Source organism: Hyaena hyaena, unplaced genomic scaffold (genome assembly GCF_003009895.1).
Source record: "Hyaena hyaena isolate Hyena2069 unplaced genomic scaffold, ASM300989v1 scaffold_538, whole genome shotgun sequence".
Taxonomy (NCBI): domain Eukaryota; kingdom Metazoa; phylum Chordata; class Mammalia; order Carnivora; family Hyaenidae; genus Hyaena; species Hyaena hyaena.
Window position 1 is genome coordinate 705,802 of NW_024081172.1, and position 72,089 is coordinate 777,890.

The window sequence follows — 72,089 nt, forward strand, 5'->3', positions numbered from 1 at the left end:
GTGGTGGGTAGAGCATTCACTACGAGTCCGTCACTATCCAGTCAAACCACTTACTCCTGCCCTTTCAGCTAGGCATGTGAAATTGAAATACCATGCAACACTTTTACTATTAGTTCATGGGTATTCTTTTCACTTAGTAATTATTATGCAGCTTTTCTTTTCACGAAATGCCTTGTTAAAAATACGGTATTGTAAAGATGAAGCTGATAAATTATTTGTAGCAATAAAGCAGACTTCAAGATTGACATATTCTCATCTCTTGCATTTATTCTACTTTCTAGTCATATTAAATAACTTCACATTTAAAATAAATAATCGCTGCCCACCACAAGACTACATCTTGCTTTCATCAGAGGTTGTAGCAAAAAGTGAATTCTGGAAACACTGACATGGACCGTAGCAACCCACTCTCATGTTGTGAGTACTTTCTGGCTGCTGCTTAAGAAGCAGTGCCTAACTCAGTATGGCACGACATAAGATTTGAATAAGTATGACAAAATATTCAAGAATGCAAAATTTCGTTCTCCCAGTTCTGACACAGAAAAGGACAAACTGCCCCGAGTTATTCACTCCCTCCCATTTATTCCAATAAGAAATACAGAGAAATTTGTAAACTTTATTCACAACGCAAAAGTTGAGATGAATAAAACAGCTGGCAGCGGCATCTTGCCTCGGAATTTGAGTTATAAAAATATTAGTGAGCACAATTTGCTGTATTTCATTTGAGGAATGATGAAGAGAGTCTTTTTTATAATTATAAAGCTTCACACTTCGAAGTCATTTATCACAATAGGGTCTGGAGTTCCGGAAATGTTCTGTCAGGGGTGATTTGCGTATTTTTGGACTTGACATTTGATAGAAGTTGGGTAACCGAATATCATAGTGGTATGTCTTCCCTGTATATACTCTGTCATTCAAGGCATAGAGTTTATCTGCAATGTCACTGCCAATTAAAACTGAAAACAGGCGGGAGATGTAACGATGCTGAGCGAAGAGCAAATATAATTTCTTTCTCCTCCAAGACACATACCGACAATCAGTCTCTGCTGTGAGGGTCACCTATGAAAACGTAAGGCCACAAAGAAGACAAAGATTAAGAAGCAAGACAAGTTCTGCCACCTCTTTCTTGCCCCAATTTTAAATGAATTTCACTGGCTCCTTTTTTAGGTTAAAAAAGCTCACAGACCCATAATATATGGAAAAAATGGAGAGAAACTACATATATACATTGCTATATATATATATGTATATATATATATAATTCATAATGCAAACAATCACAATGTTGTGCCCATTTTCAATTTAACTATTTTAAAATCTGGTTATCTATATTTTTGCCTTTTACTGAAGTGAGAGCTACCTAATACTAAAAAATAATAAAATGGGCTAATGTTAGAGAAGTATTTCCAAGTCAATCCCCAAAACTGAGACATTTAACTTTAATTGTTTCTGCAGTACAAAACTGAATGTATTTACCAATTTTGCATATGTTTTTTATTTTTTTTTTTATATTTGTATTTGTTTTATATTTGTATACGCACACATATGTTGCATGTATTAATCAATACACCACATATGTTGTATTGTATGATACACATGTATCAATACACCATAATAGGTAGCATCCACTGAAATGATTACCTTTCAAAAGTACCAGACACAGTAGCATAGTAGTGACAGTAAAGGTGCCATTTTTTCTTTTCTCTCTTTTTTTTTTTTACCCTGGAGAACAACTGAAATCTATTAGCACTTAAAATTTTAAGAATCACTTACTTTGTAATAGGGCAGACTTTTAAATTCTTGTTTTTCTAAACTGTCAAAATGGCAGTGTTTAGTTTGCAGTCAAATCTCAAGTAATCATATTTTAATCCCCATATATGCAGTTGAGCAAAGGAAAATTTAAGAATATCTATCGCAAACTCCTTTCTGTCCTACACAATGCCCATTCTTCTTGTCGCTGGACCTGTACAGTAACAGTAATCAGCAAGGGCCAAACAGAACTGGGAAGTCACATATGCTGCAAAGCTAAGTATAAATTATTGCTGTCACCTGCTGTTTTGTTTGTGTGCCTGTTTTTAAACAAACATTGTTTAAACAAACGTTGTTTGGAAGGGGCAGCGTTCACTCTGGGGACTACTTCTCCCTTACCTGAAAAATGCCTTCCTCTGTGGGTCTCAGGGAGTCCCATTCAGGAGAATCCAGGAACTGGAAGGGGAAAATGTAATGCAGAAATTCGCCATCAACTGTCACTCGGATCCTACCCAAACACAAAGGACATCATTTATGAGAGAAGGAGAAAGCAAGCACATAATCGGGGACAAGCAGATCTCTTATAACCTTTATGGCTTTTAAAATTTTGTAGGATGAATATTAAATTTCTATATGACAGTAAGTGACAAAATCTGTAAGATTCATGCACTGATATTCCTCACACAGTTAGGATTCTGGGAATATTGGGTGAAATTCATCAGAAAATGTGTCACGGCATACCTTGATGACATGGGCCCATTTGTGTGCATATGGTATAGTTCCAGAAAAAAATTTCAATGGCCTCAGTAAGATTTTAAATTTAGTAGAACACTGAAGAACACATAATATTGTAAATGCCTCTGTAAACTAAATGTTTACACTTTTTAAATACATGAATCATCACATTTTTGTTTCCTCTCTGAAACTTTGTTTTCAAAATTTACCTACGTACAAATATAAATATAAAATATATATATGGTGCACCCCCTGCTTGTAACAAGTGGGCAATTCTAGAATTCACTGAAAAACATCGATCATTATAAAGCTTAAATGTTCTCTGTCACCTAAAAGAGCACCCTATCAGAGACTATTTAAAGTACTTTACATGTGAACATAAGTATCCTGTTAATTCAAGCTGGCATCATCCTCTTCCTGGTCCTCCGTTATTAGCTTGGAAACAAACAACACATGCAGACAAACCCATTTGTCCATCTGGTTTCTAAGAAGAAATATTAAGGCTCTAGATTATATCCTGCTTCAAGTAAAGGATAGCATGCACTCTAAATGCCTATGTCCATGACTCACATACATGTCATGGACAGTGCTACATATTATCCTCTGCTGAGATGGAAAAGCGCAGCCGAAAGAAACACCAGCTAGTAACTAACAGGAAATAACTGAGATGGAGCAAGCAGTGAGTACAAACCTTCCTGAAACAAGAAGGGAGAGCTTATCAATGGAGGTTTTCCCCTGCATGGCGTAACAGTGCTCCTTTTCCAAAGTAACCACTTCAGAGCTCAGAGCAATTGTTCTGAAGACAGGCAAAGAGGTCCCCAGAGGCTGGAAAAGGGAGCTGTACAATAGCTGGAATTCGCGAGAAAAGGTTATGCTGCGAACTTGATAGGCAATGTGGACAAACTGCATGAAGCAGATGACAAACAGTACAAAATTCCAGGAAAAAATGTCGGCGGCACAGACGTCGACCCAAGCCCAGACGGCCGAGCAGAGAAAACCCAAACCCAGCAAACTGAAGACGTAAAGGAGCCCGAAGAATCCACTGCCACCCATGAAACCTACAACAAATAAAATACTGGCCAGATGATAAATGGCTCCTTCGGCCTCTTCCTTCCAGGTGGTGCAGACTGGGTGCTCATCTATTAGATTCTTCCATAAGCTTGAATTTCTTTCCATGGCTGACTGTGGTCTGGTCGCTTTTCCGTTGAGGTTGAATGATATCGAAGCAAGTCCTTCACTTTTCCATCATCAGAGTTTCGCAAAGTCTTTAGAAAACCCGCTAAAGCCTGGACGATAGAGTTGTAGTAATTAAGGGTTTTGCGTGTATGGGTCTTGAGAAACTAAAAATCCCATGCTAGCTTCTTTAAGTTCATTTGGGCTCCTGATTTAGATCTAGTCCACAAATGTTTTGTGGTTTCCTGGACAAGAAAAAAAGAAGGATCTAATTAAACAAGAAAAATTGAGAGGTATATTTCATGAATCGCCAGCATTACTTAATCAAACTGACATACTATTTTCTATGAAGTTAGAATATTTTAAGCACAAATGCTGTCAAGTGTTAAGTTTTTAAGATATAAAATGTGTATTTTTAGGGTTATGCTTAATAATAATAATAACAAATTATTTACAGAATTTTAGTATTTGTTAGAATTTGCTAACTACATATTTTCCTAGAAAAGTAGGTGCTATAATCAACGAGTCTTCATAATAATAGCTCAGTGTACCTCAGAATCACTTGTAACAGTGACTAAAAATGCAGATTCATAGGCTGTTTCCAGGCATATTGGGTCAGAATCTCTGAGAGTGAGGCCTATGTGTTGGTATTTGGACAGTGCCCCCCACATGATTTTGATGTATCAAAAACACGGCATTTCATGGTCCACCCTTTGAGAGATAACTGTTTGACAATGTTATTTTCTCTTTACAGATGAAGAATTCAAGGCTCAGAGAGGTCAAGTAATTTATCCCAGGTCACACAGTGGTCAGGGTAGAGCAGAACTTCAGCACTTAAGCCTGTATGCTGGATCCAAACACGTGGCCTCTCATGAAAAATATTTTAAATTAGGCACTGTAAGGAGTCCTGATAAAACAATAAACATAAGAAACACATGACTAGGTGTTGGATTTTTAAGAGCATAATAGTAGACTATGAATATGTTTACTGAATTATATCAAAAATATCTGAGAAATGTAAATTCAGTTCTTCTTTACTGTGTTAGAGCCTCTCTTAGGTTAAAGGTTGTATCCATGCAACTAAATAAATATTAAAATTCCTGCTACTTACACATTTATTTACCAGATGGTCAAAAAATGTTACCAACTTGTTCCTCTGTGCATATATTCTCTACCCTTTGAGCCATATGGTAAGAATGCTAATGTGTGATCTGAGTCAGGAGAGATTTAACCAGGATGATAGAGCTATAGGATACATATCATTTACCACCAGGTTTCTTAACAATAAATAGTTTCAGTGTGAAGCATTCATGAGATTGGATTTTTAAACCATAATAACATTCAGAAGCCTTGAACTTGAATGCTATCTTTGGTGCTTTTATTTTTGAGCTAGATTATCTCTAGAACACCTGTTAATAAAATATCAGATATCACAGATCTTGTCTCATAGAAAAAAAGAGACGTAAAAATGACTTAGCTGAAGTAAAAAAGGGAACAGTTTGATCACCAACAGCACTGGAGATGGAAACAAAGGAGTTGCTGTTGGTTTTTCATCTTGGACAGTGATTCTTTTCTCAGCAAATAATGACTTTAGGAATACTGCCAGGCGAATCATTAAAAAAAAAAAAAAAAAAGACCTATAACTTACATTGTTATTTTGACTTAAGCTACTTTCCAAGGCACTTTAAACATCCCATGGCCCCTAATTACTGCCTCCCCCATCACTCTGTGAGATGATGAGGCTTGGGGCAGACCAGCACCCTGGGCATGTTTAATGTCTCCTCTTTTAACACAACACAAAATTATACACACTACTGGATATTCACAACAAAGAAAACAAATTTTTAAATACAATGAGCAGTGAGAACGGCAAAACACCAGACTGCAAATGTCAGTCTCCCCGCTGTTTTACTTTTAAAATGAGGGTATTTTAAATTAATCAGTTCCTCAGGATACCAAACGTAGCCACTAAAGCCAATGTTAAAAAGCACTGCTGGCAGAGCTCTGAACTTTGGTTTGAACTTCCTTAAAAATTTATAATCTTCAGCAAAAATGTTAAAATGATGCTAATAGAGAAAGGCCATACAAAACCTTTGTGGCGATTCTGAAAGGAGCTTATGGGAATCTTGTGCCCTGAAGACCCTGACTTGTGGGATAGATTGGGCCACCTGCATTCCAGGACTGTGACCCATTATGATCACAAGAACTGCGCTTCCGGCCCTTTCCAGCAGCTCCTGTTTCCATAAGCCGCTACCAAATCACCTTCCTGTCCTTGATACTGTATCACTCAACTCAGAGTGCTGACTTGCCCTGATTAAATTACTCCACACCCAGCCTTTCTCCACATGGTGTTTTTATTCAGTCACCAAAACAGATGTATTTTATTAGAAGAGAAAGAACTGACAGGGGCAGGTGATGGGCATGAGTGTTCCTCTGACATGTGCCAGCAGCACTATAGGAACGCTGAACATGATTCATCAGCCAGCTGCCTGCTTGAAAGCCTGTAGGCCTTAAGTCATGTTTTTGGGTAAATAAATGCCGAAACGCCAGAGTGGCCCAATGGATTTCTCAGGGGGAAAAAAAAAAAAAGCCTATCTTCCCTGCAAAAGAAGTCAGCACACGGACATACAAAATGATGGAGCCAAAATCAAGTGCAAATAAACACAATAATTCCAAGCTCCCACTTTTCTACTCTTTAAATCAAATGACCCTGAGTTATAAAGGAATAAGGAAATTTAAAGGAAATTTAAAAAAATTTAAATGCTGCATGAAATGTGATGTAAGCTTGGTGCCAAGTGATTAAGACTGGCTCAGAAATTGCATGTATCTGTTCAGAACTTGTACATTTATTATCTCATTGCATCACACTTGTTGCCACAAGAATCTAAATCATTATGCCCTGCTTACAGATAAGTAAAGCAGGCCACAGGAGTGTCTTAGTAACTGGCTTCAGGTAAAAGAGGCAGTGAGTCACAGCAGTGAGGGAGAAGACCCTCTCCACTCAGCTCCATGCTCTCTCCACCAGGAAGTGCCGCCTTTTAAGGCTGTGAATCTGACATGAATGTGTTGGGAGACAGTGGGATATTCCATCAGGGCTGGTTTGCCAGGAAAATAATAATCCTAACAGTGAATATTTAAGACCTGTCATATCCACTTGCACTGCTCAATCCATAATGCTTAGAGTACAGCCAGGGAAACAGATGTAGAAAGCCACTCATGAAATGATTTGCTCTATTATTATTCAACATTGCCTGACCGCTCTCCTAGACTCTGAAATTCTTAAGGGACAAAGACAAATGTTTTTGTATTCCTGACCCCTGGCACTCAATGAATGTTGGTTGAATACACTGGTATCAAGGTGCAAGGACTCTGCCTTCTCCGTTCTCTCTATCCAATTTAATGGATGTTCTAACATCTTCTGCCACCCAGGGTAAAAGAAGTAGGGAGGATCTCAACATCCAAGATAGTTCAGTACAGAATCACTAAGGAATTGGGACACTACTTATTTAAATGTTTGGCACAGCTCCAAATTCATAGGGGAATCCTTTTGTCTTCATACAAATTGAGTTCCTTAAGAGCAGCTGAATTCTTAATCTGATTAAAAACAACAACTCTCATAGCTAGTGCTATTGAGTTAGTGTTGGTTGCTAGGCAACCCAGAAGATAAAAATTCCATCAATATTCTACCAATTAATTGGAATAGGTCCTAACTTTGGTATGTGTTTCATATGCAAAATAAGAATTTACCTAAAGCTGGTTTTCTCTACTCCTCAAGGAGGTACACTTACTCAGGACCTATCTGCCAGACATAGTTAAAAAATTATCTAATCTTCACAACAGCCCATGAGAAAGGTACTATATTTTGATCTCACAGATGAGGAAATTAAGACTCAGAGAAGGTAAGTCAATTGTTCAAGGTCACACTGTTAACATTGGTATTAAAATTCCACCCAGTTCTGCCGGATTCTGAAGCTCACAGTCTAAACCACATTTATTCTTCGGCTTTCACAGCACCAGGATTTAGAAATAACAGGCATTAGTTTCCTCCTTGCCACCTAGATGAAATCAGGCAATGTTTATTCACTAGTAAAACGGAGGTAATATCACCTATTCTGGCCACTCTGAAAGGTGCTAGAAGATTCAAATGAGAAAATCTATATTAAAACTTCGTGGCAAATTTTAAAATAATATAGAGATGAATCACTGTACTTGTTGCTTATATTTTACAGAGCTGAGCCAGTCAGAGAATATAGTTTTTAAAAGCTTTCTTTCACCCAGAGGGTTACAATTGAACACAGAAATACAAGTGTTACTTTTGGCCACTACCCAACTTTAAATTTTAAATTTCAAATTTACTCATTCCTGCAGGGGTGATCTCTGTTATTCTTCCCTATCTGTGTCCTGACCACCTACTGCTGGTAGATATAGACCCATAACCAACACATCCTTGAGTCTTTACTCTCCCCAATGGCCAAGAAGCCAGTCTCTGGAATCCAACAATAGTCTTCTACCTCCGATTGATTTGTGTTTAGTGCTTCCCAGCAGGTATCCTCAAATCACTTACATCAGAATCACCTGGGTAGCTTGGTAGACTGTCCCTTCCCTGGCCCCCACACCAAAATTACTGAGCTGGGAAGGGACCCAGGAAGACACCTTTCTAACAAGCTCCCAGTTGATTCTTATGCACACTAAGGTTTGAGAGCCATTATTCTACATTGTTCCTAAATGATTTCTGAATTATCCTTGCTTGTTTGCACGACCTCAGCATTGTTCATTCCTGGCTGTCCTTCTGTGCTGATTACTCTGTGTGTTTCTGATCCTTCACTGTCTGCCCAGGGTGGTAGTGCTGGTATCAGTGCACCATTCTGTGTCTAGTCTGTTCAGTTAGCATTGTTACTTAAAAGAAAGGTTCTAGTCTTACCTGTGCCCCTAAATAGCTGTATGATTATAATCTTACTAGACCTGTTTTCTCATTGGTAAAAGGAAAGAGTTGGACAAAATAATGTGAGGTCCATTTAGCTCTAAAATAACATGACTCTATATGATGAGGAATAGAAGACTTTTCCTAGCATGAGTTAAAATATAGAGCTGCGTGGTAGAACTGAATTAAGACTGCAGGTCTTAACACCAGGTTTATGATAGGGGCCCCACTCTAGAAATTGCTTACTTAATTACTTACAGCCTGTGCTGGGGCCCAGACACTGGCATCTTCTGATGTGCATCCAGGGTGAAGAACTATCAGGGGGCTGAGCGAGAGACACCAGGACATTCTGTAGAGTAAAGGATCTAATTTTAATTTGCTGGAAAGACACATTTTCTCCTTCTGTGTTCCCATTTCCATGCTTTGCCCAGGTGAGAAGGCATTTTCCTTCCTCAGCACTCATCATTCCAAGAGGGCTCAAGGCTGTTGGGTAGTTTACAGCAGCCCTTCCTTAACAGGGTGACGTGAAGCACACCTTCTAGCTCTGAATTTTTATGTGTGGTTTCCATCACATATTATGTTATATTGACCATTATATGTATTTCCTTTTTAAGGCATCATAATTTATTTATTCTTTTAGTGGGGGAACATAATCAAGTAATTTTATAAAAGAAGTGAACATAGTATTTTATTAATTTATTTAAGTTTATTTATTTTGAGAGAGTGTGTGCACTAGCATGACAGGGGAGGGGCAGAGAAAGAGGGAGATGGAGAGAATCCTAAGTAGGCTCTGTGCTGACAACGCACAGCTTGAACTCACAAACTGAGAGAATGTGACCTAAGCCAAAATCAAGAGTCAGATGGACACTTAACTGGCTACCCAGACGCTCCGAATATTTTAAAATATCAGCTTTAGTGTTTGGTTAGTGTGTGTGTGTGTGTGTGTGTGTGTGTGTGTGTGTGTAAATATATATGGAGTTCGCCTCTGTTTAGAACACAGTAAGTCCTCAATAAATGTTCACATATTATGTTATATGGTTCATGGACTGATAAGGATAACAATGCTTGGGTATAAAAGCAGTGTTCAGAATACAGTTTGGGAACAAACAGGAAGCCTAGGTGAGATCTAACCAATACCTGAATCATTGATTTACTTGTTGGACTATAAAGACAGGAAAGCATATATTATACTATGAGGAAGAAGTGAAAGGAAGAAGTGTTTCTATTGGGATAGAGGAACAAAGAAGGGTTGAAGACCCTCTGGAATTGAAAAAGATCCCAAAGTTCAGAAAGAAATCAGAGGATAAGGGAACACAGTTTTACGCTCAAATAACCTAATACTCTTGGTCTAGCAACATAGTTCACAGTAGAAGATAAGGGGAGGATGGAGGGATCTTTAGCAGTTACTATGATGCAGAAAAATACTTAGGAAAGACTGGGGTTGGCAAGATTTTCTAGAAAGTGAGTGCAGAGAGAATTGAGAGTTGAAATCAAATGCCCATGATCAGAGGCTTTAGAACTCTAGAGGTGTGCTGTCCAATATGTGCTGTTAGTCACACTGGCTGGTCTGAATTGAAATGTGTCAATGGATTTCAAAGACTTAGAACAAAGAGAAAGAATATGTCATTATTAACTTTTATACTACTTATATGGTGAAATAATAATGTTTTAGAAATGGGTTAAATGAAACATCAAAGTTAATTTTGCCCTTGTCTTATTTTTTAATGTTGCTACTAGAAAACTTAATATTATGAGATGCCTGCATGGCTCAATTGGTTAAGCATCCCACTCTTGATTTTGGCTCAGATCATGATCTCATGGTTTGTGGGTGTGAGATGCACATCAGGCTCTGTTCTGATAGTGTGGAGCATGCTTGGGATTCTCTCTCCCTCTCTCTCTCTGCCCTTCCCATGCTTGCATGCATGCATCTTCTATCTCTTTCTCTCAAAACAAAAAAACAAACAAACATAAAAAAAAGAAAATTTTAAATACATATGCGGTTCACATTATATTTCTCTTGGACAGCGCTGGTCTAGAGCCTATCACGTAACAGAGAAAGGAAATGAAAAAGATTTGGCATGACACTGTGCAAACAGTGCATATGTATAATGTATAAGTGTATAAATATGGAAGAATTATCTAAGATTAAGAACAGAGAGTTGATATAAATGTAAATGATATTGGCTACAATATTCATATGCTACAGTCATCAGATGTTACCCATGACATAGATATCACCATCTGGTTTCTGCCTACATAGGTGGCCAACCCCACTATAGCTCCTGGCCTCTTTATCCTACCAAGGAAGTCACTACTTTTTCCTTTTGCCTTAGGAGAATTACACTTTCCCAAGCAATTTTATCACAGTTTCATTTTTCATTGGAAATCTCAGACAGATAATCTCATAAATTTTGTAGTGGAGATTGAATTGTGGCCTTCTGGATGTCATAGGGTCCATACCAGCATTTGCTTCCATATAACATATGAGTTTCTTCGTGCACCATTAGGCTCCTTAGGCTAGAGTATGCCTTCGACCTTCCATACCAATGAGAGGTTGGCTTGTCTTGAGACCTGAGAAAATGAGAGAACGTGCCTACAGGCTATGCTGGACTTCTCTGATTCTCATGTCTTAGCTAAAGTCCATTGATTACCTCCAGCTGTGTCTGATTTCTCACTTTATCACGTAAGAAGAATTGCAAGATGGCGCCCAAGATTCCTACTTCATTGGTGTACACATGCTATAATCCTTTCTCCTTGAGTGTAGCAGAACCTATGAATGGGACAGGACAGATGCTTTCTTGATTAGGCAAAATGATATCCAAATGGTGCTGGAATAGTCACTTGTGATTATATTAAGTTACATAAGACTGCAGAACTGGAGAAGGATTGAAAATTAGAGAGCTGTGTTTCTACTGGCCTGGAAGAAAGCAAACACAATGCTGTGGACTGCTTGTGGGGGCAAGAAGCCAGGGAATGGTTGGCAGTCTCTGTAAGCTAAAGAAGTCCCCAACTAACAGTTACCAAGATAATGGGTGTATCAGTCCTACAACCACAAGGGGCTGAATTCTGCCAACCATTTGAAAAGCTTGGAAGAGGACCCTGGACTCCAAATGAGGAATGCAGTGTGCCTGACACCTGGATTGCAGGCTTTAAATGCTCTGGACAGAGGATCCAGTTCAGCCATGCCTGGACCCCTGACCTGCAAAAACTGTGATATGGGGCACCTGGGTGGCTCAGTCAGGTAAGCATCTGACTTTGCCTCAGGTCATGGTCTTGCAGTTCGTGGGTTCGAGCCCTGCATCGGTCTCTTTGCTGACAGTTCAGAGCTTGGAGCCTGCCTCGGATTCTGTCTCTTTCTCTCTGCCCCTCTCCTGCATGCATTCTGTCTCTCTCTTTCTCTCTCAAAAATAAACATTAAAAAAATTAAAAAACAATAAAATCTTTTAAAAAACCCAAACTGTGCGATAATGGAGTTGTGGTGTTTTCAGCCACTAGTTTGTGGTACTTTGTTTCAAAACAGAAAATGAAGAAACACATACACACTCATGAATTCACTATGCACAAGGCTTTTCGTTATTCTGATAATCTACCTTTTGTGATGGAGTTGGAATACAGATCAATGGAGCGGAAGACATTCAATCCTTGCAATTCTGGAAAACTAGGGGGCGCTTGGGTGGCTCAGTTGGTTAAGCCTCCAACTTGGGCTCAAGTCATGATCTCATGGTTTATGGGTTCGAGCCCTGCATCGGGCTCTGTGCTGACAGCTTGCTCAGAGCCTGGAACCTGTTTCAGAGTCTGTATCTCCCTCTCTCTCTGACCCTCCCCTGCTCATGCTGTCTCTCTCTCAATCTCTCTGAAATAAATAAAACATTAAAAAAATTTTAAGTCTGGAAAATCATATAAGAATACTTTTGAAGAATAGTGTGTGGAAAACAAGACACTAAGAGAGGCCCTGGGAATTACGTTTAAATTCACTGTTGTTCCCAGAACTACATTATAGGTTCTCCTTTCATGGAATCAGATAACCCAAACACTATTAAGCATTCTGGTCACATGGGCAATTTATGGCTATGTCATTCATAAACAATCTCCAGAATTCCTGGAATACCATGTTTCCTTGGGTGAATTCCAGCTTAGTTCTTGGTAAAACTGAACCATACCTATAGAGCAAATACTTGATGTCTACGGACAGGGCCAATACTTGAAGTCTCAGACACATCTGGAGATAACACTCAAAAGACAGACTTCAGACACTCAAAAAGCTCTGTAATTCTTCTAATTGTGTGACTCCACCATGTTCAGATGAGTTGAGCAATGGGAAATTAATGTAGTATCTAGTTGCCATCTTCTTTAACCTCATTTACTACTCTTACTACTACTATCACCACCACTACCACCAACATCTAACAGTTAATGAAACACTCACTATGTGCCAGGCACAGTTCTGAGAATTTTAAAATATGTCATTGAATCCTCACGACTTTCTGAAGTATATAGTTTTATTGTTCCCATTTTACTGATGAGAAAACTGCGGTACAGGGAAGTTAAGTAAGTTGCGTAAGGATACACAAATGATGTAGCCCAGATTCACTCCCAGGCAGACAGATACAAATAATACAGCCATCTGCTCTTTCAGCCACTATGACACTCTGCCTCATGTACAGTTTGAAATCTAAGTATTTGGACTTACTGGAACAAATCAAACATTCTTGGTTTCTCCCTTCTGTTCTAGATTCAATAAACTTAAATGTCTTCTTAAGAAATTACAATTTTTGAGCAACGCAGGGGTAGGAAGGTGGGTCCTATGTTAAATCACTGTGTCCTGTAATTCTTGATTTGAAGAAACCTCAGTAAACCTCTTCTTCTCTAGTATGTCATTGGTTGCTTTTAATAAACAATCCCCAGGGCGCATGGGTGGTTCAGTCAGTTAGGCGTCTAACTCTTGATGTCAGCTCAGGTCATGATTTCTTGGTTTGTGAGATCAAACCCTGGATCGGGCTCCATGCTGACAGGACAGAGCCTGCTTGGGATTCTCTCTCCCCCACTCTCCACCCCTGCCCTGCTCACACTACTATTTTTCTCAAAATAAATAAACATTAAAAAAACAATCTCCATGCTCTGCTTCAAGTTTTTGATTTCTCCATAAGCTAGAAATGGCATGAGCCCGCCATTCCCTTTTGAGCAGCTGCTATCAGGTCATGCAGTAGTGCACCAGAGATTCCTGATGAAAAATGCAAGGCAAGCTGGACCCATGGATCCATGAAACAGTCTCCTCTTGATATGAATCAAAGGTAGACACTTCCCCTTCCCTTTATTCCAAGTGACCTATATGCAAACGAACTCACTTTTCCTACGTTTATTTAGTTCAGGTCCTCATGTTTCTTCCTGGCAAACACACCTATCAAGTTCATGTGGTCTAGCTAAATGGCTATAGTCTTTTCTTTTTCAATTTTTCTGGTTAAATAACCAGGTGGACCACACACCAGGGTCAGTGAAGTTTGAAACCAAACCAGCCACTACTAGTGTGAAAAGGAGCACTTGTGCAGGGTCTGGTGATTTCCTTTCAAGGTGTTTACATGGAGATAGGAGCTTTCTCTCTGACTGTGGGAGACTGTTCCCTGCTTGGTTCTTAATCCACATGGTCTACAATCTTTCCACTTCTTCTCTTTCTTTCAACCTTGTTATTGGCTTTGTAATACTTGAAGTTATTCCAACCACAGAGGTTTCTTCTACTTTTGTGGCACTGCCTGTGGATAAGCAATGTGGATTATTCTCTTATGCCTGCTGCTCAGGAAATACACAAATTCTCTTGATGCTTTCAGAATTTTTGATTATTTCAAGTTTCTCTTCAATATTGAAGCTTTCTTCTTGCATGCACTATTTGACACTTTGAATCAAGATGCTTAGACATTCTTGAGATGCTAAAGGAGTGTGTTTTATACAGAAAAGTTCACGGGTGCCAAAGAATAGCAAAACACAATCTTGCAGGATAATGTGTGGTGAACCACGGTAGCTGGAAGATGTTTCAGGTGTATGTGTATTTGTGTTTTGTGGACTCCCGGCTTAGGTAAACTGGTTATAGCTTAATGTGTCCATCTGGTGTTCGGGCTGAGTAAATGATGCATGAGCAAGCACAAAATGTGTGTTATGCTCAAATTGCTCCCTATGATTTAAATTGCATTGACATGAGGCTTATTTTCAAAACAAACATTATAACATAATTGTGTCATCAACTTTCAAATGGCCAGGAAAATATTATTATATGCAAAAATTCAATAAATCCCTGCTCTCCTAGAGCTTGCATTTTAGTGAAACTCAAATGTTGCTACAATTTAAGCCTACTTTGAATTATAAGATCTATTTTAAATACCTAAAAAATACCTCTTCTATGCAAATAAACTTAGGCTACTTAAAATTCACTTAAAGTTAGTTGTTGCATACTAAATTTTTAAATAAGTATTGTACTACATTGTAGGAGTCTACAGTCTTAAAAATCAAATGCAAACAAGCTTGTTCTTTAGAATGTCCATCAAAGATTGAAAACAAACAAACAGGCAAACAAACCCTAGAAATTATGTGTGTCCTTGGAGTAGCACATAACATTAATACATATGTATTAATTAATACATGATCTATATCCTTCCATTTGTATAAATGCAAATAAAGACATTGAACCATCTTAATGTCAAAGATGATGATTTCTAGATGGTGGGATACTACTATACTTTTGTCTTTGTATATATCTGGATTGTTTTCATTCTTCATAACAATTTTCTAAAACAATAAGTTGATTTTATTAAATACAAAAATCCCAAATAGTTAAAATCCACAAGCCCAACAACCAGAATTAACAAACATCACTCTCTTTTAAAAAATCTTTTTTATAATTAAAAAAATGTCATGAAAAACTGAAGATCATCATGGCTGTTCTCAAGTACCATTCTCCACCCACTCATTCCTTATATATAATGTGTTTACCCCTGCAGTCCATACAAAATAATTGTAAAATTGCAATTTAAAATGAAATGCAAGATTAGAAATGTATTTCATGTATTTCTTCCAGAGCCATACTTAAATTTTTTTCTGATGAATAACTTTAAATATTTTTAAAAACAGAGAAAATACTATATAATAAATCTCAATATACCCATTACTCAGATCTGACAGTTATCAAGATTTTGCTACAAAGAGTTTTTGAAATTAAAAGCGAAAACTGTAGCTACTATCCATACTATAGTTTGCTCAGTCAGTAAACAAGACACCTACTAAGGGAGGCAGAGAAAATGACAATTGTGCTCTTACTATGTGCCAGGCACTAGGTCTTCCATTTACTGACCCATTAAGGAGTCACAACTGTGCAACCTCAGTAGTTTTATCAGCATTGTCTGGAGTGAAAAATGAGACTCAGAGCAATGAAGATTCTTGCATAAGCTCAACCAGTGATTGTCTCTCTGGAACCAATTTCATAGTGTGTATAAGTCACCAGAGGTTAGGATTCTGTTGAAGAACACAAAGTGAGAAGTTCTCAATTTGGGTCTATTGAATGAATCCCTGTATTCTTAGGTTTGGAGGAGGATTCAACATTGTTGCAGGGGATTTAAGTCAGCAACTTTTGGTTATTTATTTAATTTTTAAAAATACCTGTTATAATGTTCACTTTAAGACATTTACCTATGGCCACTTAGATAAAAGAGAGAAACCTTTCCCCTTTTCCTTTAAAAAGTCAAATTAATGATTCAATAGACTACTGTAAATTCTTACTCTGTGTAACTCATAATCCCAGTTGACCAACAACTATAATTGGAAAAAACAATTTCAACGGCAATCTGCACACTTGCAGATCTAGCATGGCTATTTTCCAAAGCAGTTTTGAAACTTCTTGCCTGCCATGTTGCTTACGTGTTGTTACACTCATACATTACAGCAAACATTTCCTAACCATCCCAGCCATTCTTGAGTTTGAGTATTTCAAGATAAGCAGATGTGAATGCCCCAGTGGGTCAGTGCTATTAGTCAGTCTTGCAGTAAGAAGCATGGGAGTTTGGTTTTCCATGACACATTTTTATTTAATGGCATAGAATGTCACCATTTAGAAGCACAGGATGCACAATGATTCAGCTATTTTGAGACACCGTGGAGATTAAAGAAATTCAACTATCCAGTGTCTCCCAGTTTATATGTATGAAATTTTAGGACAGAAAACTGTCTTACTCTAGATTTCAATTTGTATTTGCATCCTAGACTCTCCAGTCTTCAGGGGAGGAAAGCCTTAAAGATCATCTGGGATCAGCCAGACCTCTTCATTTTGCACATGTGGAAAGAGAGCCACTTTTCATTTTGTTTATATCTTGTTTCATGTAGCTCTTGTTTGGTTTTCTTTTGCCACAAAGAACAATGCCAAGTTACTGTAGCATACTGTCATCCAAGGGACATGACCATGCAACAGTCCCTGGTAACAGAAAACAGCCACCACCAAACCTTAGTATAAGCAGAGACCAAGAATTTTTCAAGGCTGCCATAAAATGCAATTGCTGTGTCCAAGCTTGCAAATTCAAAATACCTATCTACAAGAGTTAGAATAAAAAGTGGGGAAGGGAGACTGTCCCCCCCCGTTTGCTGCTCACTAAAATCAAATTAAATTATGTTCAAAAGTGGGCTTCTAATTCTACTTTTCCATTCATTATTCACATGTAGAACTTTTTCACTTCTTGCAAATGTCTACTGGCCAAAACCAAAAAAAAAAAAAAATTTTTTTTTTGCCATACTCTCATTACTGTGCTTTTAATCTTTTTCTAAAGATTATATACAGACCCTCAAAATGTATTACACCTCTGTAAGCAACCTTGGTGATGGGGTAATTTAGTGGGTTTCTGCTTCTCCCCCCACCCCACTTTTTTTTTTTTTTTTTTTGGCAAGGAGAATCCCCAAATAGAGAAAATAGGTCAGCGTGACCTTTGACTAGGCAGTCTTCTAGTGTTCCCAATTCAGTGTGAAAACACTGACCCTAGTCGGGCCCTTTGAAGACGAGAGAAGGGGACTCCCTACCGCTGCACGACTTCCCCAAGGTGAAGCCGAAGACTGTCACGAGCCCCTTGGACCAGCTTTTCGCCCTTGGAAATCCGGTCTCTTTCCTTGGGCTCCAAGGTGCCTGGTGGAAGAGTGGGGCCAACAGAGCTGGGGGAGAGATCCGCCTCCAGGGCGGACGACAGGCGTTCCCGGGGACCCGCGCGCGCAGAGCCCGCAGCAGCGGACCGTCAGCCTGCGGAGCCGCGAGCGGCGCCGCCCGGACTCCGAGGCTCGAACTGGCCCGGGCCGGGCCGGGCGCGGGGGGGCGGCGCGGAGCACACGGCGGCGAAGCCAAAGCGCTCGCGAGGGTCGGCGGCCTCACAGCCCACACCCCGGGGCGGAGCCGGGGTGGAAGCCGCGCCGGCAAAGTTGCAGCGAAGCGCCATAGGTGCGAGGGTGCGGACAGCTCCCGGAAGGCGGCAGCCGAGGCGCCCCGGGGCTCCCCTCCTTACCTTTCCTTCCCCGGCCCTGCGCCGAGCTCCGGCCTCGCGCCCGCAGAAGTTTCCCAGGCGAGCGCGCGGGGCCCGGCCGGCAGGCGCCGAAGCCCCGAGCGCCCAGCGGGCGCGCTCCTCGCCGCCCACCCGGCCGCCGCCCGCCCCGCGCCGAGACGCGCAGTGACCGCAGCCCACTCCCGGGCGGCGCGGCGGCGCGGGCGGGGGCCGGGCACGGGCGCGCGCCCCGGGGCGCAGGGGGAGGGCGGGGGCGGCGCGGCCGCCGGCTCGCCGGACTGCTGATCAACCCGGCGGCCGCTGCGGACCGAAGTTTGCAAAGACCGGTTTCCGCAAGTGGACGCTGATCACGGTTAGAAAATAAACCTAGCTTTCGCTGTTCTGCTAGGCAGATGGAATGGACTACTGGAATGAAAAGCAGCGGTTTGTGTGCCCTGTCCCTCCCGCACGCCCCACCCCCGCACCACAAACAAAATGAAATAAATGACCACAGTGGGGTTGGAAATTTGGGGTCTATAGGACAGAGAAAGGTTAACTTCTTTTTTTAAAATTAAGTTTACTTTGGGGCGCCTGGGTTAAGTATCCGACTTGGGCTCAGGTCAGGATGTCACCCGCTCAGGTGAAGATCTCACGGGGTTGTGGGTTCGTGCCCTGCATCCGGCTCTGTGCTGACAGCTCAGAGCCTGGAACCTGCTTCAGATTTTGTCTCTTTCTCTCTCTGCCCCTCCCCCACTTGTCCTCTGTCTCTCAAAAGTAAATAACATCAAAAATTTTTTTAAATAAAATTAAGTTTATTTTAAGAGAAAGAGTGTGCAGGTTGAGGAGGGCCAGAGAGAGAGAGAGAGGGAGAGAGACAATCCCAAGCACGCTCCATGCTATCACATGTCAGCGCCGAGCCCAACACTCGTCTGACTGAGCCACCCAGGTGCCCAAGAAGGTTAGCTTCTTGATTCAAATAAGTGGGCATCTTAAAAAAAAAAAAAAAAAAGCAAATGGGTGAAGAGCATAGACAACCATAGAAGGAACAATTTAAAAATACAGATGATTGGGGCGCCTGGGTGGCTTAGTCGGTTAAGCATCCGACTTTCGCTTAGGTCATGATCTCGCGGTTCGTGGGTTCGAGCCCCGCGTCGGGCTCTGTGCTGACTGCCAGCTCAGAGCCTGGAGCCTATTTCAGAGTCTGTATCTCCCTCTGTCTCTGACCCTCCCCTGCTCACGCTGTCTCTCTCTCTCTCTCTCTCTCTCCTAGAAATAAATAAAAATGTAAAAAATAAAAATTAAAAAAATAAATAAAAATACAGATGATTTAAAAAAAAAGTTCCAATCAGTACTAAGCCAAATACATGCAATTTAAAGCAAAGCTCAAATGTATTTTTCGTCCTATGAAATTAGTGAAGTTTCGTTTTGTGTTGGTGATCAAACCATAGGGTGGTCTGTGAGCGGCCAGTGAAACACATAACTTACATAGGGATTTCTTGTTCCTTCTCTCAGCACCCTCACTTGCACTTTGTATGACCACGTTGGGGACAGTGATTCCAGAAACAAACATTTGCTGAATAATCAATGTCTCTTCTAGTCCTCAGAGTAATCGCAAAAGTAATTAATATAAACTGTAACATTAAGCTCCTTTAATTGTGCTGAAACTGAGGGTCAAAAAATACCCATATTCCTACACAGTATACATAGTTAGAAAGCAGTCTACTGCAAAGAGCCTCTGCTCTTATTCTTCATTGTAGAGATTTACTCAGAAATGTTGAAATAATAGTTTGAACTGGATCTAGTCCATGGTTTCAAATATGTTTATATATTTGAAATATGGGCAGGGAAATGAGAGGGTCACAAGCTTTGATACCAGATGTACTCTGGGTTTAGACTTCACTTGTTAGTGTTGCACATCACATTTTTTAAAAAATTTTTTAATGTTTTATTTATTTCTAGGAGAGAGAGAGACAGCGTGAGCAGGAGAGGGTCAGAGAGAGAGGGAGTCACAGACTCGGAAACAGGCTCCAGGCTCCGAGCTGGCAGTCAGCACAGAGCCCAACGTGGGGCCCGAACCCACGAACTGCGAGATCATGACCTAAGCGAAAGTCGGACGCTTAACCGACTAAGCCACCCAGGCGCCCCTGCACATCACATTTTTTAAGGATTATATTCAGGGTTATTTTTAATTTAAAAACTCAGAAGCAGCAAAGATATGCTTATATGACAGACACTAAGGTCGCTCCATGATTCTCAGCACCTCCCGGTGTTCACACGTTTGTGGGATCCCCTCCTTTTGAGTGCAGTTGGGACCTGTGACTTGCAAAAAAGGGAGGCCAAGATGGTGGAGAAATAGAGGGATTCTACTTCCTGCCCCCATCTCTCAAACAAAGAAGGGCTGAAGCCAAAAGACTCTGAACCCCAAGAGTCTGGGAGGAAAGGAGATGAAGTCTGCTAGGAAGACAGCCTCATAGGGTTACTTCAAGGAACAAACCAACGCACACATGGGGGAGAGTCCAAAACATCACTACGAGTAGGGAAATAAAATAACGAAAGGCACAACAAGAAAGACCAAGGGACACCCTTAAAAGAACACTTCCTGAACGGCCAGGCCCTTGACAGGGTATGAGCCCCCTTTAATATAGCAGTACTCGCAGGTGCAGAGCACATAACAAGACTTTAAAACTGGCAAGAGACAGAAAGCCATCCAAAATGACAAAACGGAAGAACTCTCCTCCAAAGAAATTCCAGGAAGAAGTGACAGCTAAAGAACTGATCAAAACAGATACAAGCAGCATAACTGAACAAGAATTTAAAACAATAGTCATAAAATTAATCGCTGGGCTTGAGAAAGGCATAGAAGACAGCAGAGACGCTATTGGGATCTGAGACTTGCTTATAAACCATAAGAATAGCACAGGTGATGGATGTCGCTCCTGTGACTAATTTACATTACAAAAGACTCTCACTAGATGCAGAGGACCAGCCTCTGCAAGCCAGGGTTGGCCAAGAGAGTAATGCTTGCTGTCGGCGAAAGAAGACACGGAGCCAGCCTCTTCAGGTGGACTGCTCAAGTTTATTTTTCAGCTTAGGGTTTTTATATAGCAAATTCAAACAATCATGCTTAACCAATTTACATTTTTTTAAAATGTTTTATTTATTTCTAGGAGAGAGAGAGAGAGAGACAGCATGAGCAGGGGAGGGTCAGAGAGAGAGGGAGTCACAGACTGAAACAGGCTCCAGGCTCTGAGCCGGCAGTCAGCACAGAGCCCGACGCGGGGCTCTAACCCACAAACCGCAAGATCATGACCTAAGCGAAAGTTGGACGCTTAACCGACTAAGCCACCCAGGCACCCCCCCAATTTACATTTTTTGAGTACAGTCATAGAACTTAACATTTCTAAGTTTTCTTGGCAACAGTGATTTCACAGTACATGATTTCCACTTCAACCAATAAAATTTAACCAGGTAGTCATAACAAAGTTTTACATATTCTTTACTACGTATGACGGGGTATCTAAGGATAAGTGGAGCATATTGCCCGAATACATGAGATCACAGTGCCCTTTAATTGTTTAAATTCAGTGGGCATGCAAAAACAGGATATACTTGTACCCGCAGTTGTAGGTAACAGACTCTCACAACCCCTTACTAAGAAAGAACAATGTCAACATTTATCATAGATGACGTATGGAAATGTTTTACGTGGATCAACTAGAATTTGGTCTCTGCATTTACCAATCTCATTCTTTGACCAGAACAATCCATAAGTTGCCTTACAGGCTTGAGGTCAGCAGGCAAATATTTCTCTAACACTTTTTGAGAAAGTCCTCCACAACTAGTAAGTCTTGTTTTTGTCTCTGCTTATGGCATAATATGTATTCTTACTGGCAATTAGACTCATACAAGGAAAATGAATTCTAGGTCTCTTATAGACCCCATGCATACCGGACTGTCTCCAATTTTGCTAATTGCTACAATATTCATTAGACAACATCTGATTGAGGGGGTGGACATGATATTTAGGTACATTCCATTTTGGAGGAAGAGGGGGACTTTGGGCGATTCTGTTTTCATATTAACCCTAGAATAGACTAACAGCAGAAGTGAGAGTAAAAGGTACAGACAAAGTAGAGAAGAAGAATTCTTCCAGGGGTTCTTCTGACTGCACTGCAGTCTCTTCCCTGGGCCTTGCCATCAGGGATGACCTGTGCAGTTTCGGCCTCCGGCAACTAGAGACCATCATCTCTGGCTTGATGAAATAAGTGGCCATTTTGGGGAAGTCCATGTAGCAAGGAACTGTCTAAGTGGCCTCTAGGAGCTGAAAGCAGCCTCCAGCCAACAGCCAGCAAGAAGTCAGTTCCCTCAGTTCTACAACATAAAAAAATGAATTCTGTCAATCATCTAAGTAACCTTGGAAATAGAGTCTTTCCCCAGTCAAGCCTCCAGATGTGAGTGCAGACCAGAGGACACCTTAACGGTGGCTTGCAAAACCCTAAGTAGAGGATCCAGTTGACTCCTGACCCACCAAATTGGTGAGTTAATAAATGTGTGCTATTTTAAGCCATTCAGTTTGTGGTACCTAGTACAGCTTATATGTGTTGTTTAGCTATTCAGCATGTTAGTACGTATAGTGTTGTCCCTTTGTGGTAAATTTTGTGTTAAATACTGCTGCCCTTTTGCATTCTGATTTTTCTTTTTATTATTATTTCATATACATATCCCTGCCTTGATCTTCTCTCCAGAGTGTCTCGGAAACAGAAACTCCAATGAAATGATACCCCAGAGATCAGCCACGGGCTAGGCCTCCCTAAGATTTCCAGCTGCATTTCTGCTTCAGAGATTATGTGTCCACAATCTACAGCCTTCAATCCTTCAGGTCCTTTGGGATATTCTCTTGGCTAAACCTCTGAGGCTAGACAGAACCACAGTCTGTGAGGAATACTGTGATAAAGAACTAGGAGTAGATTAAGTACTAAACCAGGATTCATTTAATCCACTTACCCTGGGAAAGCTTTAAAATGAGGCTTGCAGAGTCTTCCTCTTTCCTTCTCCTTGACATCAACTTGCTCCTCTTCTAAACCTCAATCCTTGAGATTTTTGTGTTTGCTTGTGAATTGCCCCTGAGTCCAGATGTGAATCCAGCCTGGTTTGTTCTCTAAGCCCTGCTTCTTCCTTCCTCCTTCCTTTCCTCCTTCCTTCCTTCCTTCCTTCCTTTCATTTTTCCTGTCTTCTTTCTTCCATGATTCTTTCATTTTTTAATCCCTGTATAATTGTCCATAGTTCTCTTTCTCTATATCCCTTATTTGCTTTTTAACTTATAAATATTTCATTATACAAGTAATAGATTAATATGACATCATATACTAATGTATCCTGTGTAGCATCAAACTACATTTGTCAACTTTCTTTTTCAGACGGCAAAGTAATTGGAGCATGTTTCTCTTTTCATATATATGATCATTCTTCAAAACTACTGCATGAGTTTATCATAGTATTAGTATATCACAATGTATCTATTCCCTTAATAATGTTTACATTGTTGCTATTATAAGGAAATGCTGTGTGCATGATTCCTTGGTCACATGCGTGATGATCTGCTCAAGGTAGATACCAGAAGTAGAATTCTAAGGATGTCCATTTTATGTTTTATTTTAATTTCTTGTATTGAGGAATAATTGACATATAACATTATATTTCAGATGTACAACACAATGATTTGATATTTGTATATATTGTGAAATGATCATCACAGTAAGTATAGTTAACATCATCACCATGCACAGTTACAGAATTTTTCTTAGGAGGAGCACCTTTAAGCTCTATCATCTTAACTTTTAAATATGCCATAAAGTGTTATTAACTATAGTCACCATGCTGTAAATTACTGAATATGTCCGTTCTAATTTTATTAACTACAGACAAATTATCCTCCAGTGTGGCTGTGGCAGCTTACGCTCCTACCAGCTATGTAGGAGAGAGCTCCTTTGTCCAATTTCTTTTCTGCACAGGCCCACTGACACTTGATATTACCCAATTTAAAGGCTTTTTCTCTGGCTCTCATTTCTTTTCTCCTCTCTATTTTCTCATCCTTTTCTTCCTCCTCCTTATTTTCTTTATTTCTCTCTCTCATTTTCCCTACCTCTTGTTCTGTCTCTTTTGCTCTTTTGTTTCCTCTTTCTTTTTCTAATTTATGTTTTTTTAATTTTAAAAATTTAACTTATAATTTAATTTATTACTCAGTGAAGATCATGAAAATATGTGTCAGCAAATGTTCATTTGTTCAAGGCTTCAGTATATTCTATATCACTGTCCCATCATACTCTTCTTTTTTAAAATTTTTTAATGTTTATTTATTTTTGAGAGAGAGAGAGAACATGCATGCAGGGGAAGGGCAGAGAGAGGGAGACACAGAATCTGAAACAGGCTTCAGGCTTCAAGCTGTCAGCACAGAGCCCGATGCGGGGCTTGAACATAAGAACCATGAGACCATGACCTGAGCCGAAGTCGATGCTCAACCAACTGAGCCACCCAGGCACCCCCATCTCTTCTTTGATTGGGGTAAAATACCCATAACATAAAATTAACCATTTTAAAGTGTACATTTAGTGGCATTTAGTACATTTACAGTGTTATACAACCACCACTCTATTAAAGTCCTAAATATTTTCATCATCCCAAAAGAAGTGGTGGGGACCACATACCCACACAGCAGTCACTTCCCATTTCTCCCTTCTCCCAGCTCCTGGCAACGACTAATCTGCTTTCTGTCTCTAAGTATTTACCTATTCTTACCATTTCATATAAATGGAGTCTACACTATGTGACATTGTATGTCTGGCTTCTTTCATTTTGCATTAATGCTTGTGAGGTTGATCCATGTTGTAGAGTGTATCAGTGCTTTATTCTCTTTATGGTTGAATAATGTTCCATTGAGTGGATATGCCACCATTTGTCCATTCATTTACCAGCTGATGACTATTTAGGTTATTTTTACCTTTTGACTCTTGAGAATAGTGTTCCTATGAATATTCGTGTATAAGATTTTGTGAATATCTATTAATAATCCTTTTGGATTTATATCTAGGATAGGAATTGCCAGATCATATGGTATTTTCTTGTCTGACTTTTTGAGGAATTGCCAAACTGTTTTCTAGAGCACTTGAACAATTTTACATTTCCACAAGCAAAGTATGAGCATTCTTATATCTCCACATCCTTGACAACACTGGTTATTTCCTGTTTTGTTTTGTTTTAATTATTCTAGTAGGTATGAAGTGGTATCTTGTTGTTTTGATATGTATTCCCCAAGTGATTTTGGATATCTTTCCATGTGGTTTTGGCCACTTGTACACCTTCTTTGGAGAAATGTCTGTTAAAGTCCTTTGTTTATTTTTAAATGGGTTGTCTTTTTGTTGTTGAGTTGTAAAAATTGTTTCTATATTCCAGATAATGGATGACCTCTATCAGATATATAATTTTCAAATAATTTTTCCCATTCCGTGGAATCTTTTTACTCTCTTGATGGTGTCCTTTGATGCACAAACATTTTTAATTTTGATGAAGTCTAATTTATCTATCTTTTCTTCTGTTGCTTGTTCTTTTGAGGTCATAACTAAAAATCAATTGCTGGGGCACCTGGGTGGCTTAGTTGGTTAAATATCCGACTCTTGATTTCAGCTTGGGTCCTGATCTCAAAGTTCATGAGTTCGAGCCCTCCATCAGGCTTCTCACTGACAGTGTGGAGCCTGCTTGAGATTCTCTCTCTCTCTCTCTCTCTCTCCCACACACGCACACACACACACACACACAAAATTAATTAATTTTAATTAATTAATTAATTAAAGAAATAAATTGTTGAACGCAGGGCCATGAAGATTTATCCCTATGTTTTCTTCTAAGAGTGTTATGGTTTTAACTCTTACAATTAGGTTGTTGATCCATTTTGAGTAAATGTTTGTGTATATTGTGAGGTAGGGGTCCAGTTTCATTTTTTTTTAAGTTTATTTATTTATTTTGACAGAGAAAGAAAGAGAGGGAGCATGAGCAAGGGAGGTACAGAGATAGAGGGAAAGAGAGACAATCTCAAGCAGGCTCCACGCTGTCAGTGCAGAGCACGACAGGGAGGATCCTGTTCATGAACCATGAGATCATGACATCAACAGAAATCAAGAATCAGAGGTTTAACCGACTGAGACACCCAGGCACCCCGCAGCTTCATTGTTCTGAATGTTGTTATCAGTTGTCCAGCAACTTTATTTGTTGACAGGTGTATTCTCTTTCCTTTGAGTGGTTTTGGCACCTTCATCAAAATCAATCAACCACAGATGGTTGGGTTTATTTCTGGATTTTCAGTTCAATTCCATTGATCTTTATGTTAGTACCACACACTGTTTTGATTACTAATAAGTTTTTTTTCTGGTAAGTTTTGATGTCAGGAAGTGTGGGTTTTCAAAATTTGTTTTTCTTTTGTCAAGATTGTTTTGGCTATTTGGGCACCCTTGAAATTCCATATGAATTTTATGATCATCTTTCCATTTCTGCAAAAAAGATTATAAAAATTTTGTTTGGAGTTAAAATAAATCTGTATATCACTTGGAGTAGTATCCCCATCTACTTTTCCTACCTTTTCTTTTTTAAAAAAAGAAAAGAAGATATAGGTTAAAGGTAGTTCCAAAGGAGGAATTTTTCTTTTAAAAAAATCTAATTGTTGAAGTGCAGTTGACATCAAATGTTATATTAGTTTTGGTTGTACAGTATAGTGATTTGATAATTCTATATATTATACACTGCTCACCACAGTTAACTGTAGCTGCCATCTGTTACCATACATTATTACAATATTATTGACCATATTCCCTATGCTAAATGTATCTTTCATCTCCATCACTTATTTATTTTATAACTGGAAGTTTGGACCTCTTAATCCCCTTCACCTATTTTGCCCGTCCCCCTTCTCCCTCCTCTCTGGCAACCACTGGTTTATTCTTTGTATTTATGAGTCTCTGTCTAGTTTCTGTTTGTTTGTTCATTTGTTTTGATTTTTAGATTCCACATATAAATGAAATAATGTGGTATTTGTCTTTCTCTGTCTGGCTTATTACACTTAGCGTAATATTGTAAGTGTATCTATGTTGTTGCTAATGGCAAGATGTCATTCTTATGTCTGAGTAACATTCCATTATACATATATGTATACATATACACCTTTTATCTATTCTTCCATTCATGGGCATTTGAGTTGCTTCCATAGCTTGGCTACTGTAGATAATGCTGCAATAAACATAGGGGGTGCATGTATTTTATTAATGTTTTTGTTTTCTCTGGGTAATTTCCAGTTGTAGAATTGCTAGATCATATGGTATTTTTAATTTGGGGGGAACCTCCATACTGGCTTCCGCAGTGGCTGTACCAGTTTACATTCCTGCCAACAGCACATGAGGGTTCCCAACACATTTTCACTAACACTTTATTTCTTGTCTTTTTCTTGCCCAGTCATTCTGACTAGTGTGACATGATATCTCATTGTGGTTTTGATTTGCATTTCCCTGATGTTGAGCATCTCTGCATACAAATGTTACTCATTTGTGTGTCTTCTTTGGAAAAATGTCTATTCAGGTACTTTGCCCATTTTTAAATCAGATTATTATTATTTTTTTGGTGTTGAGTTATAGAAGTTCTTTATATATTTTGGATATTAACCTCTTATTGAATATGTCATTTGCACATATCTTTTCCCATTCAGCAGGTTGCCTTTTCATTTTGTTGATGGTTTCCTTTGCTGTGGAAAAGTTTTTTATTTTGGTGTGGTATTGCCATCTTAACAACACTAAGTCTTACAATCCATATACATGCTATGTCTTTCATTTACTTAGGTCTTTTTTAATTTCTTTCAGCAATGTTCTATAATTTTACCTGTACAAATTTTGTACTTCCTTGGTTAAATTTATCCCCAACTCTTTTTTCTCATTCTCCATCTATCCTTTTCCTTTAAAAAATTTTTTTAAATGTTTTATTTATTTCTGAGGGAGAGAGAGACAGAGTGAGCTGGGGAGGGTCAGAGGGAGACACAGAATCTGAAACAGGCTCCAGACTCTGAGCTAGCTGTCAGCATAGAGCCCAACGCGGGGCTCAAACCCATGAACTGTGAGATCATGACCTGAGCCGAAGTGAGACATTTAACTGACTGAGCCACCCAGGCGTTCCTTCCTTTTTCGTTTTTTGTTTGTTTGGGTTTTTTTTCTTTTTTTTTTTTGTCTCTGAAGCTGAACATTTTTCCCATTTAAATACCAAGTTCATTTCATAGCTTTAGCTCAAAGCACTTTTTATTTAAAAATTTTTTGATTTTTTGATTTTATTTTTTGAGAGACAGAGTGCAAGCAGAGAAGAGACAGAGAGAAGGACACACACAGAATCCAAAGCAGGCTCCAGGCTCTGAGCTGTCAGCACAGAGCCCTACGCAGGGCTCAAAACTCATGAACTGTGAGGTCATGACTTGAGCTGAAGTCAGATGCTTAACCAGTTGAGCCACCCAAGCACCCCACTAACTAAACACTTTTTAAAGTATTACAACCATTTGAAAAGAAAGTTCTGTAAAGACAACGAGTAGCTGTAATTAGAACACAGATCTTCGTGTCTAGGTCATATAAGCAATTGTTCTTTCCCAGAAAATTGAATAGCTAACTGCTATCTAACCTCTATTTCTCTTCTTTGTGTCAGAGAGGTTCTTAGAAAAAATATGAGGTCAGCAGTTGAGGTCCAGGTCAGCATTTGAGAAGAGACCTCATTCTGCTCCAAGGCACAATCCCAACTACAGCCAGTCTTTTGGCCAAGACCAAGTGACTGGGGTGACACTGCTATTTATGGGACCTGGGAAGAACTGAGGTTTTCTTGGCTTGGGGGGAAGGTAGAGATGAGAATTGCCCATTTCTGTCTGTGTTCCTCACATCGCTGTATCAGTTGCAAATTCATTCATCTCATCTTTTTTTATTATAGCGTTTGTAAAATGTTTTTTAATTTATTTTTTGATAGAGAGAGAGAGAGAGCGCGAGTGCTTGGGGGAGGGGCAGGGAGCGAGGAAGACAGAGGTTCAGAAGCTCCACTGACAGGCTGACAGCAGCAAGCCCAATGCCAGGCTTGAACCCACAGACCACAAGGTCATGACCTGAGCCAAAGTCAGACACCCAACCAACTGAGCCACCCAGGTGCCCCTCATATTTTTAAATATGACTGGAATGACTTGATATAGTTGCTTTAAAGTATAGGAATAGTGAGTGGGACATGTCTAATTTTCTGCATTATGGGTGATAGCTGGAATGGAGGCACAATGCAAAGAGACAAATTTGTTATGTAAGTATCTCACCATAGTAAGCCCTCTGTTAGGGCTTGTTTTTTGCTATGATTTTAATTAAGAAAGCATATTTTAAAATTCAGTAGCCTTAAAGGATTTTTAAATTACAAATTATCTCTGAGTTCCAGAGGAGAGAATTAATGTTACAGTTAGTAGAGAAATGGAAAAACACTGAAAAATATAAATACAAATATAAACAACCCACTAAAGTGAAGAGGAAAACAAGATGATGGAAATGTGGATTCCTCTATAATGACTTTAAAATTTTTTGGGTTATTTTTCAGTATTTTTCTACATTCCATACACATTTCTGTTTAGAAATTATAGGTGAAAACTTTATTGTTTAGATGTGTTGGTCTTTTTTATTAAACCTTCATAAAGTTTAGTAAAATGTTTATATCAGCTTCATGTTTAACAGTTACACAACCTCGGGGCGCCCGGGTGGCTCAGATGGTTAGGCATCCCCACTCTTGATTTCCACTCAGGTCATGATCTCACAGTTCGTGAGATTGAGCCCCCTTGGAACGCACAGAGCCTGCTTAGGATTCTCCCACTCCCTCCCCAAAGTGCACTCTCTCTCTCAAAATAAGTAAATAAACATTAAAAAAACACAATTACATGACTAACAATTGCAGAACGATAAGGAGCCTTTCTAGAAGGTCACCAACATTAAGTGGGGCTGAAGCACCAACTCTATAATCAGTTCTGATATGAGACTGATAAATTTACCATTGGCCTGGTGATTAAGTGTGGTGGGCTTGTTGAATTTTTAGGTTAGCAGAGGCCAGAGGGGCCTTACAGATCCAGGGTTTATCATTCATGTTAATTTTTGTTTGTTCTTCTTAGGTGTTTTTTTGTTTTGTTTTGTTTGTTTGTTTTGAGAGAGAGAGAAAGAAAGAAAGAAAGAAGTGGGGCTTCCCTGAAGTGGGGCATGGGCTCAGCAGATGCAGGACTCAAACTCATGAACCATGAGATCATGACCTGAGCCAAAGTCAGATGCTAAACCAACTGAGCCACCCAGGTGCCCCTTTCTTGGATTTTAATATTAATCATATGTATGAGGCTATAATTAGGATGATAAACTGATCTAGGTCATTTCGATATTTAGTATCATTAGATTTTTTTTTTTGCTTTTTTTTTTGTTTTTCTTTCCTTTCTTCCTTCCTTCCTTCCTTCCTTCTTCCTTCCTTCCTTCCTTCCTTCCTTCCTTCCTTCCTTCCTTCCTTCCTTCCTTCCTTCCTTCTTTCTCTCTCTCTTTCTTTCTTTCTTTCTTTCTTTCTTGCTTTCTTGCTTTCTTTCGAAAGGGGGAGAAAATCTGACTCCTTAAAAGTGCCATACTGGATTGGACCTGGAGAAAGTGTCAAATATTTCCTGTCCAGGATTGCTTTCATTAAGTGAGATGATGGAGATTAAACCTGTGACACAGCACCTGGTACATCAGCTATTTCATCAGTATTACTCCTGCTATTATCCATGGAGAAAACTGTAATATATTTCAGTTTTGTAAAGATAAATACATATAGTAAATACATGGTCTCCTTTATAGTGTTTATCTTATTTTGTATACATTTCTGTTTTCTTCCTTTTTATATTCACTATATTTTATGTATACTCTGAAAAACACAATGAAAAGGAAAAGAACCCTTTAGAAAGAATAAGACCACAAGAAAGGATCCTGCCTTTATTGTGGACCAGCAATTTGAGTAAATGGTCCCTTTCACGAGCCTGTTTATACAAAGGTGATGGGCTGCTCTGGTCACCTCAGGTAGATGGGAGGAGCCATGGGGAACATTCCCTGATTGTGCCCTGGTAACTTCCCTCAGGCAGGTGGAGGCTTACTAGGCATGCCTTGTGCACTTTGTCCAGGCCTGGAGGGTAGGTGTGGGCACTCTCAGTGATGTGCTCGAAGCCCCCGCCCAGGAAACTGGTATGTTAGGCTGGTATCTGTGGGGCCACCTGTAGAATGGTCACTTTCCCTGTGAATTGAGTGCCTGAGTCTTATTTCTCCATCACTCAATGAGAGGAAGACAGTAATGTCTGCTTCCCCTTCAGAACAGCATTCCAGGAATGAGCTGAGTGCTATCTGTAGCTAGCCTCTGCCAAAAACCTCTCACACTTCCCTACAGTTCTTAGTGATGCTCCCGGGGGAGTTCTAGAACCACAAGATGGAACAGAGCTCAGGAGGCCCCCATCCAGCCCTTTCTTCAAGGAGGGTTGCCACCAACCTACACAGACGTCCAGGCTGACTCTTTCTCAGCTTCTCTGCATGACTTATTTATGTCTCTAAAACCCAGTGGAGTCAGTAATGTCCTTTCTGTCCCTCCCTAAATTTCCACTCTTAAACAGAAGCCCTCCTGGGACTTTTTTCAAACCAGTTCCTTAGTCTTTGTATTTCCTCCAGCTTCTTTGTATTCAGTTCAAGTTGAGGACATCTAAACACAGCAGAGCAGTGTTTCCTTCTAATAGATGCTAAGTAGTCTTGAGCAGAGTAAGGGACAATTTGTCTCCCTCACTGCCATGCAAGAGTGATTCTAGGCAGAGAGAACATGTAGAGGGAAAATAGGGGCTTCTGGGTCCAAGAGAACTGAGATTAAAATCACAGTCTACCTGCTGTCATCCATGGATGAGCCACTTACTTTGCTTTGCCTCAGTCCTTCACAGGTAAAAAAGACTTATTAATACTTCATAAGGCACCTGTGAGGAGTAAATGAGATAGTATATATATAAAGTGTTTGGTTTATGTTGTGCATGTTTTTTGTACAAAATTGACTTAAATACAAGCCAGTTATTTTACTTGGTGTTCAACAGAAGAACTGTGAGAAATCTTTTCACCTTAAATGCTGACTTTAAAGTCAAGCTCCATGGTAAGGTCCAACTTCCGCAGAGCTTACCTTACAGGGGCACCTGGGTGGCTCAGTCATTTAAGCGTCTGACTCTTGATTTCGGCTCAGGTCATGATCTCACGGTTTGTGAGTTTGAGGCCCACTATCAGCATAGAGCCTTCTTGAGATTCTCTCTCTCTCCCTCTCTCTCTGCCCTCCCCTGCCTGGGCTCTCTTCTCTCTCAAAAGAAATAAACATTTAAGAAAGAGCTTCCCTTACAATTCCACAGTTCTTAGCAGTTTACAAAAGGTTGCAATGACCCATTTTTTAGGCCTAGTGATTTTGAAACCATTGCCCAAAGATAAATAACACTTGCAGTCCTCAAGGAGGGATAGCTTGATTTAGAAATATCTCCTTAAATCCCCAGAAATCCCTGTGAAATAGGAAGAAAAAAATAAATATGAGCCGTGTTTGAAGTAGTGAATGTTTATGAGATAAAAGGCATATCCCCAGATTTTTAGGACAAAGTAAAAAGTTTGTTGCAAATGAGTCAACGTCCCTCAGATCTAATAACAAACAAATGAAGAAGGAAACAAAACCTTAGTATCTTTCCCATATGTCCATCAAGATAAATAGCAGGTAGCAACTGCTTTTATAGGTCAGGTGCTGCTCTAAGCAGATTGCATATATTAGGGCATTTAATCCTCCTATGAATTTGTGAACAAGTATTGTTTCCATCCTCACTTTCCAGAGAAGGAAGCTGGGGCACAAAGATTAAGTAATTTTCCAAAGGTTTTATAAGCCATGTGGCAGGGCTGGATTCAAACCCTCTCAGGCAGTGGGGTCTAGGAGGCCACACTTTTTGCCCTGAACCTCAATACTTCTCTCGAGTGTTGCTGGGAACTTCTGGCACAGCCCTGACTTTATCCCCATTCTGAGAAGCAGCATAGTACAGTAGTTAAATGCACATAGTTTGGTGTCAAAAAGATTCATCCTTTAATCCCAGCTGCACCACTTAGTGGAGAAGCAGGAAGCGGCAAGCAATTGCCTTCCCGGCTCCCTCCATCTGAAACCGTGTCTGGTGAAGAAACTGAGGTTTAAAGGATCAAGATCTTTAAAACAGAAACCATGTTCCATACCCGAACACTGAGTTGTTTCGCCACTTTCTGAGTCAGCTTGCTGTAGTCAGATCATCATGCATTCAGACAGAAAGTTTCTTGGACATCAGTGGTCTCAGATGCATTAAATGGTATTTCATTTTTAATAATCTACTAAGGATAAGGATACATGGATAAGGCAGTGTGAATTATGAAGAACATTCATGTATTAACACTTTGAGTTACTGCTAATTCAAATGAGATAAACTCTTACTATTTCTTCCAATTTGCTGCATAATCTTCATTATCACTTACAGCATAGTTACAATATGCATAGAAGAGTTAAGCAGCTGGTAGGAATAGCAACCACTTGGTGAGTACTCACTTTGTGCTAGGAGCTTTATTTAACCGATCTCATTCAGGTTCTTAATGAGGTTGGTAGGTATCTTGATCCCTCTTTGTTGATGGGAAATTGGACCACAGAGAGTCTCCAGCAATTCCCACTGTAGCCTAAAGTGATCCGGGCATTGTAAAAACCTTGAATCATTCTGATGCCCATGTGTATATATTTTACTGCAATTCTCTACTGCTTTCCAAAGAACAGATAAAAATAAGGCTATATTTATAGCTTCTGACCTGCTGCACTGTGGCTTTAAAGGTCACTGTCTAATATGTATCTAATAACTCTTTTGTTATAAAATTTGCACAGTTGTTGATTCCCCCCCCCCCAAGTATCCTGCATCTCCAAATTAATCTCTAATTTGGAAGATTCTTTTGTGTGATTCTCACTAAAAAGTACCTTCGAACTGGGGGAAAAAAACCCAAGAGTTTCTCTCCAAAACTATTAAGCAGAAGGGAAAATCAGGTGACACCCTTCTTCAAATGTGGACAAAAGATTAGTTCTCATCAACTCAGCCTCTGGCTCTGAGTTATTTCACAGTTGCAGGGGCAAAAATTTTTGGCTGGGGGTTAATCACTTTTGGATGAAACATTGAGCTGTATAGAAATCATCCCCAGATTGTTGTTTCCTTCCTGGCACGCGAATACCACTAATTCATTAGCAGAATGAACAAAGCCACTCTTGCAGCAGAGCAGGGCTTCCTTTGATGAAACAGCCTCTCCACAAGCTGTTCTCCGGAATCTGGGGAAGGGCTGTGTTAGTCTGTGTTATGCATGTTTCACTTTTGAATCCCGTTGGTCCACAAGTACCTGATGGTAATAGACACTTAATGCAACAGAGAACTAGTTACAAGACAGCAGTTCCAGGTTCTTCCTGGTTCATCTTTCACATACATTCTTTTCTAAATTACCTAAATAACACACCCAGGGACATAAGCACATTCACACACCATTCTAGGCCATATGAGTCTCTTCATTGTGTTCACAAACCAAAATGGATGTTTGAGAGAAGAAAACACAAGTGAATAGATCCACAGTAGAAATGGAAACCAACGCAATTGATCTTGGCCTGAGCTGTCCCTGTTTCCCCTCTGTGTCGGAGGCAGGCACACACATGGGTCACATCTAGTTTTCAGGTGTGCAGACAGGCAGTAGCAGTTCTCTGCTAGTCCTGAGCTGACACAGGAGACAAAGAGAGCAAAGCTGGTTGATAATGGGTGGTGAGAGAGGTTGTTCCTCCTTGCCGTCTTTCAAGAAACACCAGTTTCCTATGGAGCAAAAGAAAACAGAACTTGTCACCATGTGTATGACCCTGTGAGACATTCCTAGAAGATAACTCTTCCAGTGAGGTAAATTTTATAAAGTATATAAGGTGCATGATTCTCCTGATGAATTAGGATTATTGGTTTAAACAGTTTATTGCAGGGCGCCTGGGTGGCTCAGTCAGTTGAACAGTTGACTCTTGATTTCAGCTCAGGTCATGATCTCATTGTTCTGAGATCAAGCCCTGTGTCAGGGTCTGTGCTGGGCATACAGCTTGCTTGAGATTCTTTCTCTTTCTCTCTGCCCCTGCTCTCTCTCTCTCTTTCTCTCTCTCTCTCTCCCCTCTCTCTCTCTCAAAACAAAAACATAGAGGCATCTGGATGGCTCATTCTGCTCAGGTCTTGATCTCATGGTTCATGGGTTTGAGCCCCACGTCTGGCTCTGTGCCGACAGTACGGAGCCTACTTGGGATTCTCCCTCTCTCCCTCTCTCTTTGCCCCTGCCCCTCTCATGAGCTCTCTCTCTCTCACACACACACACACATACACACACACAATAAATAAATAAACCTAAAAATACATAAATAAATAAATAAATAAATAAATAAATAAATAAATAAATAAATAAATAGTTGATCTCTGGGACCAGAGTGGAGAGCTCCTCTCTGGAAGCTATAATAATTCTTAGCTACAAGGGTGCATTATTTGTTCCTGTGGAATAAGGTTGACTAAAAGGTACAGTTATGTTCTAGGAGGGACAGGAGATGGGCCAGGGTCACAACAGGAGGGCATGAGAAGTAGAGTTTGCAATAGCTGTAGGAAGCGAAGTAGGGCCTCAAGAAGATACTCAAATGTAAAATTATCCTTCAGCTGGTCCTGGGTATGAAACTCTTGAGGTAATCATACTCAGACCATATAGGAAAACAAGTATGGATGAGACAAATGAAAAGTCAGGAGAATTCATCTGAACAGGAAAAAACAGGATTATGTAGACTACCTCTCAATTGTGGCTTAAAAATATCCACACAGGATGGCTGGTTATTCAGGTCTTTTGGTATTCATCCCCAAATCCTTTTGTCTTTCTTGATCTGCACAGAAATGAATTTAAAATGATGAACTGACATGTTAAATACCAATCTTAAATTTAACTGAAATTATTTTATGCCCCTGTGAAGCGTAATAATCCAGTATTTTGCTTTGTCTTAAATATGGAAGGGCAAGAAAGGCAGAAATTAAAAATAAAATAAAAGCTTTTCTCAAATTCTTTTTACCTTGGCAAGAACAAAGGAATGAGGGAAGTTGAGACTTGTAGGATTTCTGGTTAGTGCTTGAGCTACTTAAGAAGATACCTTATTGGCACCTGGGTGGCTCAGTAGGTTGAGCATCCGACTCTTGATTTTGGCTCAGGTCATGATCCCAGGGTCAAGGAATCAAGCCCCAAGTTGGGCTCCACACTGAACGTAGATTCTCTCTTTCCGTCTCTGCCCCTCACCCCACTCATACTCTCTCTCTCTCAACAAACAAACAAAACAAGGTACCTTAAGTTTGATGAGGCCACACAGGAAACACTCATGATTTTGTGCCCTTTAGACATGATGGGGCTTCTTCACAGGTGCTCACCATGCCCCTTCTGAATTAACTGAAGTGCCAGGGTTTATTCCAAAATGTGCTCTGAGTGTCCCTACGGAAAAAGTGATGGGGAGAGAGGCAGCAAACCGGGGCCTTGCCCTCCTTTGGTTCTAGGCTCTCCACCCCTGCTGGGGAAGCCAGTGGGTGAGGGAACAAGGAAGCACTCCATTTGCTTGTGGTAGTGGAGTGGGTGAGGGAAGGAGCTTCCTCCTCCACTCAAAAGAGCCTCTCTCTTTTTTATTTTAATGTCTTTTATTTATTTCTGAGAGAGAGAGAGAGAGAGAGAGAGCAGGGGAGGGTCAGAGAGAAAGGGAGATACCGAATCTGGAGCAGAGGAGCCTCTCTTAAAAGAAAAGATGAGAACTGTCTGCTTTCTACCTGAGCAGAGGATCTGGAGCAATTAGACATTCAGTTCCCAAGGCTTTTATTTTCATCTGTTTTAAGTCTTACCATAAGCCAGGGAGGGACGTGGGAGCTGGCAAAATGCAGTAGAGAACCCTGCTATTTACTGAACATGAACCATGGGCTGGGGACTCTGCTAGGACCATGCACACAAAGTAACTATAATGAGGTCCGTGTTCTAAAGGGAGTGGCATGCGTTCTAGTGGGTTTATAGTGGGCAAATTGAGACCAGAAATTGCTGTTAGTGTTGGAAAGAGGCTGAGTTTGGAGGTAAGGATTCAAACTTCACAAGAAGATGGGGAGGGGTGTTTTTCATACAAGGAAAATGATTGGTTATAGATGTTTTAGTCCAAAAAGTATTTGAACTGTGTTCAAAGATAAAACTACCATGTATTTCCCCTAAAACATATATATAAGAGGGATCCAAGTTATCTAAGAAGTTGTATCCAATTTATGTTGGCAATGCTGAGTTCACTTTTAAATGCTTTCAATTAACTATTGAATGGATCAAAATAATATTTACAAAAATATATGTAAGCTATGGTATCATCCTGGGGAACTTAAAAAAAATCTGTTATGAAAAATGTTAAGTACATACAAAAGTGAAGAGAATGATATCATGAATCCCTGGACCTCCATTCACCTCCATTAGCTACCAGTACATGGCCAGTCTTGTTTCATGTGACCCCCACCTATTTCATTACTTTAAAGGAAATTCTAATTTCATATAATTTCCTCCACAAATAATTTAAAATGTATCTCTAAAAGATAAAGACTTGTTTTTAAACATAATAGCAGAATCATAAGTTAATAATAAATAAAATTAATCGTAAGTCCTTAATATCAATGTCTAGTTTATGTTCCAATTTACCTAGAGACCTTTATCACAAATATGGATACTGTGGTATCCTCATGCTACGTGACAGACTGCTCCAAAACATGGAGACTTTTTTTTTCCTTTTTTTTCTTTTTATTTCTAGGAGAGAGAGAGAGACAGCGTGAGCAGGGGAGGGTCAGAGAGAGAGGGAGATACAGACTCTGAAATAGGCTCCAGGCTCTGAACTGGCAGTCAGCACAGAGCCCGACGCAGGGCTCAAACCCATGAACCGCGAGATCGTGACCTAAGTGAAAGTCAGACGCTCAACTGGCTAAGCCACCCAGGCGCCCCAACATGGAGACTTTTAAAAAGAACCTATTAATATCTCTCATATAGGAAGGATTTTGACCATCAAGTCAATTTCCTTAGGATGTGTCAGATATTTCATTCATTTTGAGTCAGTCTTGGTAAGTTTACATTTTCTGGGAATCTATTCTGTCTAAGCTTTAAAATCTATTAGCATAAAGTCACTCATAATACCCTTTTGTTATGTCTATAGTATCTCTAGTTATGTCTCCTTTTTCCTTCCTGTTATTGTTTACTTGTGCCTCTTTTTTTCTTTATCAGTCTTAGCAGAAGTTTGTCAGTTTTATTAATCATCCTAAAGAACCAACTTCTGGACTTGCTCATTTTCACTATTGTACATTTGTTTTTTGACTTTTAATTTTTGCTTTTATCTCTATTATTTTTTACCTCCATCTTTTTTCTTGGGTTTATCTTGCTGTTCTTTTACTAATTTCTTTTTAAAAATTTAATGTTTTATTTATTTTTGAGAGAGAGACAGAGCATAAGTGGGGGGAGGGGCAGAGAGAGATAAAAAGAGAGGGGGAGGGAGGGAGGGAGAGAGAGAGAGAGAGAGACAGAGAGAGAGAATCCGAAGCAGGCCCTAGGCTCTGAGCTGTCAACACAGAGCCCAACATGGGGCTCGAACCCATGAGCCATGAGATCATGACCTGAGCTGAAGTCGGATGCTTAACTGACTAGCTACCCAGGCGCCCTGCATTCACTAATTTTTTAAGTTGAATTCTTTGTTCACTAATATGTGGCCTTTTTTTCATTTCAAATAGATGCAACAAAGGTTATATATCTCTCCATTGTTTTAGCTGCATGCCAAAAGTTTTGATATATAGAATTTTCATTATTATTTAGTTCTAATTGGTGCCTAATTTGCTATAATTTCTTCCTTGAGCAATTACTTAGAAGTATATTTCTTTACTTTCAAATATGGGAAATTTTGGTTATTATTTTGTTGCTGGTTTCTACGCTATGTAGTTTGTCTTATACCATTCCTTTGAAATTTGTTGACACTTTATGATCTATATGGAGTTATTTTTTTAAATATTTGTTTATATTTTGGAAGAGTACAAGTAGGGGAGGGGTGGAGAGAGGGGGACAGAGGATCTGAAGCAGGCTCTGCACTGACAGACTGACAGCAGTGAGCCCAATGTGAGGCTCGAACTCACAAGCCACGAGATCATGACCTGAGCCAAAGGCCAAAGTTGGTTGCTCAACTGACTGAGCCACCCAGATGCCCTATATGGAGTTATTTTTTATTACAATTTTTTTCATCTTCTTCCACTCATTGCCAGTTATCTTTGCAGTTTCCTAGGAGGTAGGGGCTATTTTCTAGCATATCCTTCCAGTGAAGGTATACCTTTTGGGTCCTGGGTTTTATGTCTGCCCCTCCCCCCCCACCTCCAGAATGCAGTGCATATCAAGGCTCATGTTCACCCACTTCAGCACAAACCTGCAAGAGGAAAGCCATTTCAGTGTTCTCTCCTCTCTGCATATTCCCCTTTATTTTTTTTTAATTTTCTAATGTTTTTATTATTGAGAGACAGAGAGAGACAGAGCATGAGCAGGGGAAGGGCAGAGAGGGGGAGACAGAATCTGATGGAGGCTCCAGGCTCTGAGCAGTCGTCACAGAGCCCAACGCGGGGCTTGAACTCATGAACTGTGAGATCATGACCTGAGCCAAAGTTGACATTTAACTGACTGAGCCACCCAGGCGCCTCAACCTTTAGTGTTTGACCCGTGTGTTCCTTACAGTCTATTCTGGCCAGTTTGCCAATGCACTACAATGCAGTATCATTCAATACATTATATTGGCTGTGAACCTCATCTGCCATAGTCCATTAATAGGAGTCTATACTGGTATCTTATTTGATTACTGTCGAATTCCTGTAACATGCAGTAAGTAACATGTTCAAGGAGCTTTAAGGCTTTGGCATGTCCTAAGGCAATCACTGGAAACACTGTTAAGGAAAAATTTTAAATAAAATACATAGAGTAGATGTTCTCAAGTATTAACCACCATCTAATAAAGAAATACACACTGAAAAGGGAGAAAGGATATAGGGTTTTTTTTTTAAAAAATTTAACATTTATTGATTTTTGAGAGACAGAGAGAGACAGATCATGAGTGGAGGAGGTGCAGAGAGCAAGGGAGACACGGAATCCAAAGCAGGGTTCAGACTCTGAGCTGTCAGCAATGAGCCCAATGCAAGCCTCAAACTCACGAACCTCAAGATTATGACCTGAGCCAAAGTCGGATGCTTAACCGAGTGAGCTACCCAGGTGCCCCGAAAGGATATAGTTTTAAGTTCCATTTAAAATCATCAAAAATAAGGCCAATAAACCCAAATGACTCCTCATGTTCCCCCAAAAGATACATAGAAGTACTCATAGCAGTGCTTTTCTCATCAAAAACAGAAGAAAAAAAAAACCAACGAATGCCTATCTGTGGTAGGACAGATACATAAACTGTGTAATACTGCACAGTAACAAAAATGAACAAAGTAGAACCATAGGCAGCTATGTAAAGAATCCCGCAATGTCGAATGAGAAAAGTTCAACACAATAAGATATAAAGTTGTGTGATTCTTTTTCTATGAAGTTCAAACACAGACAAAACAAGTTTATTGTGTTACTGTTCAAAGTGATTGTGACCCTTGAGAGAAGGTGAGTGACTGAGATGGGCACAAGGGACTTCTGTGGGTCTGATCATGTTCTAGTTTTTTATCTGAAAGCTTGTTACATAGGTGTGTTCAAATTGTGAAAATTAATTGGACTGTCCACTTTTTTGTGTTTGTGTTCTGTATATACACTTCAATAAACCTTACATTACAAAGAAAATCCAAAATGAAATATAAAAAGCCATGAATACTGCTATAGGTTTAAAAAGAAAAAAGTGCTGTGCTAACAAACTGTTACCATAATGAGATTTTACTGTTTAATGACTTCTCCCAGAAAGCTTGGAGCCTTGATCTTGGAAAGTGGGAATAGGAAAAGTGGAGATACTTTTCTGCCGGAGGCCGCTCCAGCAGGTCCAGGGGTCCCTGAAGGATGGACAGTGTTGGCGAGAGTGAGTGAGAGAGCCCCGAGATCCTTTCTGATCACCAGGCAGGCATCTCTGTCCTGTCGGTTTTGGTGTCTTTATTTATAGGTCAAATGATAACATGAGATCAGAAAAAGGAATTTTTACAATGGATACTCTTTGTGATAAGATGCTTTAGAAAGTGTACAGAAGCAGGTTTTACAGAAATATTCTTGCAGAACTACTCCAATCATAGTGAGGTTGAGTAAATCTTACAACTAAGGAATTAACAGGGTTAATATCCTGTTTCTTAGTGAAAAACAGGATAACACACATATTTGTTCTAAGTTAATAACGCTAAGATTAGGTCATAGGTTAAGTGTATAGATAGGCTGGGAGTCATTCTGTCTGGCTCACAAGAGGACGAATGGTTTTGAGCTGGTTAATAAGTTGTTTGTGGAAACCTTTTTGACCTGATGCTGAATGTGTAAACACCATGGAGGCCCTAAATGTGTCAGCCTTTGTTTTTGGGTTATGTTTTAGCTACTCTTATCTATCCTCATCCCAGCTCCCAAGTGTAAGGGAGGGTGTTTGCGGAAAGTAGGCCTTAGAGAAGAGACTGCCAGACATCAGCAGTTAGAAAAGGTGTACGTATTAACTGAAGTTCTGCCCTTATCTGTTGCTTAACTCTAAATTAGGCTCTTTGTCTCGGGGCCAGGCTCAGTTGTAACTCCTGTGTCCTTAACCCCCTCCAACCCCCTTTGGATCTGCAAGGCCCATAGGAAGAGTCTTTTGACAATCATCCACAGAGCTTTTATCTAAAACCTCTTTTGAAAAGGCAGGAATATGCTTTTCCTTATGAGGTATCTGTGTGCGGAATATCGGTCTGATTTAGAATATTGTGAGGCCTGGTCAATACCAGCAGGCTTATTTCCAACATGAGCCAGTAGTAGCAGAAGGAGATACCAGTTTTCATTTCTCATGGAGGAGCTGTGCAAACACTGCCATTTCCTCACTGTGACTGTCATCCAGCGAGGCTGATGAGGCTCCCAGCACTTTTCCTTCCAAGTGTAGGAAATCACTACTTTCTCCCAAATAAGGTACACTGTTGAATTCCGGAACACTCTTTGCACTTGGACATCAGAGGTCAGAGCTGTGTGTTAACCTTATTCTTTGACATCGACCTCCTTCCACCATAAACCTGCTTCCTCATCTGTAGAAAGAAAATGCATACCTACCACCTTGTCAGCCACCTGGTAACTGGTCTTTTATTTTGGTTATTAATAATATTAGAATACTGTAGAATTTTGAGTCTGGTTTTAGATTGTTTTTATTTGATTTCTGCAATGACTCTTCACCTGAGTGCAACGATCTCTCTGGAAACCCTAAATTATTCCTCTGCATGTAGCACAAAGAAAGATCTTTGTGCCACAGGAAAGTGGCTTCCTCGGCCCTCTCTGTAAAATCTTCACCACCAACAAAGTGGCATCATTTTATTAAGGAAGGCAGTGGGTCATTTCATTCTAGATTTACAGTGCGTCTTGGGCTGGGGAAAAATCCCAAGTTCTCTAAAGAAAAATTCCAACTCCGTTTACTCGCCAGAACTTGTCAGTAGATTCCTGGATTCCTTACAAGAATTTTGGTTCTCCATTTTAATTTATGCCCCTTCTTTTAAACATAGATTATCTCTTGTCCTGTTGTTTGTCAAGATTCCTACATTTTTCATTTTAACCTCATTTTCTGCATCATAGGCTTCCATTCGGAGATGGAGATAAATCACGCTGTCCCAGCCTGTTTGTAGTGTATTAATCATCCAGTTCTCTTCAATGGGCTTTTCATCTGGTTGCCTGTTTTACATCTGTTCATTCTTTCTTCATACAAGATGCACAGACGACTCCTATTTTCTATTTTGTTTTAAAATCTGGTATAAAACAGTGTGGTTTTCTCCACAACATTTCCATTGATTAAAGACATCAGAAACTATTTTAATTACGAGGACTCCATGATTTCTATCTACATTAATTATATCTTTGCATGTTGTAATATTTCATCTCTTCCCAAACCCCTCAAGGAAAGGAGCACCTGCAGTGACCTCTCAATCTGATTTTCTCAAGCCTTCCTTCTCTGAGAGTAGGCAAGTCTCAAATTTCCTCAGGGCAGAGATTACCTCATTTCATTTATCAGCTAATCCCCAGGTAAACCTAGGGATTCTTTTGTTATGGTGGGATATAGACCAGAATTGATTTGCAAGGCAACCCCCACCTCCAAACCAAAAAAACAACAAAACAAAACAAAAAACCAAACCAAACCAACAAACAAAAAAAACCATTGTATAATCTTAAAACAGGATATTAGAACAAACTTTTTGTTCAAAGATGTGTATCTTTTCTGAAGACTCAGTTATTTCCGAAGTGAACATAAACTGTAATTTTCACTTTAAAATTAGAATTAAGATAGAAACTATTATTAAAGTCATAGAAACATTCTGCTGCTGCCTGTTATGTTTAGTCATATCATAATAACCATGACATCATTGATATAACCTAATATTCCTGTGCATTTTGGGTTTTATTTTGACAGTGGCTTTTATTTATATTTCCTAAAATACAGATAAGAGATTGTTGTGTTCCCTCCTATGCCCCCCACCCCAAGGAAACATTTGAAGATTATTATTGGTATGTTTCAAGAACTAAGGTTTCTATTGTCATTGACATAAAGAGTAACATTATAAGACACACTTGCAATTATCACCACCACCCACGCCCCCTGACTCCCACGTCTCCATTTCTATCATAGGCCTTACTTAAAAGCCTCCAACTGATGCTTAGTCCTGGAAGATGTTTCCCGTCAGATCTCAATACCCGGGAATGGGTGGTTCTCTGGAGTCACCTACTTGCTTTTAACCTATGTGGCCTGTCTATAGTTGTTGTTTAGAGTCTGTTCATTGACTTTTGTGTATCACCTCTCTCTTAATTCCTTTCACCTCAGTTTTTCATCCATTTGTTTATTTTTATCCTGCTATAATGTATGTATTTATATAGCTTTGCTTTGGGATAGTCAGGGGTTTGAATATAAGTAATATGATATGATATAGTATATAACACATATGTTTATATCACACACACACACACACACACACACACACACACACACACACACACATATACACCCCTTCTAAATATCCTGAATATCCTGACTATCCCATCCATCCTGATGATCCATGTGTGGATACCTTTATTTCAACATGTTGGAAATGTATCTATCCCCTTCCTAAAATTCTCTGCCATGAACTAATCCAACTAGTCTCCCAAACTGGTAGGAATCTTAACTTACTCTTTGACTCCTTTCTCCCTTTCCCATCATCACATCTAATTAGTCATCAAATCATCCCAGTTTACTGTGGGCTTTCCTCTCCATTCCCATTGTCACTGTCCCAAGTGGATTATTGTAAGTCTTTTGCCACTCCACTTAATTCTGTGTTCTGCTTCCAGAACAACCTTCCCAAATATATATCGGATCTTGTTAATGCCCTAGTTAAAATGTTCCCTGTCTCCCCATTGCCTATACAATGTTGCCAAACAACTTTGTGTGATGAACAAGGCTCTTCATGATTTGAACAGTGAACTCTTTTCTCTGGTGGGAGCTCAGGAGCAGACTCTGAGACAGACAGAGATTAGAGTCCAAGAGTTTACTCAGGGCATGGTCTTGGCATCACCACCTCTAGATAAGAAGGGAAGAAAGCAGAAAGGGGCTGAGAGAGAATTTGGGCTGTGACAAGCGACATGTTGGAACTTGTGTGCATGGAAATTGGCAAATGTTATAAATCAGGGCTTCCTCCCTTCTTCAGAGAGCCCAGTTTAGCAGCTAACCTCTGGCTGCAGTGCAGCCTCAGTCAAGGCCTCCTTGGCTAAAACCACAAAGTGTGGATTGATGTGAGGGATGTGAGGGAGCTGGGCATCTATAGCTCTGTGTCATCAGTCATGGGATGTTGACTTCCCCTGGAAAAGGACATGATCTTGGGCAAACCCTCTTCAGCTGGGGCAATTCCAAAAGAGTGTTGGCAGCTAAAGGCTATCTGTCTGTAAGCTCCTCACCCCCCCACTCCCAGAAGCTGGGTAGGCAGGTCCTTCAAAAGAAGCTCACCTCAGGTTCCAAATGGCTTCCTGTTTGCAGCCTGCTGGGCACCACTGGCTTTGCTGGGTTGGAAGCCATCTGGTAGAGCAAGGCTCAAGTGTGAGACTGGCCTTTGGCTCTCATAGCCTGGCAGCTGTAACTGGTAAAAGAGTCTTTTGGCAAAGTCAAATGGTGTCCCTGGTCTTCTCTCCATCCCTTGAACTAAGAATTTAAAAATTATGGATTGTCACTCTCCTTTAGTAAGCTGTCCACCCCAAAGTCCCTTAATTCATCCACTTTTTTATGGTCTTTTATGATGGTGGTTCTCAACTGGGGACGATTTTGCCCTTGAAGGGACATTTGGCAATGTCGGGAGACATTTTTATTTGTCACTGCTGTGGAAAGGGGTACTACTGGCATCTTGTGGGCAGAGCCAGGATGCTGGTAAGCACTCTACAGTGCCCACACAGGACAGCCCTCACAACAAAGAATGACCCAGCCCAAAATGTCAATAGTGCTGAAGCTGAGAAACTGATCTATGGCAATACCACTCAATGGGCACTTCATTCCTGATAGCCCTGGGGGAACCAAGGAAATGCATTGTTTCACCTTGGCAGGTTCTGAGAGGGTCACAGTTGCCCAACCCCCTCCTCAATCCTTCAATCATGGCTGAATTGTTATTGCCTTTTACCCTGACCAGGCCAGGTAATCAATCTCAGATTCTGCCCTATTTCTCCGGGACTCTATTGCCTGTAGCCATTCCCATATCAGTTAGGTTGCTGTTGCAAGAAACATAAACCAACTCACCTTGATTTAAATAGAAAAAAAATTTTTTGACAAAAAATGGGGTAACTCACAGAAATCCCAAGAGGGCTGGATTCTGGTGTCCCTGTTGAAGTTAGGTAGCCCAATTCATCTGTACCCTAGCCATCTAAAATTATACTACATAGTCGGTCCGGTGAGGACACTTCCACTGGCTCCCCGAACATCGATTTGCACAGACCGTGAATTAGACAGGGTGCTGCGCCCCTGGTGTCGGGCCATAGCAAGTCCTCAGCCCCTCTGCACTGGGTGCCCCTAATACTCTTCCTGCCACTGCTGGTGAAAATGCCCTACTGTCACTACTTCTCCATGTCCTCTATCAAAGTCTGGGGCAGGTGTATTGAGAGGTTAACTGTGAATGATGCTGTGAGAGTGGTGATCTGGCAGTTTTAGCTTAGATGCAGGGAGGTGGCCTTTACCTGTGACCAGAGCTTGTAAGGAGGGGAGTTCCCCAGACATGAAAAGTGTTTAGGTGCTAGAGAGCAAAACAGTGATAACTTACAGGTGAAAAGGGTGTGAATTCCTCCTGACATTTGTGTACACTTCTGGCCATTTTGTTGTGAACACCTACAGTAGTGAAAGCTTGAATGTCTATAGGACTCTCTATTTTTCCAATGTGTCATCTCAGATTAATTTATAGGTTTCTGACCCTGTCATAACTGCTCTTTATCTCACACACACACACACACACACACACACACACACACTCATACCTTGGTGTGATAGCCTATATTCCTCAGTATAAAAATAGGCATGTCTTCTAAAGATCTTACCTTTATTATTCAAATTCATGTCAACATGTGTTAGCGGTGCCAAAATAAACAATGCTGAAAATAGTTTCCTAATGAAATAAAACTAGACAGCATGACTTTTCATTTTTGTCATTGATTAATTGTGTGCTTTTCTCCTTTATGAAAGCTAAATCCATGTGTAAAGCTACATCAAGGCAGAAAAACAAAGAGACTCTTTAAAAAGTTCTTAGTCTTAGTGTAACATTTTTATATATTGTTTTTCTCATTGTCACTTGATGAATCTTTCCACTCACATTTTCTGACAACATCTGAGAGGAAATGCTTTGTGCTTCAGAGATGAGCCAGTGATATTCTGATAAGGGTCTGCAAGAGTTTCTGGTTAGCTTGCCTTATGAAGTACCTGCATTGTCTAGAAAGCTCAGAAATTGCTAGTATGGTAGGGTAGTTACATTTTTTAAAGGTGAGTTTAATGAGGCCTTCTAAAGGAAGGATCCATCAGCAAGTCCATTTTGACTTTCACATGAAGATTAGTGACAGCTAATTTGCCTGTCACTGTTGGAGATGTTTGGCTGTGTTAGTAAGAACCCACTCTTAGAGGTTAAAATACCCAAACACAGGATTGCTTTTTTTGGTATTGCTCAAGGTGTCTAACCATACTTTCAGCTATCTTCTGTCCAGTTTTATAGATGGAGAAACTGACGTGTAGGAAAAGCAGACCATAGACTCAGAATTAAAAGTCAAATGTTAAGAAACGAGTGATCAAATAAAAACACCTAGTGCTTTTCCATTTAAAACAAAGACCAGTGTGGGATGGAAGACGGGGAATCCTTATCATCAGAAGCTGGAGATTACAGCTCTCAGTTTAACTCTTCACAATGGCAAACTTTCTTCAACTTCTTTTTAAATAAACTCATTTTAGAATAGATTTAGGTTTATAGAAAAGTTGCAAAGATAGTATAGAGTGTTCCTATATACCCCACACCTAGTTTCCCATAATGTTAACATCTTATGATAGTATGGTACATTTGTCACAAGTAACAAGCCAATAATGATTATTATTCCAATAATGATATACTATTATTAATGAAAACCAATATAGTTTATTCAAATTTCCTTCACAGTTTAAATTGAGATATAATTGACATGTAAGATTATGTTACATTTCAGTGTACAGCATAATTATTTGATATTTATATATTGTGAAATGATTGCCATAATAAGTCTAGTTAATATTATTAATGCATATAGGTACAGATGTTTTCTTGTGATGAGAACTTCTAAGGTCTACTCTGTTAGCAACTTTCACATATACAATGCAGTATTATTAACCATGGTCATTATGCTATACAGGACATGTCCATGACAATTATCTTATAAGCATAAGTTTGTATGTACATTTTGACCAGTTTCGTCCATTCCTCCCACCCTTCCTACCCCTGTTTTGGTGACCATCATTCTGTTTTCTTTATATCTATGAATTTGGGTTTTTTGTTTTGGTTTTTTTGGGTTTTTTTAAGGTTCCAGATATAAATGAGATCATATGGTATTTGTCTTTCTTTGTCTGATTTATTTCAGTTAGCATAATGCCCTCCATATATGTGGTTACAAATGGCAGAACTTTCTTCTCTCTTAAGGGCTTAATGATATTCCATTGTGTATGTGTATGCATATGTATGTATGTATGTACATATACACATACATTGCATGTTTGTCTACTCTTTCTACAGGCCAGTTTCTCCATCCATGAAATGAGTGATAATATATGGCAGTATAAAAAGACACTTGAGCAATAAAAGAAAAACAATCCTCTGTGTGTGTGTATACACACACCACATTTCCTGAATGCATCCATACTTAGGTTGCCTCTATGTCTTGGCCATTGTAAATAATGCTGCAGTAAACATGGGGAAGCATAGATCTTTTGGTGTTTTCATTGCATTCAGATAAATACTCAGAAGTGAAATTTCTGGATCATATAGTAGTTCTATTATTGACTTTTTGGTTTGATCTAGTCCCACTGCTTTATTTTTGCTTTTGTTGCCTTTGCTTTTGATTTCAAATCCAAAAAGTCACCACCAAAAATGTCAAGGAGCTTAATGCCTCTGCTTTCTTCTAGGAGTTTTACGGTTTCAGGTCTTAATTTTTGTGTGTGGTATAAAAAAGTGGTCCAGTGTCATTCTTTTGCATGTGGCTGTCCAGTTTTCCCAATACAATTGCATATTCTTGGCTCTTTTGTTATAAATTAATTGACCATATGTGTGTGGGCTTATTTCTGGGCTATTTTGTTTCACTGATCAACTTGTCTGTTTTTATGCCAGTACCATACTGTTTTTATTAACATAACCTTTTAAGATAGTTTGAAATTATAATGCCTCTAGCTTTGTCAAGAATTTTCAAGATCCTATTGTAGTTTCATACAAATTTTAGGATTGTATGTTCTTCTTCTGTGAAAAATACAGTTGGAATATTGATAGAAGTTGCACTGTATTTGCACATTGCTTTGGGTAGTATGGACATTTTAACAATACTCATTCTTCTAATCCATGAGCATAGATTATCTTTCTATTTTTTTTAAATATTTTTTTAAATTTATTTCTAGGAGAGAGAGAGCGAGAGAGAGAGAGAGAGCGTGAGAAGGGGAGGGTCAGAGAGAGAGGGAGATACAGACTCTGAAATAGGCTCCAGGCTCTGAGCTGGCAGTCAGCACAGAGCCCGACGCGGGGCTTGAACACACGAACTGCGAGATCACGACCTAAGTGAAAGTCAGATACTTAACCGACTAAGCCACCCAGGCGCCCCTAGATTATCTTTCTATTTATTTGTGTCTTCAGTTTCTTTCATTAATGTCTTATAGTTTTCAGTGTATAAAGGTCTTTTACCTCTTTGGTTAAATATATACCTAGTTATTTTATTCATTTTGATGCAATTGTAAATGGGATTGTTTTCTTAATGTCTCTTTCTAATATTTTGTTATTAATGTATAAATACAACAGAATTTTATATATTGATTTTGTATCTTGCAACCTTAATGAATTCATTAATTAGTTCTTTTTTTTTAATAGTTTATTGTCAGGTTGCTTTCCATATGGCACCCAGTGCTCATCCCCACAAGTGCCCTCCTCCATGCCCATCTCCCCCCCCTTCCCCTCACCCCCACCCCCATCTGTCCTCGGTTTGTTCTCGGCATTCAAGAGTCTCCCATGGGTTGCCTCCCTCCCTCTCCCCCACTATTTTTTATTAGTTCTAATAGTTTTTTGGTGGAGTCTTTAGAGTTTTTTTTTTAATATGTGATATCATGTGATCTGCAAATAGTGACAATTTTAGTTCTTTCTTTCTGATTAGGTTAACTTCTGTTTCTTTTTCTTGCCTAATTGCTCTCGGTAAAACCTCCAGTAGTATGTTGAATAAAAGTGGCAAGAGTAGGCACTCTTGTCTTGTTCCTTTTCAAGCAAAAAGCTTTTCATTGTTGAGTATCATGTTAGGCATGGGCTTGTCACATACAGCCTTTATTATGTTGAGGTGTGTTTCCTCCATACCCACTTTGTTGAGGGTTTTTATCATAAATGGATGTTGAATTTTGTGAAATTCTTTTTCTACATTTATGAGATGATTTTTATCCTCCATTTTGTTAATGTGATGTATCACGTTGATTGATCTGCAAATGGTGAACCATCCTTACATTACTGGAATAAATCCCACTTAATCATGGTATATGGATAGTTTCCTTATTAAAGTTGCAAAAAATGAAAGATTCCAGTGAGCCAATAGATAGCACCGATTCCGCTGGTGATAGTGAAAGTCGTCCTACACAATAACCCTCTTCTCTCTTGTCTCCTTCATACCAGCCGCAAAGTTTTCAAAGGTAAATGGAGGTTAATTTGTTTATTGTTTTTTATAGTTGTATTTTCTTTATTATTTTGTATTATATTACAATGTTGTAATCATTTTTAAATGAATATGTTTGAGTTGTGGAATGAATCATCTGAGTTTCTATTATTTCTTATGGGGACATTCACTTTGATATACAAGTGCTTTGCATTACAAGCTTCTTTCTGGAATGAGCTATGCTCGCAAAGCAAGGTTTTACTCTCTTTTGAGAATCCACAGTTCAGATCCGATTGCACCATAGTTGCCAAGAATCAGGCGCTGCTGCATTCAGAAATGAATGGCCTCCCTGTTCCCTCCATCTGCGCTTTGCCTTCCCAGGTCCTCGCGCAGCAACTCCTCACTCTTAGGTCTGTCCTCACAGAGCCCTCTCTTTATCACCTGACCTGAAATGTCCCCTGCCGTCCTCTATGCCCAACCCTGCTTCAGATTTCTTCGTAACATTTGTTCATTTATGACATTATAAAAATATGTGTTTTTTAAAATTTTAGTTGTCTGCTGCTGCCTCCCTGACCTCTTTGCTACAACATATGAGTCCAGCGGGAGCCAGGAATCTATCTGCTTTGCTCACCACATTATCATTGAGTCTCTGCTCACTCAATTAAAATGCTTTGCTTCATTTTTGCAAAATATAGCACTAGCCATTTGGTAGCACAAACTACTTTTCAACTTTACTTTCATGAGAAGAAATTCAAGAAGGCTTTATTCTAGCTCATTTTTGGTACTAATTTTTTTTTGAGAGGTTTTTTTGTATATAACTATATTTTCTTTTTTCAAGATTTCTTTAAAGTTTATTTATTTATTTGAGCGGAGGAGGATCAGAGAGAGAGAGAGAGGGAGAGAATCCTAAGCAGGCTTTGTGCTGGTAGCCCAGAGCCAGACACAGGGCTTGATCCCACGAACCTCGAGATCATGACCTGAGCAGAAACCAAGAGTTGGACACTTAACTGACTCTTGGTTTAGATAGTGAATACAGGTGCCCCTATTATCTAAATATTTTAAACATTGAACTGATTGACTTATATAGAAGATATATATCAGAGTTTCTCAGAGATTGGGATTTGGAATTTTTTCTTCATCATATTCTTTGTTTTATTTCTTTTTTAAAGAGTTTTTAGTTATTTTTATTTTTAAGTAATCTCTACACCTAACACAGGGCTCAAACTTACAACCCTGAGATCAAGAGTCACACACTCTACTGACTAAGCCAGCCAGGTGCCCCTGGCTTTTGTTGTTTTGTTTTGTTTTTTTTCAGTTAATTTTTAATTGAAGCCATCACTAGAAATTGGAAGTTTGCAAAACCTGATTAAGAACAAGGTTTTTCTTCACAATGTTACTTCATTAGTATTTACTGTATAATGACCATTACGTGCTTTTTTTGTTTTATTTTGGGGGGGGGGTTCTTCCTTAAATAGTTTACTGTCAAGTTGGATTCCATATAATACCCAGTGCTCATCTCAACAAGTGCCCTCCTCCATGCCCCCCTCCCCATCAGCCCTCAGTTTGTTCTCAGCATTCAAGAGTCTCTCATGGTTTGCCTCCCTCCCTCTCCCCAACTATTTTTCCCCTTCCTCTCTTCCATCATCTTCCGTTAACTTCCTCCTAATGCACCTATATGTGCAAACATACAATATTTGTTCTTCTCTGCCTGACTTATTTCGCTCAGCATAACACCCTCTAGTTCCATCCACATTGCTACAAATGGCCAGGTTTCATTCTTTCTCATTGCCATGTAGTATTCCATTGTATAGATAAACCACATCTTCTTGATCCATTCGTCCGTTGATGGACACTTAGGTTCTTTCCATGTTTTGGCTATTGTTGAGAGTGCTGCTATGAACATTGGGGTCCATGTGGCCCTATGCATCAGCACTCCTGTATCCCTTGGGTAAATTCCTAGCAGTGCTATTGCTGGGTCATAGGGGAGTTCTATGGTTAGTTTCCTGAGGAACCTCCACACTGTTTTCCAGAGGGGCTGCATCAGTTTGCATTCCCACCAACAGTGTAGGAGGGTGCCCATTTCTCCACATCCTCGCCAGCATCTAGAGTCCTCTGATTTGCTCATTTTAGCCACTCTGACTGGCGTGAGGTGGTATCTCAGTGTGGTTTTGATTTGTATTTCCCTGATGATGAAGGACGCTGAGCATCGTTTCATGTGTCTGTTGGCCATCTGGATGTCCTCTTTGGAGAAGTGTCTGTTCATGTCTTCTGCCCATTTCTTCACTGGATTATTTGTTTTTCCAGTGTGGAGTTTGATGAGTTCCTTATAGATATGGGATACTAGCCCTTTATCTGATATGTCATTTGCAACTATCTTTTTCCATTCCGTCAGTTGCCTATTAGTTTTATGGATTGTTTCCTTTGCCATGCAGAAGCTTTTAATCTTGATGAGGTCCCAGTAGTTCATTTTTGCTCTTGATTCCCTTGCCTTTGGGGATGTGTCAAGTAAGAAATTGCTGTGGTTGAGGTCAAGGAGGTTTTTTCCTGCTTTCTCCTCTAGGCTTTTGATGGTTTCCTGTCTCACATTCAGGTCCTTTATCCATTTTGAGTTTGTTTTTGTGTATGGTGTGAGAAAATTATCTAGTTTTATTCTTCTGCATGTTGCTGTCCAGTTCTCCCAGCACCATCTGTTAAAGAGGATGTCTTTTTTCCACTGGATACTCTTCCCTGCTTTGTCAAAGATTAGTTGGCCATACATTTGTGGGTGCAGTTCTGAGTTCTCTATTCTATTCCATTGGACTATGTGTCTGTTTGTGTGCCAAACCATACTGTCTTGATGATGACAGCTTTGTAGTGGAGGCTAAAGTCTGGGATGGTGATGCCTCCTGTTTTGGTTTTCTTCTTCAATATTAATTTGGCTATTTGGGGTCTTTTGTGGTTCCACACAAATTTTAGGATAGTTTGTTCTAGTTTTGAGAAGAGTGCTGGTGCAATTTTGATTGGGATTGCAGTGAATGTGTAGATTGCTTTGGGTACTGATGACATTTTAAGAATATTTGTTTTTCTGACCCATGAGCATGGAATGTTTTTTCCATTTACTTTGTGTCTTCTTCAATTTCCTTCATAAGTTTTCTATAGTTTTCATTCATACAGATCTCCTATATCTTTGGTTAGGCTTATTCCTAGGTATTTTATGGTTTTTTGTGCAATTTTGAATGGGATCAGTTGCTCGATTTCTCTTTCTGTTGCTTTATTATTGGTGTATAAAAATGCAACTGATTTCTGTACGTTGATTTTGTATCCTGCAACAGTGCTGAATTCATGTATCAGTTGTAGGAAGCTTCTGGTGGAGTCTGTCGAGTTTTCTATGTAGAGTATCATGTCATCTGCGAAAAGTGAAAGTTTGACTTCTTCTTTACCAATTCTGATGCCTTTAATTTCCTTTTGTTGTCTGATGGCTGATGCTAGGACTTCCAGCACTATGTTAAACAACAGTGGCGAGAGTGGGCATCCCTGTCATGTTCCTGATCTCAGGGGGAAAGCTCTCTGTTTTTCCCCATTGAGGATGATGTTAGCTGAGGGCTTCTCATAAAATGGCTTGTTTAAGTAAGTTTCTTCTATCCTGACTTTCCTGAGGGTCTTTATTAAGAAAGGATGCTGTATCTTGTCAAATGCTTTTTTTCTGCATCTATCGACAGGATCATATGGTTTTTATCTTTTTTTGTTGATATGATGTATCACATTGATTAATTTGCGAATATTGAACCAGCCCTGTAATCCAGGAATGAATCCCATTTGATCATGGTGGATAATTCTTTTTATGTGCTGTTTTATTTCTTGTTTTGTTTTATGTTTCAAATATATATCTAGACCTTCAAACATTGTAATGATAAAAAATATTCAATTTTAATATTTTAAATCTTAAATATTCAATTTTAACTTTACAGTAACTATATACAATATCCACTGTTTCTAAGGAACATGAAAGGATGATGTCAACTTGCAAAGGACAGGGAATAAACAGCCAGAAAGTGATATTAAGATAGTTTTTTACTCACAATCTTCAAAAAGGAATGAAAATTGCTTAAATATAAAAGAAATCTTATCTGAGAGGAGAAATAAAGAATGACTTTTCTAAAAAGGAAACATGTTTAAACCATGTCTACCATAATAGTGGAGATGTAATACTGACCCTGATAATCATACCATGTTCATTCTTTACCAAATTCTTTAAGCTTTTAAATGTCATTTTCTTGTATTAGTTTAACCAAAATGATGGTCAGTACAACCATCTGACATTTTTATACTGATGACACTTGGATACATCTAATCAAAGTTCAGCAACTAACTGTTTTTTTTAAACATTTATTTATTTTTGAGAGAAAAAGAGCATGAGCAAGAGAGGGGCAGAGAGAGAGAGAGAGAGAGGCACAGAATCTGAAGCAAGTTCCAGGGTCTGACCCAAAGCAGGCTCCAGGGTCTGACCCGTTAGCACAGAGCCAGATGCAGGGCTTGAACTCACAAGTGGTATGAGATCATGACCTGAGCTGAAGCCGGACACCCAACCCACTGAGTCACCCAGGCACCCCAGCAACTAACTATTAATAAAGTAGAAATAAAGCCCCTCTACTGCTCATGCTCTCTGTCCCTCAAAAATAAATAGACATTAAAATTTTTTTAAAATAATTGGTTTATTCTTTTTTTTAAGTTTTTATTTTAATCACCCAGTACTCATCACAACAAGTGCACTCCTTAATCCCCATCACTTATTTCACCCATGTACCACTTACCTTCCTTCTAGTAACCATCAATTTGTTCTCTATAGTTAAGAATCTCTTTCTTGATTTGTCTCCCTCTTTTTTTTTCTGTTTGCTCCTTTGTTTCATTTCTTAAATTACATATATGAATGAAATCATATGGTTATTGTCTTCCTCTGGTTGACTTATTTCCACTTAGTATTACTGCTCTCTAGCTCCATCCATGTTGTTGCAAATGGCAAGATTTCATTCTTTTATGTACATGTATATCACATCTTCTTGATCCATTCATCAGTCAGTGGATGCTTGGGTTGCTTCCATATCTTGGCTATTATAAATAATGCTGCTATAAACAGAGGGGTGCATGTATCCCTTTTATTTAGTGCTTTTGTATTCCTTAGGTAAATACCTAGTAGTGCAATTGCTGGATCCTAGGGTTGTTGTTCAATTTTTAACTTTTGGGAGAAACCCCATACTGTTGTCCAGAGTGGCTGCCCCAGTTTGTATTCCCATCAACATTGCAAGAGCATTCCTTTTTCTCCACATCCTCACCAACACTTGTTTTTTCTGTTTTTTTTTTCCATTTTTTAAATGTTTTATTTATTTCTGAGAGAGGGAGAGAGACAGCATGAACAGGGGAGGGTCAGAGCGAGAGGGAGACACAGAATCTGAAACAGGCTTCAGGCTCTGAGCTGGTTGTCAGCACAGAGCCCGACGCGGGGGTCCAACCCACGAACCGTGAAATCATGACCTGAGCTGAAGTTTGATGCTTAACCGACTGAGCCACCCAGGAGCCCCTGTTTCTTCTGTTTTTGATTTTTGCCACTCTGAGAGGTGTGAGGGGATATCTCATGGTGTTTTGATTTGCATTTCCCTGATGAATGATGTTGAGCATCTTTTCATGTATCAGTTGGCTACATATATGTCTTCTTTGGAGAAATGTTTGTTCATGTCTTCTGCCCATTTTTTAATTGGATTATTTGTTTTTTGGGTGTTGAGTTTTTTAAGTTCTTTGTATATTTTGGATACTAAGCCTTTATCAGATATGTCATTTGCAAATATCTTCTCTCATTCTGTAGGCTACCTTTTAGTTTTGTGGATTGTTTCCTTTGCTGTGCAGAAGGTTTTTATTTTGATGTAGTCCCAATAGTTTATTTTTGCTTTTGTTTCCCTTACTTCAGGGGATCTAACTTAGAAAAATATCACTATGGCCAATCTCAGAGAAATTACTGCCTGTGCTTTCTACTAGGATTTTTATGGTTTCACATGTCACATTTAAGTCTGTAATATACTTGAGTTTATTTTTGTGTATGATATAAGAAGGTGGTCCAGTTTCATTCTTTTGCATGTAGCTGTCAAGTTTTCCCAACTTCATTTGTTGAAATGAATGTATTTTTTTCAATTGGATACTCTTTCCTGCTTTGTCGAAGATTAGTTGACCATAGAGTTGAGGGTCCATTTCTGTGTCCTCTGTTCTGTTCCATGAATCTATCTGTCTGTTTCTGTGCCAGTACCATACTGCTTTGATTGCTACAACTTCATAAGACAACTTGAAGTCTGGAATTGTAATGCTTTCAACTTAGTTTTTCTTTTTCAAGATTGCTTTGGCTACAGGGTCTTCTGTAATCCCATACAAATTTTAACATTTTAAAAAAGATTTTGTTTTGAAGTAATTTCTATGCCCAATGTGGAACTTAGACTCACAACCCTGAGATCAAGGCCCAACTGAGCCAGACAGGCACTGCCATGCAAATTTTAGGATTTTTTTTTTTTTTTTTTTGGTTCTGTGAAATATGCTGTTAATGTTTTGATAAGGATTGCACTACTTGGGTAGATTGCTTTGGGTAGTATAGACATTTTAACAATACTTGTTCTTCCAAACGATGAGCATGGAATGCCTTTCCATTGCTTTGCGTTGTCTTCAGTTTCTTTCATCAGTGTTTTATAGTTTTCAGAGTACAGGTCTTTCATCTCTTTGGCTAGGTTTATTCATTTGTATCTTCTTATTTTTGGTGCAATTATAAATGGGACTGTTTTCTTAATTTCTCTTCCTGATGGTTCATTATTGGTGTATAGAAATGCAACAGATTTCTGTACATTGATTTTGTATCCTGAGCCTTTATTGAATTCATTTATCAGGTCTAGCCATTTTTTGATGAAGTCTTTTGTTTTTTCTCTATACATGGTATCATATAATTTGCAAATAGTGGAGGTTTTACTTCTTCCTTACTGATTTGATGCTTTTTATTTCTTTTTGTTGTCTGATTGCTGTGGCTAGGACTTCCAGTACTATGTTGAATAGAAGTGGTGAGAGTGGACATCCTTGTCTTATTCCTGACCTTAGGGGAAAGGCTCTTGGTTTTTCCCCATTGAGGATGATGTTAGCTGTGGATTTTTCAAGTTAATTGGTTTATTCTTATCTGCTAAGAAATAATAGAAAGATGTGACAGGTTTCATAATTTTAATGTAGTATGAAATTTACAATATATATTTAAATGTTCATTAAAGGAGTATGGCGGATTGGTGAGTTCCATTTTGTCTCTTTGGTTGGTTATCATTACAAATAATAACTTATAAGACATAAGTTATTTTTCTTATTACAGCTAGGAATTGGAATTACACTAACAGAATAGGAATAATAAGGGGAAAGTTGATAGAAAATCCCCAAATGACATTAATTTATACTGTGAATCTCATAGTAAGAAATAATGAATAAAACAAACTGGGCATTTCTGAGAAGTCTTAGAAATCACAGTCCATGCAGACTGGTTCTGTTGTTGCCTGTTAATAAGCTGGCCACTTTCTGCACTCAGATTGAGAAAGTCATTATTTTTCTTTGTTGGTTGTAATTCTGCTGATGCTGGTACTCTTATTATAGCAGTCCTGTAACTCAGTTGGCTAGGATTGATTGGTAGACTCTGGGTCTTTATTGATAACCTTTACTGACCTTGTTAGATTCACAAATCCTCATTATGGCCAAAGTCCAAAATGCTTCATGAAACGAAATGTTTTGGCACAAGCTTGTGATTCTGTGAACACTGGCCTGAAGAGAGTTGCTTTGCAATGAGAGACCATTGCTACCTAAATCAAACAATTTTCCTTGAAAAATCCCAGTGTAAAAAAATCCCAGTATATATATATATATATATATATATATATATATATATATATGTATTTGTTTATTTCCAGGCAGAACACATCTTTCTCCCTATTCCTACATTCTCTGTACACCAAGGAAATCAAAACATGCCTTGAATTCTGATAATGCCTGCATCAACACAAAAAACACTAAATCGTATCCATCTCTGTGTTGACATAGATCAAGGTCTTTTCTAACTTTTACAGTAAAATTGAATTCCTGCATAAAAGAATTGTTTCATGCAATAAGATGTAATCTCTTAAACCTTTTACCATTGGTTTCTTCTCACTGAACTTGGAGAATTATGTTTTGAGAATATGGATGTGTTAGTGAAGGAAATAATGTTTCGAAACCCAAAGAAGCAGCTTTTTATTGGTATTCATAAAAATCAAATTCTTATTTCCTGGAAGAGGAAAGCAAATGAGGACATTCCCTACAATAACTTCATGAATTAGTTCATAAATTTCCTTGAGTGTCACCCACAGTGTGTAGAAGCCTACTTTACATGCTCTGGAGCATCAGGAGAAAAATACTGGAGGAGGTGTTTTGCCCTCAAGGATTATAATTAATCTTAAATGAGAAACATATAAGAACACAATGTGTGTGTATACATATACACACGTATCTATGTTACCTACTTTCATTATCATCATCATTATTGATCTTCTGCAGCTAAATACAGAGATTATAACTAGGGGTGCTGGTTGTGTTCAGGACAAAGAGGAAGTAGTGAGTTGGAAAGTAAAGTTAACATAATTTTTAAAAATCTCTGCTACTATTGTCATAGTCCTCTACGTCTTTCTTTACTTTTTTTTAATTTTTAAAAATGTTTTATTTATTTCTGAGAGAGAGTGAGAGAGAGAGAGCGTGAGCAGGGGAGAGTCAGAGAGAGAGGGAGATACAGAATCTGAAACAGGCTCCAGGCTCTGAGCTGGCAGTCAGCACAGAGCCCGACACGAGGCTTGAACCCACGAAACATGAGATCATGACCTGAGCCAAAGTTGGACACTTAACTGACTGAGCCACCCAGACACCCCTACTTCTTTTCTTTTCAAGTCAGTGCCTTAGTTTGACCATGTATGACTTAAAATAGACATACATGACTGTCCTACAGCAAGAGTATGGAAAGAACTTGCAGCAGGAGAGTAACTAAGGACACACTCGGACCTTCAGTGTTCCCCACCAACCTCTTCATTCTATAAAGAACTGTAGTCTAGAGTTGACATTGGCAGAAGGATTTATGATGTCTTTTAGTGTGCCCATTTGTTTTATCCAAGGTCCATTACTAGTTGGGACCTGAAGACCAAGCTGATGTCTCCAGGAGGACCTCTCACACTTGGTACAGAAGCCACTGTCTTTATAGTGCTGTCTTACAGGAGACTTGTAGCTCTCCCCTGACACCTAGACTTTATTAGGAACATCCCAGGCTCTCAGCACATTTTTCCAAATCTTAAACCTTGAAAAAAAATGGGACAAAGTCTCAATCTTTTCATTCCAGTGGGCTTCTTGTCTCCTTATAAAAGTAACCACCATTTTCAAAAATCTTCAAGCTCTATGTAGTAATGGCAGTGGAGGTGTGTGACGCCTTCAAACTCACCAAGGCCTTACTAAACCAGATGCATGTTAAACCTGCCAATCTACATCCTCGCCACCTCATACAAGGAGTGTAACTCAGGGAAGCTTAGAATCAAATTTGAAGCTGCCTGCTACATATTTTATCTGAAAAAATTATGCAAAGTATGCACTCCCATGTATATATAGCCACATTTCACATCAAAACACTCTGAGTTTTTGTTTAATCTCTCAAATACTTAAGTAAATTTGATAACTTAGGAATGGTCATGTTTACCCTGTGGTTTTGCCTAAATCTTGGTCCATTGTCAGTGTGGGTATAAATACTTAAGTTTGAAAATGATGGAAGTACTAATTGGCTTGCAAAAATTACAAAACAAGTGCTTTAGAAACTCATGGGAGGAAAAAAATAACTTCTGTTTGGGAAATATTCAAAGAAAACTTGATGGAGGAAAATTTATTTTCAATTTTGTCATTACTGGCATAGACTTGGGCCAACCTTGTGCACATATCTTTGATCTATGGAATGCTTCTCCATTCCCAGTCCTTCTGTATGCATTTCGAGATGGCAGTTTCTGTGGAGTTTTCAACAATGGTCAAAGGGTGATTAATGAGAGGTGTTGTGTTGAGAAAGTGCAGGTTGGGGGTGCCTGGGTGGCTCAGTCGGTTAAGCATCTGACTCTTAATCTCGGTTCAGGTCATGATCTCACAGTTCATGAGTTTGAGCCCCATGTAGGGCTCTGCACTGATGGCAATGGTGCAGAGCCTGCTTGGGATTTGTCTCTCCTTCTCTCTGCCCCTCCCTGGCTTGTGCTCTCTCTCTCTCTCTCTCACACACACACACACAATAAATAAAATTAAAACAAAAGTGCAGGTTGTATTTGTAGTAAGGAAAGGCTGTTTTGGTTGAAGTATGGCAGGTTATGGTGTCAGGTTAAAGGAGGAATGACACTCAGGTATGAAAGACACAGGTGATACAACCTTTCAGAACATACAAGTCCTTGGGAGAAGAAAGACACTTTCTCCCACCACAAAAAGAAAGCAGACCTCTCTGCCTGCTTCCATCAGGGATTTTAATTTTTTTTTTCAGGAAGGTGAGAGCATATCATTATAAGTCCATGGATTTTTAAAAAACAGAGTGTCATCAGCCACTGATAGGTATAAAATATCTCATTTTATAATGAATTGCAAAATGGTGCTATTCTAATTCTGTCATGTCTTTGTGAGGTATTAAATTACAGAATGCAAATTTTATTTATTTATCTCCTTAATAGATAAGATGTTGATCTTAAAACAGCTTTGGAGCTTAGATGGACAGGGAAAAGACCACCATGTTCTGAACAAGCCAGTGTTTAATAAACATTAAAAAATATTATAATAATAGGTTTTATTTAATTTCTTTCTCTCACCTAGTTGTTTCAAAGTGAGTGTGGCAGGTCAGTGTGGTAGCTTTCTTCATCTGAGGACCCAGATTAGTTCCAAGTCATGGCCCTGCCATCTCCCAGCTAGGGTGCCTTCAGCTTCAGTGTGCATAAGAAGTCCCCAAGGATTTTGTGAAAATCCAGATTATATTTTAGAAAGTCTGGCATGAGACCTGAGATTCTGCATTTCTAACAGTTCCCTGATGATGCAGTGCTGCTGCTCCCTGACCTCACCGGGCTAGCAAGGCCCCTGGGTGTTATTACTGCCTGCACTGTCAAAACGGAGCCACTGGCACATCCAGAAGCTGCCCTGCAGGAAAGGGAAAGGCAGGGTGGCAGAGGCCCCTTTGATGACTCGGAGGTGAAACATAGCACATCTGCCTACATTCCTTGGGTGAAATCTCAGTGGTGTAGCCACTGTTAGCTGCAAGAACATCTGTGAAATGCAATCTTGCTGGGAGGCCGTGTGCATAGCTAAAATTCTATTACTTTTGAAGAATGAGGAGCAGATGTTGGCAGACAGCTCACAGTCCCTGTCACATTACTCTATCTACAGTTCCCTCGTGCACCTCCCAGAAACCTCAGAAGGTGAGGCATACCCAGAGATGTGTCCGGGATGCTTTCCAGACCCGCACTTCACAGCATTCTTTCCTTCCGCACCTTCTTGAAAAATTCCGCTCCTGGAATTTCCTGAGTACAGAGGTGCTCTCTTTAGAGAGAATGCGTGAACAGACTTTCTTTCTACCTTCATGACTTGGAAAGTGAACAAAATGACCAGATTATACTTCAAGATCGACGTATTTAATGCTTCCCATTTTGTTGAGAATAAATTGATGCTTCCAACCCAGGATCATATCGTTCCAGCAAAGACAGTCTTGCTGGGCTGGATCAACTTGCTTGCAGGTTCTCCCATCCAGCGAGTGAGATAAAATAATAAACGAGTCCAGGCCGTTGGCAAGATGCACAGGCAGCCTGAGAATGAATCATAATCACAGTACATTTACAATAAAGCCCCAGTTTATATGCAGACAGACAACACATTAGATGGTCAAATAGCTCAAGGATGAAAATGAAAATTGAATGAAAAACTTATTGTTCATGAGGGATGATGTTTGTCCTACTATTTTTATTTACCTGATTGAAAAGTGTCTGGCTTATTCACTGAAGGAAAATTTCATTTCCTGATACCCTTCTCAGTACTTGAGCAAATGAAATAGAATTAACTAAAAATGGAATGATATAATCTGCTTTAGCCAAAAGGCTAGAAGGGCAAGGAATGATTGAGCGACCACTCCATGGCTGCTCTAATATGTCCCAAATGTAGGAAGAGATACTGAGCTACTAACTAAAAAAAATTAAATATGTATATTATCCCCTCAAAATACAGACCAAGGGAACAATGAGCCTTTAGTCGGATTTTCTCCCCAGTATGGCAAATCTATGCTCTCTTTCATTGCAATAAAAAATCTCAAAATAAGAGGAAGCCCTGAAATATTCCTTTTGAAATCAAATAAGGCTATAGCATGCTTGCATTAGCCCCAACAGTTGTTTCCAATTATTGTGACCAAATTGTCTCATCTGCGTTTTTTTAGAGAAACAGTATTTGCATTTGAGGAGGAAAACTGAGAATTGAATTATTTTATGTAGACATTTGGGACTGCAGCAGCAGTCAGGAAGAAAAGGAAGAATTCTCTCGAGATTATGAGTCAAAAGATGTAGATTTAAATTTTTAAATAGTTTTTATTTATTTTTGAGACAGAGAGAGACAGAGCATGAGTGGGGGAGGGGCAGAGAGAGAGGGAGACACAGAATCTGAAACAGGCTCCAGACTCTGAGCTGCCAGCACAGAACCTGATGCGAGACTCAAACCCATGAACCGTGAGATCATGACCTGAGCCAAAGTCAGACACTTAACCGACTGAGCCATCCAGACGCAAATCCCAGCCACTTTGTTCTCAAATAATCATGGTAATGATGAAATTAGCAACAAAGAAGATGCTGCTGCTGATGACAATAGCCGACATCTGTAAGAGCCCTTGCTGATGACATGGCACACTGTTCAGAAGCTTTCATGGTGATACATGAATTGTGCTAGAAACTCTTTGAGGCAAGTAATATTATAATCCCCACTTTATAGATGAGAATAAATGAGGCAGACATACTAAGTAAGTCCCTTGAGGTCATATAGCTAGTATAGCAGACATTGTTCACTCAAAACCTGTTTCTTTTTTCTGGACACAAAGCCAGTCTGACATTTCCTAGCCTTTTTGCAGTAAGAGAGGCCAGTGGACTAAGTACCAGCTGATGGAATAGGAGAGATGTGTGCCATTTTTAGAAGCTAGTGTACCCCTCCCCATGCACCTGTCGCTGACTAGATGAAGATGATGAAGAGGCACTGGAGGGTAGCAGAGCCATGGGTGGAAGGGGTCTGGGTTCCTGAATCACTCTCAGCAATCAGGAACAGCCTTCTTAGAGAATCACATAGATGAAAAACAAACTTCTGCTTTGTCTGAACCGTTACCCCTTCAGAGCTCTACCTGCTACCATGGGGTACCCAGAACTGGCTAAAACCCTAGGAAGTGGAGGAATCTGAATTTGAATCCAGACAGTCTGGCTGCAGACTCTACCTTGGTTCTATCACTTAACCTATTTCTTTATTTGAAAATGACAGTGACTGTTACAACTGGTTTCTCCAGGCTTCTAAACTGATGTACTGAGGTCTCCCGAAGAAGACTGGATTCTGTATAGTCTCTGAAACAATCTAGGATGGTAAGAAGTACCCGGTGAGGTGTTCTGCTTGGGTTTTGGTTAATATTCTACCCAAGGTCAGAGCGTTGCCATACTTTCTCTCTCTGGGGACCTTAGTCATCCCTCAGCTGGACTTCTCTATAGGCTCTCTGATGTCTTTCTGTCATTCCCCATCTCCAGATGAAATGTCTTCCGGCCCAGGCCAGATGCAGCCCATCTTCTCTGTAATGTGTGCCCTTGTTTTCACTTGAGGGGCTTTGCCTGCTACACTGCCAGTTCTGGGGCACCTGGGTGTCTAAGTCAGTTGAGTGTCTAACTCCAGCTCAGGCCATGATCTTACAGCTCTCCGCAGTTCTCTAGCTCAAGCCCCACATGGGGCTCGCTGCTGTTAGCACAGAGTTCGCTTTGGATCCTCTGTCCCTCTCTCTCTGCCCCTGCCCTGCCTTGTGCTCTCTCTCTCTCTCTCAAAAATAAATAAACATTTAAAAAAATTTTAATGCTAGTTCTCCTAACTCCAGTCCCTCCCACTATAGATTTTTCCTATCTCCCACTTGTCTGCTGCTGAAACCCCAGTGTGGCATAAGCCAACTTGCCTGACTTTTCACCCTATCAGTATTTGTCCTGCCTACATGAAAGGGTTATCATAAGGATGATTGTAGGTATACAAAGGTGTGTTGTAAATGTACAGCATGAAATTAGTAACATGTTTAAATCTTTAAATCTCTTGTAAAAGAGGGAATTTTATTTTTTCAAATAGATATTAGTTGAAGAAGTGACCCAAATATATTTTAAATTATAGTTTTAAAATTTTTATTTTGCAAGTGAAATTAATCCAAATACACTATGTGTTACATGAGCATTTTAGAAAGAACTGAAGTGAAAACTGAATATAATGTTGACGTATAAAAGTAATTACCAAAGATCACAATTGGAAAGTGTTAATAACTGCAAATAACACGTTCACTGGCAATTCTTAATGGCAAAGACAGCTGGTTCCTTTGTGGTTTCTTTATGCTGAATTATGGCACTGAAGCAAACTTAATTACAAAAGGTGGAGATGATGCCTTCTCGACACAGACCTATAACTCTTAGTTGCTCATCTTTGGCAGATGCTGTCCTGGGGCATCAGAGGCTCTACACATGGGGTTGAAAGTATTTCTGTATACTCACTAGTTCATGAGGACAAAGCTCTTTTTTATATCCACTCATTCTAGTTGATTTTAAGGAATCAGATTTCAGATTCCAGATAAAGCAAATTCAGAATAAATAAAATAGAAACACCAAGATGGAGAGGATGCTCTTTATAATATATTTTAACAACACTTTATTTATTATATAACAAGTGTATTAAATATATCAAAGATATTTTTATTTTGGAGTAATTCTTGATATATAGAAAATTGCAAATATAGAACAGGGAGTCCTGTACACTCTTCATTAGTTTCCCCCGATGTTAACATCTTACATAACCTGTAATCTATTTGTTAAACTAAGAAATTAACATTGGAATACTCTTAACATGACTACAGACTTTATTCAGATTTAACAAGCTTTCCCACTACTATCCCTTGTCTGGTCCAGGGTCCTATCTAAGATGTCCACTGCATCTGGTTGTCATGTTTCCTTAATCTCCTCTGGTCTGGGACAGTTTCTCAGTCTTCCTTTGTTTATCATAGCCTTGATAGTTTTGAAGATTACTGGTCAGGTATTTTATAGATTGCCCCTCAATTTGTGGTTTGTCTGATGCTTTCTCATGACTAGACTGGGGTTAGGGGTTTGGGGAAAAAATAGTAGAGAGGGTAAGTGTCATTCTCATCACATCATATCAGAGAGTACACATGATGATTTGGCTTGTCATGAGAGATATTAACCTTGATCACCTGGCCAGAGTTGTATTTGCTAGATTGCTCCTCTGTAAAGTTACTTTTCCCCCTTGCCATGGTCTGTCCTTTGGAAACACATTGAGATAGCAGTTGGGGGTGTGGGAGAAAGAAGATTAAGCTTTACCTACTTGAGGCTGGAGTATCTATATACATGATCTTCCTTTTTAAGGAACATTTTAAGGAAGGTTTACCTGTCCTCCTACAGTTATTTCCTCAATCACTTATTTTTGTCAATATGGACCCATGGATTTTTATGTTATACTTTGCATTATAATCCAATGTCATGTTATTTATTTCATTTTTCCAGCTCTTGGTTCACTGGGAGCTCTTTCAGATTCATTCTTGAGTCCCTTTAACATGCCCTTTCTTTTAAATTTGTATTTATTTATTTTTGAGCACTTTCTTCCTTTCTTGCACTGAAAGATGCTTCCCATTTATCTTGAATTTTCATTGCCTAAAATCAGTTATTGCTATTATTGTTTTAATATTATTTATTGCCAAATTGACTTCCATACAACACACCCAGTGCTCATCCCAACAAGTGCCCTTCTCAATGCCCATCCCCCCTTCCCCCTCTCCCCCATCCTCCATAAGTTTGTTCTCTGTCTTTAAGAGTCTTTTATGGTTTGCCTCCCTCCCGCTCTGTTTGTAACTATCTTTTTCCTTTTCCCTTTTCCCATGGTCTTCTGTTAAGTTTCTCAAGTTCCATACATGAATGAAAACATGATATCTGTCTTTCTCTGGTTAAATCAGTTATTATTTTAGGAAACTCTGGTTCCTATATTTAATAGTACTCCAGATTCTTCAGCAGTGTTCTCTACAGAGAAAACTTTAGCACAGAGTGGATCCACCTTGGGCCCAGACGGAATTAAAGGACAGCACTATTAAGTGGTCCTACAAGGGGCCACTGGGCATGGATCCACAGGATTTGAATTGTATGCGAGATATCAGAGACCCCTCTGATTGGCCTCTTAAAATTGATGCAGAGAGATGTGTATCCTTTTCCCCAGGCTCTCAACAGAATTAGGATGCTAAAGTTAGGTATATCTAAAACAAATATGCCTTTGTGGTTGTTATCTGTGATTGTTAGTCTTCCAGAATTAATCTTAATGCCACTATCCCAATAGTTGTTTCAGTTAGAAATCTCTTTTCTCAGACATAAATTGTTGTTGGAAGTTGTCTGTGGGAGCTATAAACAAAAAACAGGCTAGAGATGTGCTGTGGAGATTATATATTAGAGAAAGGTTGAGGAATAGTGAATTGTCTTCTAGTAGCAGAGAGATGATATTGAAGAAAAATTGCTGACTGATGCTAATAAGTAAATGACTTTGGTCAGAATGTTTCCTAAAAAAGTCAAGTTTACTATTTTTGTAGCAGGATAATCTATTGGTATACAATTTTTATGCTTTATTCATACTGTTGTAGAAGATTCAAGTAATAAAGAACTAATTCCCACTCACTTTTCTCTGATATTGTGATATAATAAGAAATATATATTTGGTCTCTGTCTTCAGTTCCTGGCACAGAACTCCTAAAACAGTTGGAATTTCCTGAATGATAGGGATGAGAGGAGCATCTCTGTTTTCATTATAAGCCCCTTTTCAGCCATACCTAGTTTATGCTAAGAGCTGACTTCTTGAGAATGGGGGCTGGGTGTTGGAGGTGCTAGCCATGCCATTAGAGGGTTAGAACCTTCAGCCACATCCCCTGAGGATGGGAGAGGAGTCAGAGAGCAACTTCACCACCAATAGCCAATAATTTCATCAATTGTGTTTACATAATGAAGCCTCCATGAAAACTTTAAGTGATGTTGGGGGAGGGAGCCCCACTGTAACTCAGTCAGTTAAATGTCCAACTTCCACTTAGGTCCTGATCTCATGGTCATGGTCCCAGGTCAGGCTTGAACAGAAGCTGCTTCAGATTCTCAGTCTCCCTCTCTCTGTTCTTCCTCTGCTTGCACTCTCCCCCTCTCTTTCTCAAAAGTAAATACACTTAAGGGCACCTGGGTGGCTCAGTTGGTTGAGCGTCTGACTATGGCTCAGGCCATGATCTCACAGCTAGTGGCTCTGAGCCTTGCATCTGGCTCTGAGCCTAGAGCCTCCTTTGGATTCTGTGTCTCCCTCTATATTTACTCCTCCCCTGCTCACACTCTTGTCTCTCTCTTTCTCAAAAATAAATAAACATTAAAATACATAAATAAATAAATACACTTAAAGAAAATGATTTAAAAAAACTTTCCGTGAACACATCACATGTTGAAAGGCTGACATACCCCAACTTCACAGGGATAGAAGCTTCTGTGTTCTGGACTCTTCTGGACCTTGTTCTAGGTACTTCTTCATTTGGCTGTTTATCTGCATCTCCTTGATAATAAACCAGTCATGCTAAGTAAAATGTTTCCCTAATTTCTGTGAGTCACTATATAACAAATTACCTAATCTGAGAATGATTGTGTGAGTGAACCTCTGCTTTGTAGCCAAATCAGTCAGAAGTCTGGAGGCCCAGGACTTGCAAGTGGCATCTAAAATGGTGGCACTCTTGTAAGACTGATCCCTTATAATGTAGGGTCTGATGCTAACATTTGGCAGTTGGTCTCAGAATTAAATTAAAATTTAGGATGCCCAGTTAGGGTCCAGAGAGTTGAAAAATTGGTTGGTGTGGGTAAACATCCCACACATTTGGTGTCAAATGTGTTGTGAATAGAGAAATGATTTTTCTTTTATCCCTGTTTATTCTCCCTCTGCTTTTGGAATGCCTGGGTGGCTTCATCGGTTAAGTACCCGACTTTGGCTCAGGTCATGATCTCACAGGTTCGAGCCCCTCATCAGGCTCTGTGCTGACAGCTCAGAGCCTGGAGTCTGTTTCAGATTCCGTGTCTCTGTCTCTCTCTGCCCCTCCACCTCTCATGCATGCTCTCTCTGTCTCTTTCTCTGTCTCTCTCTCAAAAATAAAAATAAACATTAAAAAATATTCCCCCTCTGTGTTCTTAACACACACACACACACACACACACACACACACACACACCTACCCTCACCCTTATACATTAGATAGTAGATCTTTGTGCTGGTGTTCCATAGCCCCTGGAAAGAATTAAATGATTAGGAACTGCGGACCAAACTCTGAGGAGCTAAGGATTTTAGCTAGTTGTCTGAAAAGGGGAGAAAGGAAGGGACTGGGATGGAATCTCTAGAAGTTATATTATCCTGGGGCTGTCTGAACTGTGATACCCGGGATGTAAGGGGGTGGAGTGGAATGTCCCTTCCTCAGCTTGTGGGCAGCAGGAAGCACCGCGGAAAGGGCCACAGGAAAGGAAGCAATAGTGAAAGAGCAGCCACAGATGGATAGCTTCTTGCAGGGCTCTTCCATAATTCTAGGGAGAGCAAGGAACCTTGAAAATGATGACAGTATATATCAGCCTTGGTGAATGATGGATGTGGACCAGAATTGCTTTGATTAGAAAAGTAAGGACAAATTACAGCATATGAACTGGAAGAATGGCTAGCATGACTCACAGGATTCAGCTCATAGTTGTACTCATGACTATGATTTACTGCAGTGAAAGGATACCAAATACAATCAGCAAAGGGAAAGAGTGCATGGGGAAAATCCAAGGAGACCAGGTGAAAGATTCTCAGGGGCCTCTCCCAGCGGAGCCACATAGCATGTGCTTAATGCTCCTGACACTGCATTATGACAACACATGTGAATGCTGAAACCAGAGAGGCTCATCAGAGACCCAGCATCCAGGGTTTTTACTGGGGACACCCTCTACTCAGCAAATCCCCAAATTCAGACTCTCAGGAGGAAAATATGTGTTTACCATAAACCACATTGTTTACACAAATAGTTCAGACAGAGTAAGACACTCTTATCAGTTAATGGTGAGAGCCCTTCTAAAACCGAATGTCCCAGACACTAGACAAGGGTCAAATTAGCAGGCCTTTTATTTATTTTTTTCCTTTAATATGTTCTTTTAATTTTTAATTATTTTTAAATAGTTTATTGTCAAGTTTGTTTCCATATAACACCCAGTGCTCATCCCCACAAGTGCCCTCCTCCATGTCTATCACTCCCCTTCCTCTCCCCCTCACCCCCATCAGCCCTCAGTTTGTTCTCAGCATTCAAGTTTCCCATGGTTTACCTTCCTCCCTCTCCCCCACTATTTTCCCCCTTCTTCTCCCCCATGATCCTCCATTAAGTGCCTCCTAATCCTCCTATACCTGCAAACATGGTATCTGTCCTTCTCTGCCTGACTTATTTCGCTCAGCATAACACCCTCAAGGTCCATCCATGTTGCTACACATGGCCAGATTTCATTGTTTCTCATTGCCATGTAGTATTCCATTGTATAGATAAACCACATCTTTTTGACCCATTCGTCAGTTGATGGACACTTAGCAGGCCTTTTAAAAAAGAGTATTAGGTGTGATATATTAACTTCTTTCTGCACATCATGAGTTTAGATTCTGTTTGGGCAGAACAAGTTGATAGAGAATCTTCGCATAACTCTCTCTCCTCTTTGGAATGTATGGATACCGTTGGTGATTTTGACTGGCCTTTTGTCCCAGGTGTCCCTTCAGAACTTTTACTTTAGGGAAGTCTCTGGGTGACAAAATAGAGAGGCTAATCCCACTGAAAGAAGAATTTTTCCTTACAGTTCCTAAGAGAAGGAAGTGGAAGGGCACACCATGCCTGGAAAACCCACATAGGAAAGCACCAGATAGGGTTGGGAGGCAGAAGGAGTGAAAAGAAAGCATGGTCCAGAACCTTTTCTTGTTTCCTGCAGTAAAGACAAGGGAGGGAGGGAGGAACAGTTTAGAATTAGTGAGTGTGGATAATCTCAGTGGGTTCTGGACTATTAGGGTGGTCTCTGGTTTTCTGATACCTGGCCCTGGGATGATTTAGGGCAGGGGAAATACTGGCTTGGTGTGTAAGTTAGATAAAAAGGGTGGTTGGGGATATGGACTTGGAATTCGTTGGTTTGTGTATGAAAAACATGTTTGCAGGGAGTTATTTAGCATCTCTAGGAATTAGCTAGACCTAAGAGGGACATGCTTTCCCCAGCCAGCAAGGCCTTTAAGATGTCGGAACATCATGAAATTAAAAAAAAAAAATTTTCTTAAACATGATTACTACACCTTTATTCCAAGTTCTTACTTGTACAATAACCATATGACCATGGGGCCAGTTAACCCCATTTATCTCCATACATCATATTACCACAAATAGGCAGATCCACTTACAAAGACCAAGAAAGACCAAGAGTATTATTGGTACAGTTAGTGACAACCAGGCATTGTCATAGACTTTTAAAGAAAATGATTTAGGAATATTCAATGAAATGTTTTAGGAGTGTTTTTTAGAAGATAATTGGAAGGGGAGGAAGAGAAGCATTCTAACTAGGTAGGAAAGATCTATTTTATGAGAGTAAATAAGTCACATGTGAATACTGGCTAACAATCTGGGTTGCATGAACCAGAGTAGAGACTGAAATAAATCCAGTTGAGTTAGGGCAACGGGAAGGAGAGAGTATCACCTGTTGCTCTTAGATGTGTGACTTGAGATGCAACCGGGAATTACCTCTTGTGTTGAAAGATGAAGTGTTCAAAATCATATGGGAGAAAGAGGAGTCTTGTATCTTGGAGTGAGAGAATGAGAATAAAGAAGCCTAGAATTATGTGCAGGTAGGAAGGTCAGTAATGAGGCTTGTAGAGAAATAAGCCAAAATAGGGGCTGAATGTTAAGAATAAAGGAAGGGAAGACAAATCCTTCACTCTTGGCAATGTGAAGATTACATGGCAAAAAGGTAGAAACAACCTAAGTGTGCA

The 72,089-nt window shown here is 39.6% G+C and overlaps 1 protein-coding gene across 3 annotated transcripts; it reads right to left on the bottom strand.

The window, feature by feature from the left end:
* Positions 1-556: 556 nt before the first annotated feature.
* On the bottom strand, positions 557-18,229 carry POPDC3 (popeye domain containing 3). 3 transcript variants are annotated; one of them, XM_039255685.1, is made up of 5 exons: positions 18,097-18,229; positions 8,837-8,927; positions 3,176-3,902; positions 2,149-2,257; positions 557-1,059 (listed from the first exon to the last, which is right to left on the bottom strand). In XM_039255685.1, the coding sequence occupies exons 3-5, from the start codon at positions 3,658-3,660 to the stop codon at positions 778-780; spliced, it is 876 nt and encodes a 291-aa protein (XP_039111616.1). In that variant the 5' UTR covers positions 3,661-3,902; positions 8,837-8,927; positions 18,097-18,229; the 3' UTR covers positions 557-777. The 3 variants fall into 3 exon arrangements, with proteins under 3 accessions (XP_039111616.1, XP_039111617.1, XP_039111618.1); XM_039255686.1 differs by lacking the exon at positions 8,837-8,927; XM_039255687.1 differs by lacking the exons at positions 8,837-8,927; positions 18,097-18,229 and adding an exon at positions 4,209-4,267.
* Positions 18,230-72,089: the final 53,860 nt, after the last annotated feature.

Excerpts from the sequence above, each read along its gene's own strand:
- POPDC3 (XM_039255686.1), bottom strand. The coding sequence starts at position 3,660 with ATGGAAAGAAATTCAAGCTTATGGAAGAATCTAATAGATGAGCACCCA. Across the intron at positions 2,258-3,175 it reads TCCCTTCTTGTTTCAGGAAG|GATCCGAGTGACAGTTGATG; the intron begins GTTTGTACTCAC and ends GTGTTTGGGTAG. Across the intron at positions 1,060-2,148 it reads CAGAGGAAGGCATTTTTCAG|GTGACCCTCACAGCAGAGAC; the intron begins GTAAGGGAGAAG and ends ACGTTTTCATAG.